Below are 53,714 nucleotides of genomic sequence, written 5' to 3'. Positions count from 1 at the left end.
TTGAAATAGTTATGTTTATACTCTCTAAATGGTTTAGTATAGACAACCCTTTCAGTGAAGGTAGGTCTTTCATGGTTTGGACCAGAGTGAGGATGCTTTTCAAAAGGATACGTTAACAAAAACAAGCCTTACCTCTTCTGAGCTTGTTCAGCCATTGATTAACTGTATCAGATGAAATCCAAGTCAAAGCAAAGGTGTCCTCCTGCAGGATAGTTTGAAACTATTACCATCTCTATTTAACCCTGGGTCTGGATTCAAACTAGTGAATGAGGGTGCAGCATTCCACATGCCCTGTCAGGTGAGAATTGCACTGAAACTGATCAAGCCAATGCCCCTGCCACGTGATAATGGCCCTAAAATCTGTTTTGAGTCAGTTATCAGAAAATTGTTTGTACAAGTTTTTATAAGTTTCTTTAAGTTTCTAATTAATTACATAAGTAAATGTGACCAAATATTTGTAAACTGAACATAATGAGCTTCATTTTGATAGGAAACATGAAAAAAGCTTGAGATTTTAAAAGAAACAAAGACTACATGCACTCCATCCTCAAATGATAAGGTGCAGAGAGGTGGCAGATAGGCATCCTATCAAACTGAAGATAATTATGTTCAGTTTACAAATATTTGGTCACATTTAGCTAAATGTAATTAATTTAAACCTTACACAACGCTAAACATCTTTTTCAGAGATAACTGACTCAGTTTTTCAGGGCCTAACATTCAAACCAGCAAAATAGATTCCCCAAGGTGTGAATGGCCTTCCCCTGGCATTGGCTAGGGCAATGCAAGTGGAAAAACCAGTTTGACTTAACTGGTTCAGAACATATGTTTTTATTAGTTTAACATTTTATTAGTTTCAAAAAGATCTGTGTAAGGTTTACATTAATCAAAAAGTGATGAAATCTTTGTAAATTGAACTAGGATGCCTATCTGCCACCTCTCTGCACCTTATCATCTGAGGATGGAGTGCATTTACTCTTTTTTCTTTTAAAATCTCAAGCCTTTTTCATGTGTTTCCTATCAAAATGAAGCTCATTATGTTCAGTTTACAAATATTTAGTCACATTTAGCTAAATGTAATGAATTTAAACCTTACACAACCCTAAACATCTTTTTCAGAGATAACTGACTCAGTTTTTCAGGGCCTAACTTTCAAACCAGCAAAATAGTGTGTCTGGATTCCCCTCACCCAGCTAAGGTGTGAATGGCCTTCCCCTGGCATTGGCTAGAACTTTGCAAGTGGAAAACCCAGTTTGAGTTAGCTGAAACTCTGATTTTAAGAACATGTTTTTATTAGTTTAACATTAGTTAAAAATTAGTAAATTTGATCGAATACAAATACACTGAACATAATAAGCTTCAGTTTGATAGGATCCCTATCTGCCACCTCTCTGCACCTTATCGTCTGAGGATGGAGTGCATTTACATTTTTCATGTGTTTCCTATCAAAATGAAGCTCATTTTGTTCAGTTTACAAATATTTGTTCATATTTACTTAAAGTTAATTAATTAGAAACGTATAGAAAATTATAAAAACTTGTACAAACAATTTTCTGATAACTGACTCAAACCAGATTTTAGGGCCATTATCACCTGCTTGAACCTCATTGGCTAGATCAGTTTCAGTGCAATTCTCACCTGGCAGGGGCATGTGGAATGCTGCAACCTCATTGGCTAGTTTGAATCCAGACCCAGGGTTAAATAGAGACACTAGGGTCAGTTCAGATCATCCTTGGAAACAGGTAACTGTTATCTTCTGGACAACCTGGTTTGTTTTAGACCAAATCACATATTTTTCTTCTAGAAAACGAATTTTTCATCTGAAAACTTGAAATGGATTCTGAAGGGTGAGTAATTTATAACATCAGTTGTGTTAAGCTGCCTTTTTTGTTTGTTAAAAGACTTAAAGAGGTAGTTCACATTTGAGAAATGTTTGTAACTGTTTGTGGACCCACATACTCTTTTTTTTCTTTTAAAATCTAAAGCTTTTTTATCTGTTTCCTATCAAAATGAAGCTCATTATGTTCAGTTTACAAAGATTTAATCACATTAACTTACTTTTAATTAATTTAAAACTATACAAACATATTTTTCTGAGATAAATCAGTTTTTCAGGGCCTAACATTCAAACTAGCAAAATAAGATGGCTGCATTCCCCTCACCCCAGCTAAGGTGTGGCCTTCCACTGGCATTGGCTAGAACTATCCAACTTATTTATATTAATTAAAAATAAGTAAATGTGATCAAATCTTTGTAAAATGAACATATTGAGCTTCAGTTTGAAACGGTTTCCATTCACCACATTCACTTCCATAGAAAGAATAAAGAATATTATGGAAGTAAATGGTTACAAACATTTCTTAAAACATCTTTCTTCATCAAAACAAACAAATAAATTTATAGAGGTTTGTAATGAGAGTGAGTAAATGATGATTCAAAATATCTAACTACATAATGGATCTTGTTTTTAGAAATTTAAATATTGGACTGGAAACAAGACAAAAATACTACTAGTGAAATAACCTTTATTTTTTTGTACATACAGAAAGTACCACAGCAGGATTTACTTCCTCTGCCCGATCTGCAGGAAGGCTCCGCGCACTCTTCCTGGGCATCTCAGGACGGTGTGCATGCAGGGAAGGACTGAGGAGGACATCCAAGCCACTGTACTGCAGGCTAAGAAGGAAATGGCAGAGTTCTCCCACAAAGGGCGCTTTTGGGACTACCATAGGATTCTGGAGATTTTTGGAGCGGCTAATCCTCTGGCCAGGTAGTTTATTGAATTAAGTTGAAACTGGAATTTGGTTTATTTTCAGATATTTATATAAGATAACAAGACAAAAATACTAAGTAAGACATTCATTTTTTGCAGTGTTCTTTCTACTGTTGCAGTACAATACCCAATATTCCATCAAATGTGTGTGTATTCACTGTTTTTCTTTTCTTAGCTTGTTAGAGGAAATGAAGAAGAAGGGCTTGGTGGTGAGGAACATACCTCCTATCCTTCATACGCCAGCTTCATTTACTCACAGCACCACGAGAGATGCTGAGAGAGAGCCACCAGCTGTTGAACCAGAAGAACCAGAGCCAGCGTCTGATGAGAACTCTGAGGAGTACTATCAGAGGTAAAGTTTCACTACATTTCAGTTTCACACAGAAATAGCAGATGTAGAGATTGGATATGATTACTCTTGAACATATACACAATCATTTGACCACCTGGTTTATTTGATTTTGCAGCAATGGGCCACGGTGGACCGATGATGTCCGGGTGGAGATGGTAAAAAAAGGCCTCTACAAAAAGCACTCCATCAAACACCACCTTCTTGATGGATTTTTCCACTATTTACGCGTGGACTTGGGCAACCGTAAATGCAAACAAGAGGTAATTTTAAAAGAAAAGATACATGTTAATGTCACACACACACACAGAGAAAAATAAATAAATACATTTGAAGAAAACATAGGTTAAACTTTATTTTAAGGTGTCATTGTTACTGTGTAATTATAAATTTAAGTTAGCCTGTCTTACATTGAGCTCTGCAGATTTTAATGTGTAATGTATAATTACAGGTGGAAAATGTATCTCGGTTCATGTACTTCATGAACTCAGAGGAGCCGAGCCTGTTGTTTGTTCAGGATGTGGAGAAGGTGCGAGAGTACTTTAACATACTCAGCCAGACCCAACTCTCCAAACAGACAGTGCTCAAAAATTATGTAGGCGATTAATTTAGATTAATTAATCACAGAGTATGTAATTAATTAGATTAAAAATTTTAATCGATTCACAGCCCTAATTTAAATATATTGTTTCCTCCCTATAAGTCAAGATAGCCCGACGGGCAGGGCGGGGATGCATTTTGATAGCTAATATGCAGCAGATAGCTGCACACCGCAAGTTACCTGCAGTACTAGCTAGAAACAAACCGTCTCTAGTGCGAGACTTGGAGCGTAGAGACGTTCTGTGGCTAGCTCACCTCATTCCCAGATTAGTTACTGGCAAACACATTATGTTGCATTATTATTTTGGTATGAAAATCACCCGCCAGTGTGGCGGGTAACGTTAGCCTTTTGAATTTAGTCGCCAAACTGAAAATCTACCCGCATTTGGCGCTTGGCGGGTGTTAATTTCGGACCCTGTATATATATATATATATATATATATATATATATATATATATATATATATATATATATATATATATATATATATATATATATATATATATGAACATACATGTATGACATACAGACATACATACATGACATACATACATACATATTATAATTTGTCATTTATTTATTGTAAATCTTATTCATTTTAGCATTTTAATTTAAATCAAATTTGAAACTGTTAGCATTAGTTAATGCAACATCAATTACTAATACCAATTACTGTAATGACATAAACAAAAATTAATAAATGCTTATATACAATATAATGTTCATTTTTCGTTCATAATGCATTTACTAATGTGAACAAATACAACCTTTTTGTAAAGTGTTACAGAAATGTGCGTTTTCATTATTATTTAGTAGTACACAAACAAATAATTGAGTGTTTTTTCTGTTCCACAGTCATAGCTCTAAGAATATGAACCCTGAACGAGCAACTTGAATCAAACTCGTGTACAATTCGACGTACAAATGTTATTAAAGGTAGAAAAGTTATTTAGTTAAGAGCAGTGAGAGATTTTCTCTCAATACTGTTTGATTAACACGAGTGACAGACAGAAGCAAAAATTGGTAACTTCCCCTTAAGACCGAATTCTGACTCCGGATCTAATATACTGTTACACATGTGTTTTCTCTTTTAGCTGTTTACTTTCTCTTAAGCCCTGAATTGTCGTGTTTATATGAGGACAGTTGCAAAAACCGGGACTTTTGACGCATTTTTGTATTAAAGGCTAATACAGCGGCAAAAATACTCACAAGCTTACTGAGAAGCGGATACGCGGCTTTCACGCTCCTCTCAAACAGAAACAGGTATATAGCGCATATAGCACTGTTGTTTGTGTTTCAACGTCTTAAAATCACTTAATTTAAAACTGTGGTGTACAAATGTTAAGCTTTTATGACCACGCGCACAGCAACGTGACGTGGGCGCGTAACCTCGAATGAGAAAATACTATGAGTTAAGTGTGTGCACTCAATCTGCAGACTGCTTAAACTTCGGCAGCAAATGAGGGAGCTATAAATTGTAAAACATAACCCGCCAAACTGGCTAGTAATTTGACATCGTTACCACAATAGCTGGACATGATTTTCATAATTTAATTTACTGCTACCCTGTCGCAGACCCCCCTAACCCCTCATTTTCAAAAACTCATCGGATCTAGACGAATCACAAAAATGACCTATTATGGATCAAAAACGGCGAATTTCGCCGAAAGGTGACAAGTTTGCACCCCTGCAGGTCTCTGCTGCAGCGTCGCTAACATGACGCACTAACATCACTAGCCCATTAAAGGGGTGGTGAACTGAATTTTCTGTCAGCATACTTTTAATCTTTAAACATTAAATTGCTGTTTTAACATTCTTAACATTTTTAATTCTCATGAATAAACTTCATTAAATGAATCACTTAACTTTTTTAACTTATTTATGCATCTTTTAACTATTTATTCTTATTTATGTCATTTTTAACAGGGTTACACACAGAACTTACCAGCATTGTCAGCTTCTTGGGTGTTGTGAAGGAGGAAAGTGGTTGATGGAGCTGCAATGAAATAAAGAAAATAATTATACATAAAGTTAGACTTAATTTTTAAAATGCAGAAGGTTATCATTTTACACCACTTTATACTCACCAACAGCTGGAGCTTTGCTTACTGGCAGCATATACTTTAATAGTGCCCCCAGAAAATGGGTCATAAGGAGTAAACAAATTTTAGCCCTTTAGAGTAGAAGCCAAACTGGGTTTATATTGTTCTGTTAAATGCTTAACATCACAGCAATTGGTATAATACTAAACCAACTTTATGCAGCATGTTATTAGGATTTATTACATGGCTTGGTTTAATTGGTTGTTATTCGCTATAACAACCGCATCGGCATCGCTATTTATTATCCCTTAGGGATAATATATAGCGATGCCGAGGCAGTTGTTATCGTACTTGTAAATAGCATAAAAGTTAATACAAGTAAGAATTAGGCTAATGTTAATATAATATAAGAGTTTTAGGCTGCAGATTATCCGATACAGGTAATGGAAAATTAAGCCAACAGGTTTACGTACCTTTATCTCCTTTCTTCTTTTCTTCCAGCCTCTTTTTTGTTGTTTTTTATGGCCAGAAAGATATTTTCGACTCTACGGGGCCCTCTGCTGGCCACGGGGCCCTTTGTAATTGCAAGGGTTGCTTAGTGGCTTGGCCGGCTCTGGACATGAAGATGAGTGGAAAACTGCCTTTGTTACCCATTCAGGCCACTATACCAGGTCATGCCCTTCAGACACTCCAACTCACTAGCCGTTTACCAAGGGTATATGAACAAGGTCTTCTGTGAGTACCTAAACCGATTTGTAGTAGTCTACATAGACGACAACCTCATCTACTCTTCCTCCCTGGCAGAACATCATTATCACATGAAACTAGTCTTGGAAAAACTTAGAGAACATGAACTATATCTAAAATTGGACAAATGTGAGTTCCACACCACCAGCGTCCACTTCCTGGGTTATATCGTCACTCAACAAGGAGTACAGATGGATCAACGTAAGGTAGGTGCGATCCAGGGCTGGCCCTTACCTTTTTCTGTGAAAGATCTACAACGTTTCCTGGGTTTTGCCAAATTCTACAGAAGATTCATTAATACCTATAGTCTAATCAGTGCTCCCCTTAACTCCCAGAAGCCATCTCAGCATTTAATCTCCTCAAGGAAGCTTTTCAATCTGCACCAGTCCTGATCCAGCCTAATCCAGATCCTCTGAATAAAACACAAATACATAAGCACATACAGTTAACCTCTCGCTGTGCACTATTTCCCCTTATGAAAACAAACCATGGTTTTACTACAGTTACAACCATAAAACCATGTTTACTAGTAAAACCGTGGTTTTGCTGATAGTAATACAATACAAAGGGTCGGCGGCAGGATGACGTCGATTTTTTAACGTTGCTAACAATATCTATATAAACTACTGTCTACATACATTAATAATATTAACATTACTATACATCTAGGGTGGCCATTCGTGCCAGTTCCACCGGACACGTCCCGAACATGTTTTCGGGTGCGTTCTCCGGAAGTCGCGTTGGTCGACCGCATACATCATCAAGGTTTAATATTTCGGGTTCAATTTCAGAAAAGCATCCGTTACGTTTCAAGGTAAGAATGAAACTCCAATGATTGTATGTCTTAAAAGAAACAAATCTTAATTTTCTAATGTATTCTAACTGAAATGTGAGAACCTCGATGACGTATGCGGTCGAGCAACGCGACTTCCGGAGAACGCACCCGAAAACATGTTTGGGACGTGTCCGGCGGAACTGGCACGGATGGCCACCCTATATACATCATATAAAAGGTCTACAGGTTTAGCATCAGTGTATGGTCTTCGTTTTGAGATACAGATACTCTGTCATCATAAATGTAGTATTTTGTAACAGAAGACCGGATGACAACATGCAAAATATAAACGGTGCTTCTTACCTTTTATGTTGATAAAATGATCGCAAATCGAATCCAGTCTGTTTTAGATGCGTGAATAACCAATAAAACCCATCTAATAGAATATACCCAATCACCATTTTTGTCCACAAAGGCATATAATCCATGAAATATAGATATATATAGTCTGTTGATCTGTTTACATCTGTTTACAGCAGAGTCTCTGACGTCATCATCTGCCGGGCATCTTACCTCGGACAGCTCGCTCACTCATAACATTGTGTTTTAATGGTACATGTACTTTTAACTTGCCGATTTTCAAATAGTTGTGTTTCTTACAAAGGTTATTAACGTGTCTATAATTCTGGATGCTTTAAATGTAAAAAATTGAACAGTTTACGGTTACAAGTGAGCGAGAGTTGCCCGAGGTAAAATGGGCGCCAGACATATAGCCTTTATTATGTATTTACTACAATGAAAACAAAAAACCATATTAACCACTAAATAACCATGGTTTTCATAAACTATAGTTAAACCATGGTTAGTGTGTTTGTTAATAGTAATCAATACACCAAAAGAAAAATGTGGTTACTACACTTTTACCACAATAAAACCATGGTTAATTTTCGTAAGGGTTGGGGCTGACTGACCCTTAAAATGCACTTTGAAATAGTTATGTTTATACTCTCTAAATGGTTTAGTATAGACAACCCTTTCAGTGAAGGTAGGTCTTTCATGGTTTGGACCAGAGTGAGGATGCTTTTCAAAAGGATACGTTAACAAAAACAAGCCTTACCTCTTCTGAGCTTGTTCAGCCATTGATTAACTGTATCAGATGAGGTCCAAGTCAAAGCAAAGGTGTCCTCCTGCAGGATAGTTTGAAACTATTACCATCTCTATTTAACCCTGGGTCTGGATTCAAACTAGTGAATGAGGGTGCAGCATTCCACATGCCCTGTCAGGTGAGAATTGCACTGAAACTGATCAAGCCAATGCCCCTGCCACGTGATAATGGCCCTAAAATCTGTTTTGAGTCAGTTATCAGAAAATTGTTTGTAGAAGTTTTTATAAGTTTCTTTAAGTTTCTAATTAATTACATAAGTAAATGTGACCAAATATTTGTAAACTGAACATAATGAGCTTCATTTTGATAGGAAACATGAAAAAAGCTTGAGATTTTAAAAGAAACAAAGACTACATGCACTCCATCCTCAAATGATAAGGTGCAGAGAGGTGGCAGATAGGCATCCTATCAAACTGAAGATAATTATGTTCAGTTTACAAATATTTGGTCACATTTAGCTAAATGTAATTAATTTAAACCTTACACAACGCTAAACATCTTTTTCAGAGATAACTGACTCAGTTTTTCAGGGCCTAACATTCAAACCAGCAATATAGATTCCCCAAGGTGTGAATGGCCTTCCCCTGGCATTGGCTAGGACAATGCAAGTGGAAAAAACAGTTTGACTTAACTGGTTCAGAACATATGTTTTTATTAGTTTCACATTTTATTAGTTTCAAAAAGATCTGTGTAAGGTTTACATTAATCAAAAAGTGATGAAATCTTTGTAAATTGAACTAGGATGCCTATCTGCCACCTCTCTGCACCTTATCATCAGAGGGTGGACTGCATTTACTCTTTTTTTCTTTTAAAATCTCAAGCCTTTTTCATGTGTTTCCTATCAAAATGAAGCTCATTATGTTCAGTTTACAAATATTTAGTCACGTTTAGCTAAATGTAATTAATTTAAACCTTACACAACCCTAAACATCTTTTTCAGAGATAACTAACTCAGTTTTCAGGGCCTTACATTCAAACCAGCAAAATAGTGTGTCTGGATTCCCCTCACCCAGCCAAGGTGTGAATGGCCTTCCCCTGGCATTGGCTAGAACTTTGCAAGTGGAAAAACCAGTTTGAGTTAGCTGAAACTCTGATTTTAAGAACATGTTTTTATTAGTTTAACATTAGTTAAAAATTAGTAAATTTGATCGAATACAAATACACTGAACATAATAAGCTTCAGTTTGATAGGATGCCTATCTGCCACCTCTCTGCACCTTATCGTCTGAGGATGGAGTGCATTTACATTTTTCATGTGTTTCCTATCAAAATGAAGCTCATTTTGTTCCGTTTACAAATATTTGTTCATATTTACTTAAAGTTAATTAATTAGAAACGTATAGAAAATTATAAAAACTTGTACAAACAATTTTCTGATAATTGACTCAAACCAGATTTTAGGGCCATTATCACCTGCTTGAACCTCATTGGCTAGATCAGTTTCAGTGCAATTCTCACCTGGCAGGGGCAAGTGGAATGCTGCAACCTCATTGGCTAGTTTGAATCCAGACCCAGGGTTAAATAGAGACACTAGGGTCAGTTCAGATCATCCTTGGAAACAGGTAACTGTTATCTTCAGGACAACCTGGTTTGTTTTAGACCAAATCACAGATTTTTCTTCTAGAAAACGAATTTTTCATCTGAAAACTTGAAATGGATTCTGAAGGGTGAGTAATTTATAACATTAGTTGTGTTAAGCTGCCTTCTTTGTTTGTTAAAGACTTAAAGAGGTAGTTCAAATTTGAGAAATGTTTGTAACCAAACAGTTTGTGAACCCACATACTCTTTTTTTCTTTTAAAATCTAAAGCTTTTTATGTGTTTCCTATCAAAATGAAGCTCATTATGTTCAGTTTACAAAGATTTAATCATATTAACTTACTTTTAATTAATTTAAAACTATACAAACATATTTTTCTGAGATAAATCAGTTTTTCAGGGCCTAACATTTAAACTAGCAAAATAAGATGGCTGCATTCCCCTCACCCCAGCTAAGGGGTGGCCTTCCACTGGCATTGGCTAGAACTATGCAACTTATTTATATTTATTAAAAATAAGTAAATGTGATCAAATCTTTGTAAAATGAACATATTGAGCTTCAGTTTCCATTCACCACATTCACTTCCATAGTAGGAATAAAGAATACTATGGAAGTAAATGGTTACAAACATTTCTTAAAATTGTTTGTTTTGATGAACACAAAATAAGCTAAGAAATTTATACAGGTTTGTAACAACATGAGATTGAGTAAATGATGATTCAAAATATCTAACTACATAATACATCTTGTTTTAAGAAATTATTAAATATTAGACTGGAAACAAGACAAAAATACTACTAGTGAAATAACCTTTTTTTTGTACATACAGAAAGTACCACAGCAGGATTTACTTCCTCTGCCCGATCTGCAGGAAAGCTCCGCGCACTCTTCCTGGGCATCTCAGGACGGTGTGCATGCAGGGAAGGACTGAGGAGGACATCCAAGCCACTGTACTCCAGGCTAAGAAGGAAATGGCAGAGTTCTCCCACAACGGGCGCTTTTGGGACTACCATAGGATTCTGGAGATTTTTGGAGCGGCTAATCCTCTGGCCAGGTAGTTTATTGAATTAAGTTGAAACTGGAATTTAGTTTATTTTCAGATATTTATATTAGATAACAAGAAAAAAATACTAAGTAAGACATTCATATTTTGCAGTGTTCTTTCTACTGTTGCAGTACAATACTCAATATTCCATCAAATGTGTGTGTATTCACTGTTTTTCTTTTCTTAGCTTGTTAGAGGAAATGGAGAAGAAGGGCTTGGTGGTGAGGAACATACCTCCTATCCTTCATACGCCAGCTTCATTTACTCACAGCTCCACGAGAGATGCTGAGAGAGAGCCGCCAACTGTTGAACCAGAAGAACCAGAGCCAGCGTCTGATGAGAACTCTGAGGAGTACTATCAGAGGTAAAGTTACACTACATTTCAGTTTCACACAGAAATAGCAGATGTAGAGAGTGGATATGATTACTCTTGAACATATACACAATCATTTGACCACCTGGTTTATTTGATTTTGCAGCAATGGGCCACGGTGGACCGATGATGTCCGGGTGGAGATGGTAAAAAAAGGCCTCTACAAAAAGCACTCCATCAAACACCACCTTCTTGATGGATTTTACCACTATTTATGCGTGGACTTGGGCAACCGTAAATGCAAACAAGAGGTAATTTTAAAAGAAAAGATACATGTTAATGTCACACACACACACACAGAGAAAAATAAATAAATACATTTGAAGAAAACATAGGTTAAACTTTATTTTAAGGTGTCATTGTTACTGTGTAATTATACATTTAAGTTAGCCTGTCTTACATTGAGCTCTGCAGATTTTAATGTGTAATGTATAATTACAGGTGGAAAATGTATCTCGGTTCATGTACTTCATGAACTCAGAGGAGCCGAGCCTGTTGTTTGTTCAGGATGTGGAGAAGGTGCGAGAGTACTTTAACATACTCAGCCAGACCCAACTCTCCAAACAGACAGTGCTCAAAAATTATGTAGGCGATTAATTTAGATTAATTAATCACAGAGTATGTAATTAATTAGATTAAAAATTTTAATCGATTCACAGCCCTAATTTAAATATATTGTTTCCTCCCTATAAGTCAAGATAGCCCGACGGGCAGGGCGGGGATGCATTTTGATAGCTAATATGCAGCAGATAGCTGCACACCGCAAGTTACCTGCAGTACTAGCTAGAAACAAACCGTCTCTAGTGCGAGACTTGGAGCGTAGAGACGTTCTGTGGCTAGCTCACCTCATTCCCAGATTAGTTACTGGCAAACACATTATGTTGCATTATTATTTTGGTATGAAAATCACCCGCCAGTGTGGCGGGTAACGTTAGCCTTTTGAATTTAGTCGCCAAACTGAAAATCTACCCGCATTTGGCGCTTGGCGGGTGTTAATTTCGGACCCTGTATATATATATATATATATATATATATATATATATATATATATATATATATATATATATATATATATATATATATATATATATATGAACATACATGTATGACATACAGACATACATACATGACATACATACATACATATTATAATTTGTCATTTATTTATTGTAAATCTTATTCATTTTAGCATTTTAATTTAAATCAAATTTGAAACTGTTAGCATTAGTTAATGCAACATCAATTACTAATACCAATTACTGTAATGACATAAACAAAAATTAATAAATGCTTATATACAATATAATGTTCATTTTTCGTTCATAATGCATTTACTAATGTGAACAAATACAACCTTTTTGTAAAGTGTTACAGAAATGTGCGTTTTCATTATTATTTAGTAGTACACAAACAAATAATTGAGTGTTTTTTCTGTTCCACAGTCATAGCTCTAAGAATATGAACCCTGAACGAGCAACTTGAATCAAACTCGTGTACAATTCGACGTACAAATGTTATTAAAGGTAGAAAAGTTATTTAGTTAAGAGCAGTGAGAGATTTTCTCTCAATACTGTTTGATTAACACGAGTGACAGACAGAAGCAAAAATTGGTAACTTCCCCTTAAGACCGAATTCTGACTCCGGATCTAATATACTGTTACACATGTGTTTTCTCTTTTAGCTGTTTACTTTCTCTTAAGCCCTGAATTGTCGTGTTTATATGAGGACAGTTGCAAAAACCGGGACTTTTGACGCATTTTTGTATTAAAGGCTAATACAGCGGCAAAAATACTCACAAGCTTACTGAGAAGCGGATACGCGGCTTTCACGCTCCTCTCAAACAGAAACAGGTATATAGCGCATATAGCACTGTTGTTTGTGTTTCAACGTCTTAAAATCACTTAATTTAAAACTGTGGTGTACAAATGTTAAGCTTTTATGACCACGCGCACAGCAACGTGACGTGGGCGCGTAACCTCGAATGAGAAAATACTATGAGTTAAGTGTGTGCACTCAATCTGCAGACTGCTTAAACTTCGGCAGCAAATGAGGGAGCTATAAATTGTAAAACATAACCCGCCAAACTGGCTAGTAATTTGACATCGTTACCACAATAGCTGGACATGATTTTCATAATTTAATTTACTGCTACCCTGTCGCAGACCCCCCTAACCCCTCATTTTCAAAAACTCATCGGATCTAGACGAATCACAAAAATGACCTATTATGGATCAAAAACGGCGAATTTCGCCGAAAGGTGACAAGTTTGCACCCCTGCAGGTCTCTGCTGCAGCGTCGCTAACATGACGCACTAACATCACTAGCCCATTAAAGGGGTGGTGAACTGAATTTTCTGTCAGCATACTTTTAATCTTTAAACATTAAATTGCTGTTTTAACATTCTTAACATTTTTAATTCTCATGAATAAACTTCATTAAATGAATCACTTAACTTTTTTAACTTATTTATGCATCTTTTAACTATTTATTCTTATTTATGTCATTTTTAACAGGGTTACACACAGAACTTACCAGCATTGTCAGCTTCTTGGGTGTTGTGAAGGAGGAAAGTGGTTGATGGAGCTGCAATGAAATAAAGAAAATAATTATACATAAAGTTAGACTTAATTTTTAAAATGCAGAAGGTTATCATTTTACACCACTTTATACTCACCAACAGCTGGAGCTTTGCTTACTGGCAGCATATACTTTAATAGTGCCCCCAGAAAATGGGTCATAAGGAGTAAACAAATTTTAGCCCTTTAGAGTAGAAGCCAAACTGGGTTTATATTGTTCTGTTAAATGCTTAACATCACAGCAATTGGTATAATACTAAACCAACTTTATGCAGCATGTTATTAGGATTTATTACATGGCTTGGTTTAATTGGTTGTTATTCGCTATAACAACCGCATCGGCATCGCTATTTATTATCCCTTAGGGATAATATATAGCGATGCCGAGGCAGTTGTTATCGTACTTGTAAATAGCATAAAAGTTAATACAAGTAAGAATTAGGCTAATGTTAATATAATATAAGAGTTTTAGGCTGCAGATTATCCGATACAGGTAATGGAAAATTAAGCCAACAGGTTTACGTACCTTTATCTCCTTTCTTCTTTTCTTCCAGCCTCTTTTTTGTTGTTTTTTATGGCCAGAAAGATATTTTCGACTCTACGGGGCCCTCTGCTGGCCACGGGGCCCTTTGTAATTGCAAGGGTTGCTTAGTGGCTTGGCCGGCTCTGGACATGAAGATGAGTGGAAAACTGCCTTTGTTACCCATTCAGGCCACTATACCAGGTCATGCCCTTCAGACACTCCAACTCACTAGCCGTTTACCAAGGGTATATGAACAAGGTCTTCTGTGAGTACCTAAACCGATTTGTAGTAGTCTACATAGACGACAACCTCATCTACTCTTCCTCCCTGGCAGAACATCATTATCACATGAAACTAGTCTTGGAAAAACTTAGAGAACATGAACTATATCTAAAATTGGACAAATGTGAGTTCCACACCACCAGCGTCCACTTCCTGGGTTATATCGTCACTCAACAAGGAGTACAGATGGATCAACGTAAGGTAGGTGCGATCCAGGGCTGGCCCTTACCTTTTTCTGTGAAAGATCTACAACGTTTCCTGGGTTTTGCCAAATTCTACAGAAGATTCATTAATACCTATAGTCTAATCAGTGCTCCCCTTAACTCCCAGAAGCCATCTCAGCATTTAATCTCCTCAAGGAAGCTTTTCAATCTGCACCAGTCCTGATCCAGCCTAATCCAGATCCTCTGAATAAAACACAAATACATAAGCACATACAGTTAACCTCTCGCTGTGCACTATTTCCCCTTATGAAAACAAACCATGGTTTTACTACAGTTACAACCATAAAACCATGTTTACTAGTAAAACCGTGGTTTTGCTGATAGTAATACAATACAAAGGGTCGGCGGCAGGATGACGTTGATTTTTTAACGTTGCTAACAATATCTATATAAACTACTGTCTACATACATTAATAATATTAACATTACTATACATCTAGGGTGGCCATTCGTGCCAGTTCCACCGGACACGTCCCGAACATGTTTTCGGGTGCGTTCTCCGGAAGTCGCGTTGGTCGACCGCATACATCATCAAGGTTTAATATTTCGGGTTCAATTTCAGAAAAGCATCCGTTACGTTTCAAGGTAAGAATGAAACTCCAATGATTGTATGTCTTAAAAGAAACAAATCTTAATTTTCTAATGTATTCTAACTGAAATGTGAGAACCTCGATGACGTATGCGGTCGAGCAACGCGACTTCCGGAGAACGCACCCGAAAACATGTTTGGGACGTGTCCGGCGGAACTGGCACGGATGGCCACCCTATATACATCATATAAAAGGTCTACAGGTTTAGCATCAGTGTATGGTCTTCGTTTTGAGATACAGATACTCTGTCATCATAAATGTAGTATTTTGTAACAGAAGACCGGATGACAACATGCAAAATATAAACGGTGCTTCTTACCTTTTATGTTGATAAAATGATCGCAAATCGAATCCAGTCTGTTTTAGATGCGTGAATAACCAATAAAACCCATCTAATAGAATATACCCAATCACCATTTTTGTCCACAAAGGCATATAATCCATGAAATATAGATATATATAGTCTGTTGATCTGTTTACATCTGTTTACAGCAGAGTCTCTGACGTCATCATCTGCCGGGCATCTTACCTCGGACAGCTCGCTCACTCATAACATTGTGTTTTAATGGTACATGTACTTTTAACTTGCCGATTTTCAAATAGTTGTGTTTCTTACAAAGGTTATTAACGTGTCTATAATTCTGGATGCTTTAAATGTAAAAAATTGAACAGTTTACGGTTACAAGTGAGCGAGAGTTGCCCGAGGTAAAATGGGCGCCAGACATATAGCCTTTATTATGTATTTACTACAATGAAAACAAAAAACCATATTAACCACTAAATAACCATGGTTTTCATAAACTATAGTTAAACCATGGTTAGTGTGTTTGTTAATAGTAATCAATACACCAAAAGAAAAATGTGGTTACTACACTTTTACCACAATAAAACCATGGTTAATTTTCGTAAGGGTTGGGGCTGACTGACCCTTAAAATGCACTTTGAAATAGTTATGTTTATACTCTCTAAATGGTTTAGTATAGACAACCCTTTCAGTGAAGGTAGGTCTTTCATGGTTTGGACCAGAGTGAGGATGCTTTTCAAAAGGATACGTTAACAAAAACAAGCCTTACCTCTTCTGAGCTTGTTCAGCCATTGATTAACTGTATCAGATGAGGTCCAAGTCAAAGCAAAGGTGTCCTCCTGCAGGATAGTTTGAAACTATTACCATCTCTATTTAACCCTGGGTCTGGATTCAAACTAGTGAATGAGGGTGCAGCATTCCACATGCCCTGTCAGGTGAGAATTGCACTGAAACTGATCAAGCCAATGCCCCTGCCACGTGATAATGGCCCTAAAATCTGTTTTGAGTCAGTTATCAGAAAATTGTTTGTAGAAGTTTTTATAAGTTTCTTTAAGTTTCTAATTAATTACATAAGTAAATGTGACCAAATATTTGTAAACTGAACATAATGAGCTTCATTTTGATAGGAAACATGAAAAAAGCTTGAGATTTTAAAAGAAACAAAGACTACATGCACTCCATCCTCAAATGATAAGGTGCAGAGAGGTGGCAGATAGGCATCCTATCAAACTGAAGATAATTATGTTCAGTTTACAAATATTTGGTCACATTTAGCTAAATGTAATTAATTTAAACCTTACACAACGCTAAACATCTTTTTCAGAGATAACTGACTCAGTTTTTCAGGGCCTAACATTCAAACCAGCAATATAGATTCCCCAAGGTGTGAATGGCCTTCCCCTGGCATTGGCTAGGACAATGCAAGTGGAAAAAACAGTTTGACTTAACTGGTTCAGAACATATGTTTTTATTAGTTTCACATTTTATTAGTTTCAAAAAGATCTGTGTAAGGTTTACATTAATCAAAAAGTGATGAAATCTTTGTAAATTGAACTAGGATGCCTATCTGCCACCTCTCTGCACCTTATCATCAGAGGGTGGACTGCATTTACTCTTTTTTTCTTTTAAAATCTCAAGCCTTTTTCATGTGTTTCCTATCAAAATGAAGCTCATTATGTTCAGTTTACAAATATTTAGTCACGTTTAGCTAAATGTAATTAATTTAAACCTTACACAACCCTAAACATCTTTTTCAGAGATAACTAACTCAGTTTTCAGGGCCTAACATTCAAACCAGCAAAATAGTGTGTCTGGATTCCCCTCACCCAGCCAAGGTGTGAATGGCCTTCCCCTGGCATTGGCTAGAACTTTGCAAGTGGAAAAACCAGTTTGAGTTAGCTGAAACTCTGATTTTAAGAACATGTTTTTATTAGTTTAACATTAGTTAAAAATTAGTAAATTTGATCGAATACAAATACACTGAACATAATAAGCTTCAGTTTGATAGGATGCCTATCTGCCACCTCTCTGCACCTTATCGTCTGAGGATGGAGTGCATTTACATTTTTCATGTGTTTCCTATCAAAATGAAGCTCATTTTGTTCCGTTTACAAATATTTGTTCATATTTACTTAAAGTTAATTAATTAGAAACGTATAGAAAATTATAAAAACTTGTACAAACAATTTTCTGATAATTGACTCAAACCAGATTTTAGGGCCATTATCACCTGCTTGAACCTCATTGGCTAGATCAGTTTCAGTGCAATTCTCACCTGGCAGGGGCAAGTGGAATGCTGCAACCTCATTGGCTAGTTTGAATCCAGACCCAGGGTTAAATAGAGACACTAGGGTCAGTTCAGATCATCCTTGGAAACAGGTAACTGTTATCTTCAGGACAACCTGGTTTGTTTTAGACCAAATCACAGATTTTTCTTCTAGAAAACGAATTTTTCATCTGAAAACTTGAAATGGATTCTGAAGGGTGAGTAATTTATAACATTAGTTGTGTTAAGCTGCCTTCTTTGTTTGTTAAAGACTTAAAGAGGTAGTTCAAATTTGAGAAATGTTTGTAACCAAACAGTTTGTGAACCCACATACTCTTTTTTTCTTTTAAAATCTAAAGCTTTTTATGTGTTTCCTATCAAAATGAAGCTCATTATGTTCAGTTTACAAAGATTTAATCATATTAACTTACTTTTAATTAATTTAAAACTATACAAACATATTTTTCTGAGATAAATCAGTTTTTCAGGGCCTAACATTTAAACTAGCAAAATAAGATGGCTGCATTCCCCTCACCCCAGCTAAGGGGTGGCCTTCCACTGGCATTGGCTAGAACTATGCAACTTATTTATATTTATTAAAAATAAGTAAATGTGATCAAATCTTTGTAAAATGAACATATTGAGCTTCAGTTTCCATTCACCACATTCACTTCCATAGTAGGAATAAAGAATACTATGGAAGTAAATGGTTACAAACATTTCTTAAAATTGTTTGTTTTGATGAACACAAAATAAGCTAAGAAATTTATACAGGTTTGTAACAACATGAGATTGAGTAAATGATGATTCAAAATATCTAACTACATAATACATCTTGTTTTAAGAAATTATTAAATATTAGACTGGAAACAAGACAAAAATACTACTAGTGAAATAACCTTTTTTTTGTACATACAGAAAGTACCACAGCAGGATTTACTTCCTCTGCCCGATCTGCAGGAAAGCTCCGCGCACTCTTCCTGGGCATCTCAGGACGGTGTGCATGCAGGGAAGGACTGAGGAGGACATCCAAGCCACTGTACTCCAGGCTAAGAAGGAAATGGCAGAGTTCTCCCACAACGGGCGCTTTTGGGACTACCATAGGATTCTGGAGATTTTTGGAGCGGCTAATCCTCTGGCCAGGTAGTTTATTGAATTAAGTTGAAACTGGAATTTAGTTTATTTTCAGATATTTATATTAGATAACAAGAAAAAAATACTAAGTAAGACATTCATATTTTGCAGTGTTCTTTCTACTGTTGCAGTACAATACTCAATATTCCATCAAATGTGTGTGTATTCACTGTTTTTCTTTTCTTAGCTTGTTAGAGGAAATGGAGAAGAAGGGCTTGGTGGTGAGGAACATACCTCCTATCCTTCATACGCCAGCTTCATTTACTCACAGCTCCACGAGAGATGCTGAGAGAGAGCCGCCAACTGTTGAACCAGAAGAACCAGAGCCAGCGTCTGATGAGAACTCTGAGGAGTACTATCAGAGGTAAAGTTACACTACATTTCAGTTTCACACAGAAATAGCAGATGTAGAGAGTGGATATGATTACTCTTGAACATATACACAATCATTTGACCACCTGGTTTATTTGATTTTGCAGCAATGGGCCACGGTGGACCGATGATGTCCGGGTGGAGATGGTAAAAAAAGGCCTCTACAAAAAGCACTCCATCAAACACCACCTTCTTGATGGATTTTACCACTATTTATGCGTGGACTTGGGCAACCGTAAATGCAAACAAGAGGTAATTTTAAAAGAAAAGATACATGTTAATGTCACACACACACACACAGAGAAAAATAAATAAATACATTTGAAGAAAACATAGGTTAAACTTTATTTTAAGGTGTCATTGTTACTGTGTAATTATACATTTAAGTTAGCCTGTCTTACATTGAGCTCTGCAGATTTTAATGTGTAATGTATAATTACAGGTGGAAAATGTATCTCGGTTCATGTACTTCATGAACTCAGAGGAGCCGAGCCTGTTGTTTGTTCAGGATGTGGAGAAGGTGCGAGAGTACTTTAACATACTCAGCCAGACCCAACTCTCCAAACAGACAGTGCTCAATTATTGGAAAAGTCTCAAGAGGTCAGTACTGTGTAAATGTAACAAACACATAATGTAACTGTGAACTGATAATTATCAGATATGCTGTCTTCTGGCTATAACAATCATTTCTTTCTCTCTTTAAGGTTCATGAAGTACATACTAACTTCAACTAGCCTTCGCAGCAAGGACAAAAGTCTCTACACTGATTGTAGAGACTTTATCGATCGTCTGGATGGCATACGCGCTCGTATGTCTAAGAAGTTGAATGCGGTGGCTCGGTTGATGGGACACACCCCAGAGACAGCCAAGAAGCAGTACAACCTGAGAACTCCGGCAGACCCATTCCTGGCGCTACGTGTCATTGAGGACATTGTTGGAAAAGCACGGTAAGCCATATAAAATCTATATATACTATATAATTTGTAATGTTGCTACTCAAAGCAGTCATTCATTGGCTTAATTGTTTATTCATTGATCTTGCAGACCTGGATCCAGTGCAGAGGGTGGGTGCAGAGAGCAGAGGATGGATGAAACGACAGCATTCGACATGCTTGTCCAGTCTTGCCCTGTGACTCTGGACGGGTCACCTCCTAAAAAGGCAAAACGACATCAGCTGTGTGGCGAGCACGAGCGGCACTGCTATGACCGCTGGCGTAGTGAGCAGCTCAAGCTACGTGAATCTAGTGCTCTTGGTAAGCATCAATATACACGTTTTGTATCAAAAATTGTGTCACCACAATAGCTAATGCTCCTCGTGATTTGTCTTTATAGAACACTTTGGTCGGCATCAGCCGTCTGAGACTGGAATAGAGGCCTGGATCCGGAAGCAGGGGTGGACTTCCAACCTTCCAAAGGCTACCTTAATACTGAGGCAGTGGGAGGCACGACCGAAATGAAGAATTTCCCCAGACATTTAATTATTTTCATTTTCAATAAAACACAACTGCTCTTAACCTGTTGTTTAATTACATTTTTTTCTTGTTTTGGTAGTCTACCATTACAAATGCAGCATTATGTAATAAAAAGGGTGATTTTTAGAGTATATTTTTTATTTTATTTTTCTATTTTTAAAGTATATTTGGATAGCCAAATCTATGTTATATTAATGCAAAACAAAACTCAAGTGAAAGGCCTTTGCAACATAACAAAAAAACGAGCATTACTTTGATACACACATTTAAAGCTTAGCTTTAAATAAACAATTAAATTATTAAACAAGCTTGTATGATCTTCAATTGTACAATCACACACCCATTACATGCCGAAAAAACATTGACTTTGACAAAATCATTGACTTCTGTTTTTTTATATATATTTGCAACACAACCAGTATACAGTTCAAGTCTTAGGCCCCAAACCAGCTTCATTGTTTTAGCAGTGTTTTAATTTAAGAAAATGTATTAGGCAGAAAATAGGAGGGTCAAAGTTTAAATCAGGAAAAGTGATCCCACACGGTCAACACACCACAACCCGTCCATGCCCGGGGATGAAGCACCTCGACTATGTATTTCAACTCTCTTTTCTCTTTTGTGTTGTAATGTAACCTTTGATTAAACTTGTTAATAAAAGGCAATTGCCCTTAACCGATTGTTTATTTTATTTCTGTTCATTTATTCGTAGTCTACCATTACAAATACAGCATTCTGCGATAAAAAGGGTAATTTGTAGGCAAACAGATATTTCTAAAGTATATTTGGATAGAAAAATCATTGTTATATGAATGCAGAACAAAACTCCCCGTGAAAGGCCTTTGCAACTCCTTTAAAATAAAACAACCTCCACCAACTTAATATCTCACTTACTCACTTAAACACACACACAATGGAAATGCTAATTACAAACATCTCCCCACTCCCTCCATGTTCTTTTTGGATTCTAGATCCACATTGCATTTCTGGACATGTATAGGTTTGCTGGCCCTGTTTGTTTATCCACACACAAATGCTAACCTGAATACATATAAACAAACCAAATAACTTTAAAGGGGAGGTTTAATGCTATTTCATGCATTCTGACTTATTAACACAGTTTAAGAGTTGTATTTATTAACTGTATCAGATGAAGTCCAAGTCAAAGCAAAGTTGTCCTCCTGCAGGATAGTTTGAAACTATTACCATCTCTATTTAACCCTGGGTCTGGATTCAAACTAGTGAATGAGGTTGCAGCATTCCACATGCCCTGTCAGGTGAGAATTGCACTGAAACTGATCAAGCCAATGCCCCTGCCACGTGATAATGGCCCTAAAATCTGTTTTGAGTCAGTTATCAGAAAATTGTTTGTAGAAGTTTTTATAAGTTTCTTTAAGTTTCTAATTAATTACATAAGTAAATGTGACCAAATATTTGTAAACTGAACATAATGAGCTTCATTTTGATAGGAAACATGAAAAAAGCTTGAGATTTTAAAAGAAACAAAGAGTACATGCACTCCATCCTCAGATGATAAGGTGCAGAGAGGTGGCAGATAGGCATCCTATCAAACTGAAGATAATTATGTTCAGTTTACAAATATTTGGTCACATTTAGCTAAATGTAATTAATTTAAACCTTACACAACGCTAAACATCTTTTTCAGAGATAACTGACTCAGTTTTTCAGGGCCTAACATTCAAACCAGCAATATAGATTCCCCAAGGTGTGAATGGCCTTCCCCTGGCATTGGCTAGGACAATGCAAGTGGAAAAACCAGTTTGACTCAACTGGTTCAGAACATATGTTTTTATTAGTTTCACATTTTATTAGTTTCAAAAAGATCTGTGTAAGGTTTACATTAATCAAAAAGTGATGAAATCTTTGTAAATTGAACTAGGATGCCTATCTGCCAGCTCTCTGCACCTTATCATCTGAGGATGGAGTGCATTTACTCTTTTTTCTTTTAAAATCTCAAGCCTTTTTCATGTGTTTCCTATCAAAATGAAGCTCATTATGTTCAGTTTACAAATATTTAGTCACATTTAGCTAAACATAATTTATTTAAACCTTACACAACCCTAAACATCTTTTTCAGAGATAACTGACTCAGTTTTTCAGGGCCTAACATTCAAACCAGCAAAATAGTGTGTTTGGATTCCCCTCACCCAGCCAAGGTGTGAATGGCCTTCCCCTGGCATTGGCTAGAATTGCAAAGGGGAAACCCAGTTTGAGTTAGCTGAAACTCTGATTTTAAGAACATGTTTTTATTAGTTTAACATTAGTTAAAAATAAGTAAATTTGATCAAATACAAATACACTGAACATAATAAGCTTCAGTTTGATAGGATGCCTATCTGCCACCTCTCTGCACCTTATCATCTGAGGATGGAGTGCATTTACATTTTTCATGTGTTTCCTATCAAAATGAAGCTCATTTTGTTCCGTTTACAAATATTTGGTCATATTTACTTAAAGTTAATTAATTAGAAACGTATAGAAAATTATAAAAACTTGTACAAACAATTTTCTGATAACTGACTCAAACCAGATTTTAGGGCCATTATCACCTGCTTGAACCTCATTGGCTAGATCAGTTTCAGTGCAATTCTCACCTGGCAGGGGCATGTGGAATGCTGCAATCTCATTGGCAAGTTTGAATCCAGACCCAGGGTTAAATAGAGACACTAGGGTCAGTTCAGATCATCCTTGGAAACAGGTAACTGTTATCTTCTGGACAACCTGGTTTGTTTTAGACCAAATCACAGATTTTTCTTCTAGAAAACGAATTTTTCATCTGAAAAATTGAAATGGATTCTGAAGGGTGAGTAATTTATAACATTAGTTGTGTTAAGCTGCCTTTTTTGTTTGTTAAAAGACTTAAAGAGGTAGTTCACATTTGAGAAATGTTTGTAACTGTTTGTGGACCCACATACTCTTTTTTTCTTTTAAAATCTAAAGCTTTTTTATCTGTTTCCTATCAAAATGAAGCTCATTATGTTCAGTTTACAAAGATTTAATCACATTAACTTACTTTTAATTAATTTAAAACTATTCAAACATATTTTTCTGAGATAAATCAGTTTTTCAGGGCCTAACATTCAAACTAGCAAAATAAGATGGCTGCATTCCCCTCACCCCAGCTAAGGTGTGGCCTTCCACTGGCATTGGCTAGAACTATGCAACTTATTTATATTAATTAAAAATAAGTAAATGTGATCAAATCTTTGTAAAATGAACATAATGAGCTTCAGTTTGAAACGGTTTCCATTCACCACATTCACTTCCATAGAAAGAATAAAGAATATTATGGAAGTAAATGATTACAAACATTTCTTAAAACATCTTTCTTCATCAAAACAAACAAATAAATTTATAGAGGTTTGTAATGAGAGTGAGTAAATGATGATTCAAAATATCTAACTACATAATGGATCTTGTTTTTAGAAATTTAAATATTGGACTAGAAACAAGACAAAAATACTACTAGTGAAATAACCTTTATTTTTTTGTACATACAGAAAGTACCACAGCAGGATTTACTTCCTCTGCCCGATCTGCAGGAAGGCTCCGCGCACTCTTCCTGGGCATCTCAGGACGGTGTGCATGCAGGGAAGGACTGAGGAGGACATCCAAGCCACTGTACTCCAGGCTAAGAAGGAAATGGCAGAGTTCTCCCACAACGGGCGCTTGTGGGACTACCATAGGATTCTGGAGATTTTTGGAGCGGCTAATCCTCTGGCCAGGTAGTTTATTGAATTAAGTTGAAACTGGAATTTGGTTTATTTTCAGATATTTATATAAGATAACAAGACAAAAATACTAAGTAAGACATTCATTTTTTGCAGTGTTCTTTCTACTGTTGCAGTACAATACCCAATATTCCATCAAATGTGTGTGTATTCACTGTTTTTCTTTTCTTAGCTTGTTAGAGGAAATGAAGAAGAAGGGCTTGGTGGTGAGGAACATACCTCCTATCCTTCATACCCCAGCTTCATTTACTCACAGCACCACGAGAGATGCTGAGAGAGAGCCACCAGCTATTGAACCAGAAGAACCAGAGCCAGCGTCTGATGAGAACTCTGAGGAGTACTATCAGAGGTAAAGTTTCACTACATTTCAGTTTCAAACAGAAACAGGTATATAGCGCATATAGCACTGTTGTTTGTGTTTCAACGTCTTAAAATCACTTAATTTAAAACTGTGGTGTACAAATGTTAAGCTTTTATGACCACGCGCACAGCAACGTGACGTGGGCGCGTAACCTCGAATGAGAAAATACTATGAGTTAAGTGTGTGCACTCAATCTGCAGACTGCTTAAACTTCGGCAGCGAATGAGGGAGCTATAAATTGTAAAACATAACCCGCCAAACTGGCTAGTAATTTGACATCGTTACCACAATAGCTGGACATGATTTTCATAATTTAATTTACTGCTACCCTGTCGCAGACCCCCCTCACCCCTCATTTTCAAAAACTCATCGGATCTAGACGAATCACAAAAATGACCTATTATGGATCAAAAACGGCGAATTTCGCCGAAAGGTGACAAGTTTGCACCCCTGCAGGTCTCTGCTGCAGCGTCGCTAACATGACGCACTAACATCACTAGCCCATTAAAGGGGTGGTGAACTGAATTTTCTGTCAGCATACTTTTAATCTTTAAACATTAAATTGCTGTTTTAACATTCTTAACATTTTTAATTCTCATGAATAAACTTCATTAAATGAATCACTTAACTTTTTTAACTTATTTATGCATCTTTTAACTATTTATTCTTATTTATGTCATTTTTAACAGGGTTACACACAGAACTTACCAGCATTGTCAGCTTCTTGGGTGTTGTGAAGGAGGAAAGTGGTTGATGGAGCTGCAATGAAATAAAGAAAATAATTATACATAAAGTTAGACTTAATTTTTAAAATGCAGAAGGTTATCATTTTACACCACTTTATACTCACCAACAGCTGGAGCTTTGCTTACTGGCAGCATATACTTTAATAGTGCCCCCAGAAAATGGGTCATAAGGAGTAAACAAATTTTAGCCCTTTAGAGTAGAAGCCAAACTGGGTTTATATTGTTCTGTTAAATGCTTAACATCACAGCAATTGGTATAATACTAAACCAACTTTATGCAGCATGTTATTAGGATTTATTACATGGCTTGGTTTAATTGGTTGTTATTCGCTATAACAACCGCATCGGCATCGCTATTTATTATCCCTTAGGGATAATATATAGCGATGCCGAGGCAGTTGTTATCGTACTTGTAAATAGCATAAAAGTTAATACAAGTAAGAATTAGGCTAATGTTAATATAATATAAGAGTTTTAGGCTGCAGATTATCCGATACAGGTAATGGAAAATTAAGCCAACAGGTTTACGTACCTTTATCTCCTTTCTTCTTTTCTTCCAGCCTCTTTTTTGTTGTTTTTTATGGCCAGAAAGATATTTTCGACTCTACGGGGCCCTCTGCTGGCCACGGGGCCCTTTGTAATTGCAAGGGTTGCTTAGTGGCTTGGCCGGCTCTGGACATGAAGATGAGTGGAAAACTGCCTTTGTTACCCATTCAGGCCACTATACCAGGTCATGCCCTTCAGACACTCCAACTCACTAGCCGTTTACCAAGGGTATATGAACAAGGTCTTCTGTGAGTACCTAAACCGATTTGTAGTAGTCTACATAGACGACAACCTCATCTACTCTTCCTCCCTGGCAGAACATCATTGTCACATGAAACTAGTCTTGGAAAAACTTAGAGAACATGAACTATATCTAAAATTGGACAAATGTGAGTTCCACACCACCAGCGTCCACTTCCTGGGTTATATCCTCACTCAACAAGGAGTACAGATGGATCAACGTAAGGTAGGTGCGATCCAGGGCTGGCCCTTACCTTTTTCTGTGAAAGATCTACAACATTTCCTGGGTTTTGCCAAATTCTACAGAAGATTCATTAATATCTATAGTCTAATCAGTGCTCCCCTTAACTCCCAGAAGCCATCTCAGCATTTAATCTCCTCAAGGAAGCTTTTCAATCTGCACCAGTCCTGATCCAGCCTAATCCAGATCCTCTGAATAAAACACAAATACATAAGCACATACAGTTAACCTCTCGCTGTGCACTATTTCCCCTTATGAAAACAAACCATGGTTTTACTACAGTTACAACCATAAAACCATGTTTACTAGTAAAACCGTGGTTTTGCTGATAGTAATACAATACAAAGGGTCGGCGGCAGGATGACGTTGATTTTTTAACGTTGCTAACAATATCTATATAAACTACTGTCTACATACATTAATAATATTAACATTACTATACATCTAGGGTGGCCATTCGTGCCAGTTCCACCGGACACGTCCCGAACATGTTTTCGGGTGCGTTCTCCGGAAGTCGCGTTGGTCGACCGCATACATCATCAAGGTTTAATATTTCGGGTTCAATTTCAGAAAAGCATCCGTTACGTGTCAAGGTAAGAATGAAACTCCAATGATTGTATGTCTTAAAAGAAACAAATCTTAATTTTCTAATGTATTCTAACTGAAATGTGAGAACCTCGATGACGTATGCGGTCGAGCAACGCAACTTCCGGAGAACGCACCCGAAAACATGTTTGGGACGTGTCCGGCGGAACTGGCACGGATGGCCACCCTATATACATCATATAAAAGGTCTACAGGTTTAGCATCAGTGTATGGTCTTCGTTTTGAGATACAGATACTCTGTCATCATAAATGTAGTATTTTGTAACAGAAGACCGGATGACAACATGCAAAATATAAACGGTGCTTCTTACCTTTTATGTTGATAAAATGATCGCAAATCGAATCCAGTCTGTTTTAGATGCGTGAATAACCAATAAAACCCATCTAATAGAATATACCCAATCACCATTTTTGTCCACAAAGGCATATAATCCATGAAATATAGATATATATAGTCTGTTGATCTGTTTACATCTGTTTACAGCAGAGTCTCTGACGTCATCATCTGCCGGGCATCTTACCTCGGACAGCTCGCTCACTCATAACATTGTGTTTTAATGGTACATGTACTTTTAACTTGCCGATTTTCAAATAGTTGTGTTTCTTACAAAGGTTATTAACGTGTCTATAATTCTGGATGCTTTAAATGTAAAAAATTTAACAGTTTACGGTTACAAGTGAGCGAGAGTTGCCCGAGGTAAAATGGGCGCCAGACATATAGCCTTTATTATGTATTTACTACAATGAAAACAAAAAACCATATTAACCACTAAATAACCATGGTTTTCATAAACTATAGTTAAACCATGGTTAGTGTGTTTGTTAATAGTAATCAATACACCAAAAGAAAAATGTGGTTACTACACTTTTACCACAATAAAACCATGGTTAATTTTCGTAAGGGTTGGAGCTGACTGACCCTTAAAATGCACTTTGAAATAGTTATGTTTATACTCTCTAAATGGTTTAGTATAGACAACCCTTTCAGTGAAGGTAGGTCTTTCATGGTTTGGACCAGAGTGAGGATGCTTTTCAAAAGGATACGTTAACAAAAACAAGCCTTACCTCTTCTGAGCTTGTTCAGCCATTGATTAACTGTATCAGATGAAGTCCAAGTCAAAGCAAAGGTGTCCTCCTGCAGGATAGTTTGAAACTATTACCATCTCTATTTAACCCTGGGTCTGGATTCAAACTAGTGAATGAGGGTGCAGCATTCCACATGCCCTGCCAGGTGAGAATTGCACTGAAACTGATCAAGCCAATGCCCCTGCCACGTGATAATGGCCCTAAAATCTGTTTTGAGTCAGTTATCAGAAAATTGTTTGTAGAAGTTTTTATAAGTTTCTTTAAGTTTCTAATTAATTACATAAGTAAATGTGACCAAATATTTGTAAACTGAACATAATGAGCTTCATTTTGATAGGAAACATGAAAAAAGCTTGAGATTTTAAAAGAAACAAAGACTACATGCACTCCATCCTCAAATGATAAGGTGCAGAGAGGTGGCAGATAGGCATCCTATCAAACTGAAGATAATTATGTTCAGTTTACAAATATTTGGTCACATTTAGCTAAATGTAATTAATTTAAACCTTACACAACGCTAAACATCTTTTTCAGAGATAACTGACTCAGTTTTTCAGGGCCTAACATTCAAACCAGCAATATAGATTCCCCAAGGTGTGAATGGCCTTCCCCTGGCATTGGCTAGGACAATGCAAGTGGAAAAAACAGTTTGACTTAACTGGTTCAGAACATATGTTTTTATTAGTTTCACATTTTATTAGTTTCAAAAAGATCTGTGTAAGGTTTACATTAATCAAAAAGTGATGAAATCTTTGTAAATTGAACTAGGATGCCTATCTGCCAGCTCTCTGCACCTTATCATCTGAGGATGGAGTGCATTTACTCTTTTTTCTTTTAAAATCTCAAGCCTTTTTCATGTGTTGCCTATCAAAATGAAGCTCATTGTTTTCAGTTTACAAATATTTAGTCACATTTAGCTAAATGTAATTAATTTAAACCTTACACAACCCTAAACATCTTTTTCAGAGATAACTGACTCAGTTTTCAGGGCCTAACATTCAAACCAGCAAAATAGTGTGTCTGGATTCCCCTCACCCAGCCAAGGTGTGAATGGCCTTCCCCTGGCATTGGCTAGAACTTTGCAAGTGGAAAAACCAGTTTGAGTTAGCTGAAACTCTGATTTTAAGAACATGTTTTTATTAGTTTAACATTAGTTAAAAATTAGTAAATTTTTACAAATACAAATACACTGAACATAATAAGCTTCAGTTTGATAGGATGCCTATCTGCCACCTCTCTGCACCTTATCGTCTGAGGATGGAGTGCATTTACATTTTTCATGTGTTTCCTATCAAAATGAAGCTCATTTTGTTCCGTTTACAAATATTTGTTCATATTTACTTAAAGTTAATTAATTAGAAACGTATAGAAAATTATAAAAACTTGTACAAACAATTTTCTGATAATTGACTCAAACCAGATTTTAGGGCCATTATCACCTGCTTGAACCTCATTGGCTAGATCAGTTTCAGTGCAATTCTCACCTGGCAGGGGCAAGTGGAATGCTGCAACCTCATTGGCTAGTTTGAATCCAGACCCAGGGTTAAATAGAGACACTAGGGTCAGTTCAGATCATCCTTGGAAACAGGTAACTGTTATCTTCAGGACAACCTGGTTTGTTTTAGACCAAATCACAGATTTTTCTTCTAGAAAACGAATTTTTCATCTGAAAACTTGAAATGGATTCTGAAGGGTGAGTAATTTATAACATTAGTTGTGTTAAGCTGCCTTCTTTGTTTGTTAAAGACTTAAAGAAGTAGTTCAAATTTGAGAAATGTTTGTAACCAAACGGTTTGTGAACCCACATACTCTTTTTTTTTTTTAAATCTAAAGCTTTTTATGTGTTTCCTATCAAAATGAAGCTCATTATGTTCAGTTTACAAAGATTTAATCATATTAACTTACTTTTAATTAATTTAAAACTATACAAACATATTTTTCTGAGATAAATCAGTTTTTCAGGGCCTAACATTTAAACTAGCAAAATAAGATGGCTGCATTCCCCTCACCCCAGCTAAGGGGTGGCCTTCCACTGGCATTGGCTAGAACTATGCAACTTATTTATATTTATTAAAAATAAGTAAATGTGATCAAAGCTTTGTAAAATGAACATATTGAGCTTCAGTTTCCATTCACCACATTCACTTCCATAGTAGGAATAAAGAATACTATGGAAGTAAATGGTTACAAACATTTCTTAAAATTGTTTGTTTTGATGAACACAAAATAAGCTAAGAAATTTATACAGGTTTGTAACAACATGAGATTGAGTAAATGATGATTCAAAATATCTAACTACATAATACATCTTGTTTTAAGAAATTATTAAATATTAGACTGGAAACAAGACAAAAATACTACTAGTGAAATAACCTTTTTTTTTGTACATACAGAAAGTACCACAGCAGGATTTACTTCCTCTGCCCGATCTGCAGGAAAGCTCCGCGCACTCTTCCTGGGCATCTCAGGACGGTGTGCATGCAGGGAAGGACTGAGGAGGACATCCAAGCCACTGTGCTCCAGGCTAAGAAGGAAATGGCAGAGTTCTCCCACAACGGGCGCTTTTGGGACTACCATAGGATTCTGGAGATTTTTGGAGCGGCTAATCCTCTGGCCAGGTAGTTTATTGAATTAAGTTGAAACTGGAATTTAGTTTATTTTCAGATATTTATATTAGATAACAAGAAAAAAATACTAAGTAAGACATTCATATTTTGCAGTGTGCTTTCTACTGTTACAGTACAATACTCAATATTCCATCAAATGTGTGTGTATTCACTGTTTTTCTTTTCTTAGCTTGTTAGAGGAAATGGAGAAGAAGGGCTTGGTGGTGAGGAACATACCTCCTATCCTTCATACGCCAGCTTCATTTACTCACAGCTCCACGAGAGATGCTGAGAGAGAGCCGCCAACTGTTGAACCAGAAGAACCAGAGCCAGCGTCTGATGAGAACTCTGAGGAGTACTATCAGAGGTAAAGTTACACTACATTTCAGTTTCACACAGAAATAGCAGATGTAGAGAGTGGATATGATTACTCTTGAACATATACACAATCATTTGACCACCTGGTTTATTTGATTTTGCAGCAATGGGCCACGGTGGACCGATGATGTCCGGGTGGAGATGGTAAAAAAAGGCCTCTACAAAAAGCACTCCATCAAACACCACCTTCTTGATGGATTTTACCACTATTTATGCGTGGACTTGGGCAACCGTAAATGCAAACAAGAGGTAATTTTAAAAGAAAAGATACATGTTAATGTCACACACACACACACAGAGAAAAATAAATAAATACATTTGAAGAAAACATAGGTTAAACTTTATTTTAAGGTGTCATTGTTACTGTGTAATTATACATTTAAGTTAGCCTGTCTTACATTGAGCTCTGCAGATTTTAATGTGTAATGTATAATTACAGGTGGAAAATGTATCTCGGTTCATGTACTTCATGAACTCAGAGGAGCCGAGCCTGTTGTTTGTTCAGGATGTGGAGAAGGTGCGAGAGTACTTTAACATACTCAGCCAGACCCAACTCTCCAAACAGACAGTGCTCAATTATTGGAAAAGTCTCAAGAGGTCAGTACTGTGTAAATGTAACAAACACATAATGTAACTGTGAACTGATAATTATCAGATATGCTGTCTTCTGGCTATAACAATCATTTCTTTCTCTCTTTAAGGTTCATGAAGTACATACTAACTTCAACTAGCCTTCGCAGCAAGGACAAAAGTCTCTACACTGATTGTAGAGACTTTATCGATCGTCTGGATGGCATACGCGCTCGTATGTCTAAGAAGTTGAATGCGGTGGCTCGGTTGATGGGACACACCCCAGAGACAGCCAAGAAGCAGTACAACCTGAGAACTCCGGCAGACCCATTCCTGGCGCTACGTGTCATTGAGGACATTGTTGGAAAAGCACGGTAAGCCATATAAAATCTATATATACTATATAATTTGTAATGTTGCTACTCAAAGCAGTCATTCATTGGCTTAATTGTTTATTCATTGATCTTGCAGACCTGGATCCAGTGCAGAGGGTGGGTGCAGAGAGCAGAGGATGGATGAAACGACAGCATTCGACATGCTTGTCCAGTCTTGCCCTGTGACTCTGGACGGGTCACCTCCTAAAAAGGCAAAACGACATCAGCTGTGTGGCGAGCACGAGCGGCACTGCTATGACCGCTGGCGTAGTGAGCAGCTCAAGCTACGTGAATCTAGTGCTCTTGGTAAGCATCAATATACACGTTTTGTATCAAAAATTGTGTCACCACAATAGCTAATGCTCCTCGTGATTTGTCTTTATAGAACACTTTGGTCGGCATCAGCCGTCTGAGACTGGAATAGAGGCCTGGATCCGGAAGCAGGGGTGGACTTCCAACCTTCCAAAGGCTACCTTAATACTGAGGCAGTGGGAGGCACGACCGAAATGAAGAATTTCCCCTGACATTTAATTATTTTCATTTTTAATAAAACACAATTGCTCTTAACCTGTTGTTTAATTTCATTTTTTTTTCTTGTCTTGGTAGTCTACCATTACAAATGCAGCATTATGTAATAAAAAGGGTGATTTTTAGAGTATATTTTTTATTTTATTTTATTTTTCTATTTTTAAAGTATATTTGGATAGCCAAATCTATGTTATATTAATGCAAAACAAAACTCAAATGAAAGGCCTTTGCAACATAACAAAAAAACGAGCATTACTTTGATACACACATTTAAAGCTTAGCTTTAAATAAACAATTAAATTATTAAACAAGCTTGTATGATCTTCAGTTGTACAATCACACACCCATTACATGCCGAAAAAACATTGACTTTGACAAAATCATTGACTTCTGTTTTTTTATATATATTTGCAACACAACCAGTATACAGTTCAAGTCTTAGGCCCCAAACCAGCTTCATTGTTTTAGCAGTGTTTTAATTTAAGAAAATGTATTAGGCAGAAAATAGGAGGGTCAAAGTTTAAATCAGGAAAAGTGATCCCACACGGTCAACACACCACAACCCGTCCATGCCCGGGGATGAAGCACCTCGACTATGTATTTCAACTCTCTTTTCTCTTTTGTGTTGTAATGTAACCTTTGATTAAACTTGTTAATAAAAGGCAATTGCCCTTAACCGATTGTTTATTTTATTTCTGTTCATTTATTCGTAGTCTACCATTACAAATACAGCATTCTGCGATAAAAAGGGTAATTTGTAGGCAAACAGATATTTCTAAAGTATATTTGGATAGAAAAATCATTGTTATATGAATGCAGAACAAAACTCCCCGTGAAAGGCCTTTGCAACTCCTTTAAAATAAAACAACCTCCACCAACTTAATATCTCACTTACTCACTTAAACACACACACAATGGAAATGCTAATTACAAACATCTCCCCACTCCCTCCATGTTCTTTTTGGATTCTAGATCCACATTGCATTTCTGGACATGTATAGGTTTGCTGGCCCTGTTTGTTTATCCACACACAAATGCTAACCTGAATACATATAAACAAACCAAATAACTTTAAAGGGGAGGTTTAATGCTATTTCATGCATTCTGACTTATTAACACAGTTTAAGAGTTGTATTTATTAACTGTATCAGATGAAGTCCAAGTCAAAGCAAAGTTGTCCTCCTGCAGGATAGTTTGAAACTATTACCATCTCTATTTAACCCTGGGTCTGGATTCAAACTAGTGAATGAGGTTGCAGCATTCCACATGCCCTGTCAGGTGAGAATTGCACTGAAACTGATCAAGCCAATGCCCCTGCCACGTGATAATGGCCCTAAAATCTGTTTTGAGTCAGTTATCAGAAAATTGTTTGTAGAAGTTTTTATAAGTTTCTTTAAGTTTCTAATTAATTACATAAGTAAATGTGACCAAATATTTGTAAACTGAACATAATGAGCTTCATTTTGATAGGAAACATGAAAAAAGCTTGAGATTTTAAAAGAAACAAAGAGTACATGCACTCCATCCTCAGATGATAAGGTGCAGAGAGGTGGCAGATAGGTATCCTATCAAACTGAAGATAATTATGTTCAGTTTACAAATATTTGGTCACATTTAGCTAAATGTAATTAATTTAAACCTTACACAACGCTAAACATCTTTTTCAGAGATAACTGACTCAGTTTTTCAGGGCCTAACATTCAAACCAGCAATATAGATTCCCCAAGGTGTGAATGGCCTTCCCCTGGCATTGGCTAGGACAATGCAAGTGGAAAAACCAGTTTGACTCAACTGGTTCAGAACATATGTTTTTATTAGTTTCACATTTTATTAGTTTCAAAAAGATCTGTGTAAGGTTTACATTAATCAAAAAGTGATCAAATCTTTGTAAATTGAACTAGGATGCCTATCTGCCAGCTCTCTGCACCTTATCATCTGAGGATGGAGTGCATTTACTCTTTTTTCTTTTAAAATCTCAAGCCTTTTTCATGTGTTTCCTATCAAAATGAAGCTCATTATGTTCAGTTTACAAATATTTAGTCACATTTAGCTAAACATAATTTATTTAAACCTTACACAACCCTAAACATCTTTTTCAGAGATAACTGACTCAGTTTTTCAGGGCCTAACATTCAAACCAGCAAAATAGTGTGTTTGGATTCCCCTCACCCAGCCAAGGTGTGAATGGCCTTCCCCTGGCATTGGCTAGAATTGCAAAGGGGAAACCCAGTTTGAGTTAGCTGAAACTCTGATTTTAAGAACATGTTTTTATTAGTTTAACATTAGTTAAAAATAAGTAAATTTGATCAAATACAAATACACTGAACATAATAAGTAGGGCTGCACGATTAATCGTTTTTGAACCGAAATCGCGATGTGAATGGATGCGATTTTCGAATCGCAAGAAATGCGATTATTTCGATTCAAAACTATTAAATATAACAATCATCTAGTACGCAGTTTTTGACAGTTCGCTTCATGCGCATTTTACGTTTGATGCAGTTTAGACCAATAGAGTGCATGAACACTGAGGCGCTGACTACACGTCATCACGCCATTTGGAAAACATGAGCGCGAGCAGCAGTTCAACTCCTCAACAAAGTGTACGGCCATATGATTTGCGCGATGCGGAAAACACGGACAGAATCGCGAAATGCATACAAATGGAATTAACTGCACAACGCGGAATGTCATGAAGTTGGCAGATTTTGGATTCAGTCATTTTAAAAACGCATTATAACTCATTAGCCGGCAAATGAAAGGACAGAAATGCGCGAAAACATTTCCCTTTTGTGTAATGTTGGACTTAAAGAAAGGTGTATATACGTCCGTTTCTCGTCATGCATCGCAAACAATGACAAGCGCCTCATCAGACTATAAGCAGGTTTCATTAAAGCCCGGAACACAGCAGACGAAACAGGTACATTATACTTTCTTGCACGCGCACATCTGCACCGCTTTGAATATTTACAGGCATGAGGGTTCATAAAGCGCGCACACAGAGAGCAGTCAGCACACGCGTGATCACTAAACTTAAGTTTTCTTTCTTGTCTAAGTGAATATAAACAGCTGGATGTTTATCAGTATTAAAGCAGAGCAGTTTAGCTGTCTTGTGTCTTAAAGTGACAGTAACCTGGTGCTTTCTGTGTCAGAAATGTTTATTACACACCAAAAATTAAAATCACTCCTTACTCTTAACTGAACAAGCTTCTGCAGCTCCACATTTAAAATCCTACAGTGAGGACTGTGCAGTGTTTTATTTGTATTTTTTGCTTATGTTAAATCATAGATTCTAATAACTAACATATTTACATTTATTACAGATGCCTGAAAAGTAAAACAAGATATATAGTCTTATGATTAAAAGAAAAAACTAAACATTTGCTTGTCAGAAGCATTGTTGTAGTGACAGCCAAAATACTTTGGCCTATATGTTATTTTAAATAAAACTTTTAATACATTTTTGTTAAATGGTATTTTTTTTAATGTTCTTAGATTTAAAAAAAAGTTTGTCTGCAGAATAGCAAAGTCCTGCAAACAACTTGGTACAATGTTTAAGAGGTTTTAAATAAACAGTAGCACAGCATCTTTCTTTGGTGCTATTAAAACCACCACAACAAACCTGGATGTACCTCTTTTATTATGTACTAATGAATCGCACTTTAAATCGCGAATCGCAATTTTGATCAGAAAAATCGCAATTAGATTTTTTCTCCGAATCGTGCAGCCCTAATAATAAGCTTCAGTTTGATAGGATGCCTATCTGCCACCTCTCTGCACCTTATCGTCTGAGGATGGAGTGCATTTACATTTTTCATGTGTTTCCTTTCAAAATGAAGCTCATTTTGTTCAGTTTACAAATATTTGGTCATATTTACTTAAAGTTAATTAATTAGAAACGTATAGAAAATTATAAAAACTTGTACAAACAATTTTCTGATAACTGACTCAAACCAGATTTTAGGGCCATTATCACCTGCTTGAACCTCATTGGCTAGATCAGTTTCAGTGCAATTCTCACCTGGCAGGGGCATGTGGAATGCTGCAATCTCATTGGCTAGTTTGAATCCAGACCCAGGGTTAAATAGAGACACTAGGGTCAGTTCAGATCATCCTTGGAAACAGGTAACTGTTATCTTCTGGACAACCTGGTTTGTTTTAGACCAAATCACAGATTTTTCTTCTAGAAAACGAATTTTTCATCTGAAAAATTGAAATGGATTCTGAAGGGTGAGTAATTTATAACATTAGTTGTGTTAAGCTGCCTTTTTTGTTTGTTAAAAGACTTAAAGAGGTAGTTCACATTTGAGAAATGTTTGTAACTGTTTGTGGACCCACATACTCTTTTTTTCTTTTAAAATCTAAAGCTTTTTTATCTGTTTCCTATCAAAATGAAGCTCATTATGTTCAGTTTACAAAGATTTAATCACATTAACTTACTTTTAATTAATTTAAAACTATTCAAACATATTTTTCTGAGATAAATCAGTTTTTCAGGGCCTAACATTTAAACTAGCAAAATAAGATGGCTGCATTCCCCTCACCCCAGCTAAGGTGTGGCCTTCCACTGGCATTGGCTAGAACTATGCAACTTATTTATATTAATTAAAAATAAGTAAATGTGATCAAATCTTTGTAAAATGAACATAATGAGCTTCAGTTTGAAACGGTTTCCATTCACCACATTCACTTCCATAGAAAGAATAAAGAATATTATGGAAGTAAATGATTACAAACATTTCTTAAAACATCTTTCTTCATCAAAACAAACAAATAAATTTATAGAGGTTTGTAATGAGAGTGAGTAAATGATGATTCAAAATATCTAACTACATAATGGATCTTGTTTTTAGAAATTTAAATATTGGACTAGAAACAAGACAAAAATACTACTAGTGAAATAACCTTTATTTTTTTGTACATACAGAAAGTACCACAGCAGGATTTACTTCCTCTGCCCGATCTGCAGGAAGGCTCCGCGCACTCTTCCTGGGCATCTCAGGACGGTGTGCATGCAGGGAAGGACTGAGGAGGACATCCAAGCCACTGTACTCCAGGCTAAGAAGGAAATGGCAGAGTTCTCCCACAACGGGCGCTTTTGGGACTACCATAGGATTCTGGAGATTTTTGGAGCGGCTAATCCTCTGGCCAGGTAGTTTATTGAATTAAGTTGAAACTGGAATTTGGTTTATTTTCAGATATTTATATAAGATAACAAGACAAAAATACTAAGTAAGACATTCATTTTTTGCAGTGTTCTTTCTACTGTTGCAGTACAATACCCAATATTCCATCAAATGTGTGTGTATTCACTGTTTTTCTTTTCTTAGCTTGTTAGAGGAAATGAAGAAGAAGGGCTTGGTGGTGAGGAACATACCTCCTATCCTTCATACCCCAGCTTCATTTACTCACAGCACCACGAGAGATGCTGAGAGAGAGCCACCAGCTATTGAACCAGAAGAACCAGAGCCAGCGTCTGATGAGAACTCTGAGGAGTACTATCAGAGGTAAAGTTTCACTACATTTCAGTTTCACACAGAAATAGCAGATGTAGAGGTTGGATATGATTACTCTTGAAGCTATACACAATCATTTGACCACCTGGTTTATTTGATTTTGCAGCAATGGGCCACGGTGGACCAATGATGTCCGGGTGGAGATGGTAAAAAAAGGCCTCTTCAAAAAGCACTCCATCAAACACCACCTTCTTGATGGATTTTACCACTATTTACGCGTGGACTTGGGCAACCGTAAATGCAAACAAGAGGTAATTTTAAAAGAAAAGATACATGTTAATGTCATACACACACACAGAGAAAAATAAATAAATACATTTGAAGAAAACATAGGTTAAACTTTATTTTAAGGTGTCATTGTTACTGTGTAATTATAAATTTAAGTTAGCCTGTCTTACATTGAGCTCTGCGGATTTTAATGTGTAATGTATAATTACAGGTGGAAAATGTATCTCGGTTCATGTACTTCATGAACTCAGAGGAGCCGAGCCTGTTGTTTGTTCAGGATGTGGAGAAGGTGCGAGAGTACTTTAACATACTCAGCCAGACCCAACTCTCCAAACAGACAGTGCTCAATTATTGGAAAAGTCTCAAGAGGTCAGTACTGTGTAAATGTAACAAACACATAATGTAACTGTGAACTGATAATTATCAGATATGCTGTCTTCTGGCTATAACAATCATTTCTTTCTCTCTTTAAGGTTCATGAAGTACATACTAACTTCAACTAGCCTTCGCAGCAAGGACAAAAGTCTCTACACTGATTGTAGAGACTTTATCGATCGTCTGGATGGCATACGCGCTCGTATGTCTAAGAAGTTGAATGCGGTGGCTCGGTTGATGGGACACACCCCAGAGACAGCCAAGAAGCAGTACAACCTGAGAACTCCGGCAGACCCATTCCTGGCGCTACGTGTCATTGAGGACATTGTTGGAAAAGCACGGTAAGCCATATAAAATCTATATATACTATATAATTTGTAATGTTGCTACTCAAAGCAGTCATTCATTGGCTTAATTGTTTATTCATTGATCTTGCAGACCTGGATCCAGTGCAGAGGGTGGGTGCAGAGAGCAGAGGATGGATGAAACGACAGCATTCGACATGCTTGTCCAGTCTTGCCCTGTGACTCTGGACGGGTCACCTCCTAAAAAGGCAAAACGACATCAGCTGTGTGGCGAGCACGAGCGGCACTGCTATGACCGCTGGCGTAGTGAGCAGCTCAAGCTACGTGAATCTAGTGCTCTTGGTAAGCATCAATATACACGTTTTGTATCAAAAATTGTGTCACCACAATAGCTAATGCTCCTCGTGATTTGTCTTTATAGAACACTTTGGTCGGCATCAGCCGTCTGAGACTGGAATAGAGGCCTGGATCCGGAAGCAGGGGTGGACTTCCAACCTTCCAAAGGCTACCTTAATACTGAGGCAGTGGGAGGCACGACCGAAATGAAGAATTTCCCCAGACATTTAATTATTTTCATTTTCAATAAAACACAACTGCTCTTAACCTGTTGTTTAATTACATTTTTTTCTTGTTTTGGTAGTCTACCATTACAAATGCAGCATTATGTAATAAAAAGGGTGATTTTTAGAGTATATTTTTTATTTTATTTTTCTATTTTTAAAGTATATTTGGATAGCCAAATCTATGTTATATTAATGCAAAACAAAACTCAAGTGAAAGGCCTTTGCAACATAACAAAAAAACGAGCATTACTTTGATACACACATTTAAAGCTTAGCTTTAAATAAACAATTAAATTATTAAACAAGCTTGTATGATCTTCAATTGTACAATCACACACCCATTACATGCCGAAAAAACATTGACTTTGACAAAATCATTGACTTCTGTTTTTTTTTTATATATTTGCAACACAACCAGTATACAGTTCAAGTCTTAGGCCCCAAACCAGCTTCATTGTTTTAGCAGTGTTTTAATTTAAGAAAATTTATTAGGCAGAAAATAGGAGGGTCAAAGTTGATATCAGGAAAAGTGATCCCACACGGTCAACACACCACAACCCGTCCATGCCCGGGGATGAAGCACCTCGACTATGTATTTCAACTCTCTTTTCTCTTTTGTGTTGTAATGTAACCTTTGATTAAACTTGTTAATAAAAGGCAATTGCCCTTAACCGATTGTTTATTTTATTTCTGTTCATTTATTCGTAGTCTACCATTACAAATACAGCATTCTGCGATAAAAAGGGTAATTTGTAGGCAAACAGATATTTCTAAAGTATATTTGGATAGAAAAATCATTGTTATATGAATGCAGAACAAAACTCCCCGTGAAAGGCCTTTGCAACTCCTTTAAAATAAAACAACCTCCACCAACTTAATATCTCACTTACTCACTTAAACACACACACAATGGAAATGCTAATTACAAACATCTCCCCACTCCCTTCATGGTCTTTTTGGATTCTAGATCCACATTGCATTTCTGGACATGCATAGGTTTGCTGGCCCTGTTTGTTTATCCACACACAAATGCTAACCTGAATACATATAAACAAACCAAATAACTTTAAAGGGGAGATTTAATGCTATTTCATGCATTCTGACTTATTTACACAGTTTAAGAGTTGTAGTCCTCATGCTAAACATAAGCAAAGTGTCAAAAAAGCAGTTGAGCTTGTAACAGAGTATTTCTGAGCCAAACTCACGCCTCCTTTTTCCTACAAGTTTCGGAAAGTTTTTTTCAAATGGGAATATCCGTTACGACTGATTGACCCCATATTCCTTTTATGGGCCTTTACCCCCAGAAAAGCACGCCTGCCCTGCACGATCCCATTTAGAGAGATCCCATTTAGGAGTCACAACCACAGGCGTAAGTAATTCAAAATCTCACGTGTTTTGTTTGCAATCACGCATACGTGCATGTAATGTAAACAACACCGACAACAGCACTTTGTACTGCATTTACACCTTTTAAAATGGGCAAATGCAGTTAAAAACTGGATTATGTTGCTTTTTTATTAAAATAGCGGATAAACAAGCAAGGATTAATTACCTGATAGAGACGTCCTGGTGTAATCGTTGCTGCTATTGTTCCTGTTCGTCCATTACTGACTAAGTATCCGATTCTGGATCATATTTAATATAAGGCTGGTTATTTAAAAAAAAACAATTTTTAAAGTTTGATTTCTATCTATGTCGGCTGTAAATCCAAAAGCAGACATCCTGCAAGAGTAAATTCAATTGTCACACACATTGATACTTGAGCAAGTGTCACGGAGTGACAAATACAGGCGAAACAAAAGTTGGCGGAAATAGTTCCGCCCGGACCGATTTTCACAAACACCATGCCGGTTCCAGCTGACTCCGGGCAAACAAATCAAGGTTAATACCTAACAGTTGAGCGAAATGAATGGAGCGATTGGTGATTGGCTATCACAAGAAGAGGAGGCCCATAAATATTGCAATGATATGTTCAGAAGTATAAAGTTTATTCCGCTTGGAAGTTTGTCTGGGTGAAGCTGTTTGGTGTGTGCTGGGAGTTTGGTGGCAGCGCTGGTGTGAAGAAGGGGGCGATTTGATGTGGATTACAGGCTGGGTGAAGAACTGTGGATATTGTGCTGGACTCAACTTGGAGATAAGTGAGAAACTATATATGCTGCAGTGTCATGTGTATTTTAAAATAGGGTCTGAGGCACTCAGGAGAATAAAGATTAAAAAGCCTTTATTAATACATGGCTAAGTAGAATAAAAACATGCCTACGCGTTTCAGCCAACAAGGCATTCGTCAGGGCTTGAAGTGTTTGACAAACAGCTCACTTCCTAGTTAAGACCAGTAATCAATAACAGCTGTTAAAGGGAAATTCCGCCTTGAAATGATCCTAGGGTTAATAACAAACGTGTACCGAGTTCGACCGTTCACTGGAGTTTGTTTTCATGCTAGTCTAACGTGACCAGTGTTATTGCTAAACGCAAATTAGCATGTTATGGTAGCCTTCGGGGCATCAGTGCATTAAAAACGAAATCGCTATGTCTATACTACTAATAATGCTCAAAATAACCCCACACTTACACTGTAGCACAATGAGGGTCTCTATATGTAAACCGAAGCATCGAGAACCCCGCAAGTGCACAGGCAGTTCACCAAAAAGAAACATTCACCGCTCACGCCCGGACCACACATCCACGCGGGCGCCATCCCGGGAAAACCGAACTCTCGCGTGAAAGCACAACACCTGTTCAGGGCAACAACGTTTCGCGCGAGAGTTTGGTTTTCCCGGGGTGGCGCCCGCGTGGGTGTGTGGTCCGGACGTGAGCGGTGGATGTTTCTTTTTGGTAAACTGCCTGTACACTTGCAAAGTTCTCAATGCTTCGGTTTACATATAGAGACCCTCATTGTGCTACAGTGTAAGTGTGGGGTTATTTTGAGCATTATTAGTAGTATAGACATAGCGATTTCGTTTTTAATGCACTGATGCCCCGAAGGCTACCATAACATGCTAATTTGCGTTTAGCAATAACACTGGTCACGTTAGACTAGCATGAAAACAAACTCCAGTGAACGGTCGAACTCGGTACACGTTTGTTATTAACCCTAGGATCATTTCAAGGCGGAATTTCCCTTTAAGGTAACAGATAGGAAGTCACATGATTCAACGAGTGTCATGTGTATTGAAGGAATGGGAGATGTCGAACGGATGTGACGAGTAAATCTAAAGAGAGGAAGTGGAGTTTGAGGATCAAAACGTCTGTTGTGAGGTACTGTGTAAAGGGAGACACCGTGTGTTCTATCAGAACCCCTTCGGTGATGTACTGCTTTCCTTATCTCTGTCCAACCACTGTCTGAGTTCTTTGTAGCATTAAATGATATTTATCACCCAGTCTCTTTCAGTCACTGTAAGCGTGGGAGTAGTGGAAGAGAAGGAGGAGTTTTCAGATTGCGACACCTACGCCTTTACGTGCTGTTCTTCTGCCCCCCGTCGCCTACTCGTCCAGGTCTCCGAACCCAGGTTGAAGCTGTGATACTGACCTTAGTCACTGTGAGTGTGAAGAATGCGGTGGGTGCTTTTTATTGAAGTGAGTATACGTGGAGAATTGCTGTGCTGTCCTCAATGTTGTCAGTATCCATAGTCTAGGTTGAGGAAAGAGCCCTGTGTATGAGGAGTCGAGTGGTGGCATCGGACGGCCATTTCTTACCTGTGTACGATCAAAGGACTGGTTTCATCCTCCTACGCCTGTGTAAAGAGGTGTCGTATGTTCTGCTACATAAATAGTGGAGTTGATAAACGTGAGTGAAGTGTGTGTTCTTTGCTACCAGCCATAGGTCCCGAGCCAAGGGCTTGTATCGATGTGGGACTGCCTTCACTGACTGTTGGAAAGTGTCTGGGAGCCCTCCATAAGTCTGATTGTAAGCGAAACGTTATGATTGGATGATATCCACCCTCGTCTCCTTCACCTATTTGTGCTTTGAACAGCCAAAGTCCAGTGTGCCACCAGCCTGTCGTAAGTAAAGCTTACCTGAATACTCACCTGTAGGTAAGTTCATCCACAGAAAACACACTCACTGAAGTTTTACCCAAGGCTTATGGTTCATCCACTGATCCTTCTGCATACAAAGTCATAGACAAAGTACAATCTATGACTGAATCAGCAAGTTAAACAGCAAATTAAATTTATTTCTATAAAAGCTCAACATTTTACAATTTTATACTAAAAAGCATATTTTGGAATGTTTCTTACCTTCTGTATGCTCCATGGCCAACAAAGCCTCCACATTTTCGGGTTGCTGGGATATCTGATGCCAGACACAGCAGGGCTGCTCTGTAAACCTGATATCCTATAAAAGAGCTGTTTTCCAAAATTATGCCACTCCAGAGTTCTTCGAGCTCATCAACAAGTGGGTCTAAGAATGCATTTATGTTTAGTGATGTCTTTTAACAAGATCTTCCAAAGACTGCCCAACACTGTTGTAACAGTAAGGTTGTATCGGATAGACAAACTCCTTTCCACTGGAAGTTTTTTTACCTTTCTTAGCAATGCAGAACCACACTTCCTCCTTTGTTCAGAGTTTTTCTGTGGGTGTTTGGAGAATGGGATATAAATACAAGATTTACACACATCCGTACCATCCTTTTTCACTTCATAGGTTTCAGATTGCATGTATATTACCATAATTTTGTACAATATGTGGTTTGTCCAAAATGTATCATGGACAATACCTGCCCATTTCCTTAATGAGAATAAAGTCTTTGGAACATTACTTGCTCCTTATTAGGTGTAGTTTAGACACTTCTGGGTGTTTACAAATTATTTTACTTGTCAGCTAAGTCTAAGAAGGTAGAACAGAAATTAGCTGAGCATATTCACACCTATATTAAAAACAGATCTAGCTGGCTTCACCACAAGGACCCTGTTTTAGACTTCCTCTTACAAGTTACAGCTTGTGCAAACAGAAAATGTCATGTAAGACACACACATTAGAATAGAGAAGAAGCAATCCATAACATATATTTCATTGAAGATGTAAAGATATAAATTTCCATTACACTTGTTTGTCATGACAAGATTACCATAAATTTCATCAGCAAGTCTTCTTGTTTATCAAAAGACTGGTCACTTCCATACCTGTTGGAAAAAAACAATAAAACAATTACAGGAAATTCTTGTGGTTTCAATTAAAATACCAACAGGAACAATTAGCTTTTACCATTAAAACCACTACACTGTAGTGTGTTTTTGGCCATATTCCATTAGAACCAATAAAACTAATAAAACCATTACAATTTTCTTTAATGGTTTTATTGTTTTTTCAGCAAGGATGTTCCACATCATCTTGCGTGATCAGATTTGCAAGATCCTCTGCAAGAAGTTCAACTTCATCCTCTTCAGCCACATACTCATCCTATGCAAATATAAATTGCACATTAACAACTCATACTGGAACAACCACATTTACATTAAATCTACATTAACTCCTCTTAGCACTTTAAATGACAGCTCATGCTCAGCATATGAATGTGCATAGTTAAGAGCTATTAGCTATATGTGCTAATATGTGCTAATCTGTAGTATGTTTTAATGTGTGACAGGTCCACACACACACTGTTTGCAGCTACTTAACTAGTTGACATATATAGAAATTTGTTGCAAAGAAAAAGAGTTGTACATGATTGCTCAAGTATAGTGAAACTGAAATGTTATGCACAAAATACATGTAGGCCTATATTTCATAAAATATGTTGTAAATGTTCGTTAGGAAAAAATAAATCAATGGTCTCAAAACCACAGATCTAACAAAGCTACTTTTTTAATTTTAGCTTGATTTCGCTAAAAGTTAGGTTTCTGTAAGCTTCTATTTTTATCGTGACACATGATATGGCCACTCATGTTCGGCCCATGCAATCCTAATGAAGTGGAGTAGAAATAGCTACATAAATTATTTATTCATATGTGGCTATTACCTAGTGTATGCATCTACAAAACTGTTGACACAAAATACAAATGTAAACCTTAATCATGGATAAAATTCCAAAAACCTATTCACATAGTGCAGGGGTGGGGAACCCTGGTCCTGGACCCATACGGCAAAAAAATATATATTTTTTGGCCAAAATATATTTTAAATATATTGTAAATATATTTTAGAAACGGTGAAGCTTTTTATAAATATATTTTTGAACTTGAAAATATATTTATATTCAACTTTTATATCTCAAAATATATTTTAAAATGTATTTCAGGGGTACGAAAATATATTTATATTCAACTTTAATATCTCAAAACATATTTTAAAATGCATTTCAGTGGTAAGAAAATATATTTCTAACCTTACAAAAGCCATACAATTAGGTAAATGCAAATTTAGATGTAAGAGCCTACTAAATTTGTACTAACCACTTAAAATATGTTAGAATTACATTGATAAATAAAAAAATAAAAAAAATGTGACAACAGCAAAGGTTTAGTAAGAATTAGGAAAAATTGCAGCTTTATTAATCCCTCAATACCTATGCAGTGTACATCTGATTTTGACATTAATAACAACAATACACTATATTTAAGGTTGGTAATTTAGTGGACATGCTCTGTACATTACTTTTTGCTATTAAATATTCAATAAAGTATGTCATCCTAAAATTATGAAGACACCAAGTAAAGGAAATAAATAAGCATAACAAAGTACAATTACAAAGTTCAAAATCTTTAATGTAAATTGCTTTACAATCCCACTGGAAATATATATTACATTGTACAAAATAACAAACTACTGCTGTACTGGATACATAGCTTTTTCATATGAATTCATCATCACAGTTAAAAAAGATATACAAATTACAGAAAACACAAACTGACACAAATTTCTCTTGGCTTCATCCGACACCTCATTTAAGGAATTCACAGTGGTTAATATTTATACAAATGTAATCCACTTGTAGTTTCTCAGTGTGAATGATCATGCATTTGCATTTGATATCAGAAGCAGGAATGGCTGTAAGATGGCCGAGATGTTTTGAGACTGGTTCAAAGTACCTTGGATTTGAGGCACAGAGACTGTGCTTTGCTCGTTCATAAAACCTTCCAATGGCATAACACATCTCCTCATTTTCATTTTGGCAAATCACAAAACTTTTAATACTGAAAAAGTTTTGATCGTCATCATTCAACATAACAGTGAAGGAGTTGCGTTTAAACACACAACTGTAATCTTCTGAGTGAATCACTTCACCATTTGCAACAATCCTTTGAAAGTACTTGACCCTGGCTCTTTGAACCCCATAACGACTCAATGCTATATAGTCATCTCTGCCAAGTATTCGTACTTTAGGGCGATCAAGTGCAGTTATATCACATGTGCGAGTCACATGTTTTAACTGTTTTGGTCTTGTCAGAATTTCAAAGATATCTTTGCATTCATTGGAGGCATCTTGCATAGTAGTCTGACCATAAAATGGTAAAGCCTTTTGTAACCAAAAGGTTTTGACAATTTGTAGTGCAACCCCTTGAGTGCTTTTGATCATGTCCAGAAGTTTTGCATTATAGGACTCAAATACAAAGGCAGAATGAGCCCACAAAGGCCCCCAATTAACTACACTTCTTGGTAAATGGAGGCAAAGATGGACATTATAAGACATATTGGTTTCTCCATAGTAAACCTCCATGTCTTTCACAAAATCTGTTAGAAGTGATTCAGATTCAGTAATCTGCTCTCTGGTTATATTTTCACCTAACAGAAGTGATACACCCTTAACTAATTTGGACCAGTGATTTAGCAATGGTTCTGGCAAGATACCTTTTAGAACAGGTAAGCTGTAATAAAAGAGCCACATGTACCACTCATGGGCTTTCCAGAATTTCCTCAATGTGACTGACCTTGGGACACGAGGTACATTGCATGGTGGTTTGATCTTTAAGAGCAACTCATCAATCAAGTGTCGAGACCTACCTATATACCAGTGCTTTTCATGGTTTTCACTGTTTAACCACAGCCCTGTTACGGTTCTTGCAACACCCAAAAGTACTGAATGCATGTAGTCTGGGACACACCCTTCAATGACATCAAAACTGGGAAGTCGACACAAAACACTAGGTCCTTTAACACCAAAAGCAGGCTGACCTGACTCTAGTGCATTTTCTACAAATTCATTGGTTTGTTCCTGATTGCGGAGGTCAAGGTTTTGATGAAAAGGATATACACGAGTGGATCCTCTACCCTTTTCAACCAATTTACCTTTGTGAAGGCAATATGAGCAGCCATATTCACCATTAAACTGTTTGATGTTTTGTAATAAAGGTCTGGCAACAGAATCACTGACCAGAACTAGGGGGATGACTTTTGTATTGATAAAAACTCCTTTTTCTTTTTCCCAGTTGAAGCCACTGTCCTCTAGCTTAACACATTCATCTACAAAAGGTTTTAAGAATGTTGTCATATGAGGCTTCTCATCCCCAAACCACAGTCCACAAAGGAGTACATTATCCTGTCTCATTTTCACGGGCAACTCATTAATTGTGCATAAAAGGGGCCAAATACTACAGGGGGACTTTTTAAAAACAGGCACACCATCACAGCTAAATGTCAAGGTAAGTGTTTGAAGGGGCTTGTCTGAAGCACTTATAGCATTCTGATACAAAAGTCCATCAGTAATATCACTGAAAGATGTTGACGATTCTGTTTGCTTTTGTACTATGCTGTCTATAATTCCTGGCATTTCTAAAAGTTTTTTTATTTGATCTTCCAGTGAGAGGTATATAAAAAAATTGGTTAACCTATTGGCTTTATCATGGGTAATGTTGCATTGAACACAATGAACATGGTCCAATTCAGCTGACATTATATTAGTGCATCCCGGTGCCACCAATTGCTATTGCCCGGTGCTAGCGATTGGCATGAGTACCCAAGTCCTCAAATGTTACATCAACAATCAATCACGAAAACAATGTTTGTCTGGGTTTAAATTTTTGGTATGACTGGTTAGGGTTACAGGCACGTAAAGACAGGGGTTGTGTTTGACTTCATGCTGCGCAGACCTGTGCAGTTCTGCGAGAGTAAAAGCACACAGATAAGTATGCTATCAAAGTGCTGGAGAGAGTGAGCGAGTGGAGTCCGGTTCTTCAAAGCAACTGTAAACTTCCCTCACCACAACGTAAGGCCCGCCTCTCCCCTTAATCTATTGGACAATGGAAAGACTCGAATGACGTCGGGCGCTTCTCCGCTCTCAGCGCTACCTCAAAAGCGCGTGCTGCGACTGGCGGCAAAAACCGCAAGGCGCTCTGCACGCATAAACAGCGCGCAAACGCTCCCTGCCCATAGAATATCATTCAAAAAAGGCGCCTGCAACTGCCATAAATGCTTTTGGTGTGATTGGCCCCCTAGAGTGCGTTGACACTAACCTTGATATTTAAAACAGATCAATAAGGTGGTTATTTGTATTAATTGTAGCACACAATAGTAACCTTTTTATTTACTGTACTATTTACCTAATTATTCACCAATGAATCATCTATTAAACTTTAAAAAGCATACCTTTTGACCTTCCTCGAGAACATCCTCAAGCTCTTCAGCTGCCTTAATTCTGGAAAAAATTTATAAAATAAACAATTATGTGACATCACATTAAGGAAAATTAACCACAAAACAACTAGCCTAGTTAGGTTGTAATTGTTTGTTTGCAGGTTACACACATTACGTTATTAAACAACATACACCATTCGTTGTATACTATGTAGTCATAAAAAATAAGTATTAATGTAACTATGAATGTTATAACGACTTGTAAAACAGCACACTGCAATTTAAAATATAGCTGCACCAATGTCATTTGGTTATATGTATATATTCTTGAAAGAACAAAAACATAACAAAAACATAAGTCAACCAACAGCTTTTTAACTGCTAATATTATAGACATGCAATCAATCAAATAATTTAACCTATTGCCATCAGTACTAGTTGAGTGTAACTTACTGTTATAAATCTATTTTTTATTATACGTTATTTGCTATACATGCCCACATGAAAATATACTGTAGTATGATTTAGTATAGTAAACGGTGGTAAAACGTGTATCAACTAATATTCAAAATTAATAATACTAGACTACTCCTGGGGACTATCCTTTTAAATCGCACTGAGAGAACACGTAACTTACATTTTCCTCACATGTACTGACAGACAGAGCGAACTAAAGCGCTTGTTGAGTCATAAACATTAGGCCAGTAATGTAGCTAGCTAACGACGGAGCATACCATAAATACATACATACACATATCCTTGAAACTCACCTCGATATGTTTATTCAAATGTAATGTTAAATTAACGCTGATATTTAGAATGGTTTAGCTGACACCTTCCTCCTTGACTAAAAACTGAGGTCGCAAGTTTGGCCGTGTATGACTTCATACTGCACTGCATAGACTGATCACGGTATGACATCAAAGTACCACGAGAGCGAAAACTAGCATACGCAGCAGGTTGCTCTCGCGAGATCTTAATGTCATGCGCTGCTCGGTATGCGCAGCGGGTAGTCGCACACACCCAGTTTCCCTTGCATGATTTGAAGTGACTAAATAGTATTGTCCATTAAGCGATTGCGATAACAGAAAGAAATGTAACGTCTTTAGAAATTAAAGTCGATGAAAACGTGCTTAATAAAGTATAATTATTGGGAAAAATACTCTCGTTACACCTATGAATGAAGCTGTTAAAGATAACACTAATGTTATCCACTCACCTTTTTTTCTGTGCCCATCTTCTTTGGGTTCTTGCAGGAATTGTTTCTTCAGGATGAGTTAGATAACGTTTATACGAAATCCTATGTGGAGGCTCGCTCATTTTGGTCGTGAATCTCGCGTGTTCACGTCAAAATGAATCATATCTTATCTGTGGAATGAAGGTAAAACGGAGGATTAATTGTGAAACACAAATGGTAAACATTGAAAATAAAAAAATATTGTTACTTTTAGAAAAAAAACTATGCTTACCAAGCAATTTTTGAGGGAAGTCAAAAAGTGCGTCGTCTCCTTACTAGATTCGCGGGCAACAATGTATGCGCATGCGCATTGTGCAACGCCTTAGGGATTTTAAAAAATGTAATTACATTTTAAAAATATAAATTATGTGCCTAGTATTATCAAGAATCATACAAATGTAAGGTTGTGTAGTTACCGTTAAAAAAAATTTTAATTTAAGAACGCATTTCATGACGTCATAACTTTTTTTAAACAACCGTTGTTTGAAGCGCGAATTCTGACTGAACCGAAGATTAAATGGGTGGAAGATGGGAAATTCTCAATTCTGCCCACAGAACATATCAGAGAATTTGATGAAGCTAAGTATGCCATGCATTTGGAGGAAAAGGACGTATATTTGGTGGAATGGCGCCAAGGCAAGGAGCCTAAAGGCGGGTGGCCGGTCTATGAGGCTTCCATTATTAAGATAGCAGGTGTGTGTTTTCATTATTCTGTTAACCCTCTGGGGTCTAAGGGGTTTTTAGGGCCCTGGGGAAGTTTTGACATGCACTGACATTTGTGCTTTTTTCAGTTGCTTAAACACATATTAATGGCAAAAGTCTCATAACACTGCGTTCAGCACAAACTGGGCTACAATATCATATAATCAACATGTATGTACATGTTTGTATTTTTGAGAGAAAAATGTTTATGCGTGGTTTTTGAAAAAGCTAAAATTTTAAGTCACTGATATAAGTCCACAAAACTAATTCTAAACATGTTTCCCCAAGACTTTTCAAAACAGGATCTAGTAGTCTAGAGTTTTTTCTTCAAAATGATGTGAAAATCATTCGGCCTACTCGTTCACATAAAGCAAGATATTGATTTACAATTTCTAAGACACTTTTGCTTGGGAAAGGCTGTATGCGGGGAGGCGGGAAAGCTCCTGAATAATCAGTGATTGACAGCTGAGAGACAAAAGGGTTGCATAATGAGCCACATGAGCCTTGTGGGGATGTTCAACAGGAATGTAACTTTCTCTGTAGTAAAACCATGATGGTTTACTTTTTAATTTAAATGTAAATACACACACAATATATATATATATATATATATATATATATATATATATATATATATATATATATATATATATATATATATATATATATTAGGGCTGTCAATAGATTAAAAAAATTAATCTAGATTAATCGCATGATTTCATGAGTTAACTGCGATTAATCGCAAATTAATCGCACATTTTTATCCATTCTAAATTTACCCTAATTTAACACTTTTCAGGTTTTTAATATTCTAATCATATATACATATATAGATGCTTTATGCAAATGTATGTTAACAACAGCCTGTTTACATTTTAACAAAATCACCAGCCATTGTTTTGTATATGAATTTTCCTTTCAGAAGATTTTTCTTTCTCCATTTTTGTTTGCTGCTGCATCATTTGTGACCTGTGCTGGCAAGTTGAGTCGGAATTAGCAAATTAAAAAAAAAAATAGTTGTTCATATTTTGACATTCTCTATTAAAACATAGAACAATGCATGATTTGTTGAAATATAACAAAATATGACAGAACCACACGTGCTTGAAGCCGAAAGAGTCAAACCACCACAAAAACTTTCACATCCATACACCACATCACCACATCAACACCTCAAAATCACCGGCAAAACCAACAGATTTAGCACACACAAAGCAAAAACATCATCAATGCATGCTCAACTTTTTTTCCTTTTGTTTGATTGACATTGAGACAGACTGCTTAAAATCTAAGTGATCTAATATAATGTTACACATCAGATAGTTTTACCCAACAGTTAACCAAACATTTACTTAAAACATAACAGATTATAGAGCCTACCTGCGTGAATTCTTATCAAAACAGATATTTGTAAAACTGTAATTTTGTGAAGATGTCTATATATCCGGGTCGCGCACTCGCGCGTCTGTGTGCACGCGCTTCAGATATCAGTCAGTCAGCGTGAGGGGATCGCTTTTGAGTCTTGTCGCTCTTAATAACTCTTTAACATTAATCAGGTACCGAACTTTATCTCTCTTAATGACTATTTTAACATCAAGCAAGTCCTGCAGTCTATTTTCTAAGTCATGCACAAAAGCGAAACCAAAATGAATTGAGACGCATTTTGTATTAGATTAAGCATTAGGAGGACGGTAACGTTACACCTCTCAAACGTATAAATAAAGATCATATCAGATGTCCAACGAGCATTTAGAGCATTGGATTTGGTAGACGATTTGCTTAATGTTCTTATTTCTATGAAAACCTTTTACTCATTTAGAGAGAGTCACGTCTGCGTCTCTGTTCATTCAACTATGGGCTGGACCAAGGGTCAAACAGAAATTGCGCTTTGCGTTAATCTCCGTTAATAAAATTAGTGGCGTTAAAATGAATTTGCGTTAACGCGTTATTAACGCGTTAATTTTGACAGCCCTAATATATATATATATATATTACATTAATTTCACATGTAGGCTATAAGTTACCTTTTAAAAGCCATATAGCCTAATCAAAGTGAACACGGGGTTTGTGTGCAGCAAAAAGCTCAAAAGAACAACTG

At 36.8% G+C, this 53,714-nt stretch overlaps 4 protein-coding genes and 1 long non-coding RNA gene across 5 annotated transcripts; 4 read left to right on the top strand and 1 right to left on the bottom strand.

Moving 5' to 3' along the window:
- Positions 1–2,338: 2,338 nt before the first annotated feature.
- On the top strand, positions 2,339–12,005 carry LOC141368891 (uncharacterized). The gene is made up of 9 exons (XM_073873680.1): positions 2,339–2,770; positions 2,949–3,125; positions 3,241–3,385; positions 3,574–3,717; positions 6,295–6,500; positions 10,820–11,044; positions 11,223–11,399; positions 11,515–11,659; positions 11,850–12,005. The coding sequence occupies exons 1-9, from the start codon at positions 2,631–2,633 to the stop codon at positions 12,003–12,005; spliced, it is 1,515 nt and encodes a 504-aa protein (XP_073729781.1). The 5' UTR covers positions 2,339–2,630.
- A 7,089-nt stretch (positions 12,006–19,094) lies between these two features.
- Positions 19,095–21,510, top strand: LOC141369167 (uncharacterized). Its single transcript, XM_073874722.1, has 7 exons — positions 19,095–19,316; positions 19,495–19,671; positions 19,787–19,931; positions 20,122–20,279; positions 20,384–20,626; positions 20,724–20,932; positions 21,012–21,510. Exons 1-7 carry the CDS (start codon positions 19,177–19,179, stop codon positions 21,134–21,136), a joined length of 1,197 nt encoding a protein of 398 aa, XP_073730823.1. The 5' UTR covers positions 19,095–19,176; the 3' UTR covers positions 21,137–21,510.
- Positions 21,511–30,996: 9,486 nt separating this feature from the next.
- On the top strand, positions 30,997–33,372 carry LOC141369166 (uncharacterized). The gene is made up of 7 exons (XM_073874721.1): positions 30,997–31,344; positions 31,523–31,699; positions 31,815–31,959; positions 32,150–32,307; positions 32,412–32,654; positions 32,752–32,960; positions 33,040–33,372. Exons 1-7 carry the CDS (start codon positions 31,205–31,207, stop codon positions 33,162–33,164), a joined length of 1,197 nt encoding a protein of 398 aa, XP_073730822.1. The 5' UTR covers positions 30,997–31,204; the 3' UTR covers positions 33,165–33,372.
- Positions 33,373–36,959: 3,587 nt separating this feature from the next.
- Positions 36,960–40,563, top strand: LOC129445853 (uncharacterized). The gene is made up of 7 exons (XM_073873879.1): positions 36,960–38,334; positions 38,513–38,689; positions 38,805–38,949; positions 39,138–39,295; positions 39,400–39,642; positions 39,740–39,948; positions 40,028–40,563. The coding sequence occupies exons 1-7, from the start codon at positions 38,195–38,197 to the stop codon at positions 40,150–40,152; spliced, it is 1,197 nt and encodes a 398-aa protein (XP_073729980.1). The 5' UTR covers positions 36,960–38,194; the 3' UTR covers positions 40,153–40,563.
- An 8,929-nt stretch (positions 40,564–49,492) lies between these two features.
- LOC141369001 (uncharacterized) lies at positions 49,493–51,236 on the bottom strand. Its single transcript, XR_012372450.1, has 3 exons — positions 51,147–51,236; positions 50,897–51,045; positions 49,493–49,738 (listed from the first exon to the last, which is right to left on the bottom strand). It is a non-coding gene; the product is annotated as an uncharacterized lncRNA (long non-coding RNA).
- Positions 51,237–53,714: the final 2,478 nt, after the last annotated feature.

Source organism: Misgurnus anguillicaudatus, chromosome 12 (genome assembly GCF_027580225.2).
Source record: "Misgurnus anguillicaudatus chromosome 12, ASM2758022v2, whole genome shotgun sequence".
NCBI lineage: Eukaryota > Metazoa > Chordata > Actinopteri > Cypriniformes > Cobitidae > Misgurnus > Misgurnus anguillicaudatus.
This window is presented reverse-complemented; position numbering and strand designations above follow the sequence as displayed.

What these genes read in the sequence shown, in the direction of transcription:
- LOC141369166 (XM_073874721.1), top strand. Translation starts at nt 31,205, where the DNA reads ATGCAGGGAAGGACTGAGGAGGACATCCAAGCCACTGTGCTCCAGGCT. An exon ending in TCTGAGGAGTACTATCAGAG is followed by an intron (nt 31,700 to 31,814) that starts GTAAAGTTACAC and finishes TTGATTTTGCAG; the next exon opens with CAATGGGCCACGGTGGACCG. An exon ending in ACCGTAAATGCAAACAAGAG is followed by an intron (nt 31,960 to 32,149) that starts GTAATTTTAAAA and finishes GTATAATTACAG; the next exon opens with GTGGAAAATGTATCTCGGTT.
- LOC141369167 (XM_073874722.1), top strand. Translation starts at nt 19,177, where the DNA reads ATGCAGGGAAGGACTGAGGAGGACATCCAAGCCACTGTACTCCAGGCT. An exon ending in ACCGTAAATGCAAACAAGAG is followed by an intron (nt 19,932 to 20,121) that starts GTAATTTTAAAA and finishes GTATAATTACAG; the next exon opens with GTGGAAAATGTATCTCGGTT. An exon ending in TATTGGAAAAGTCTCAAGAG is followed by an intron (nt 20,280 to 20,383) that starts GTCAGTACTGTG and finishes TCTCTCTTTAAG; the next exon opens with GTTCATGAAGTACATACTAA.
- LOC129445853 (XM_073873879.1), top strand. Translation starts at nt 38,195, where the DNA reads ATGCAGGGAAGGACTGAGGAGGACATCCAAGCCACTGTACTCCAGGCT. An exon ending in ACCGTAAATGCAAACAAGAG is followed by an intron (nt 38,950 to 39,137) that starts GTAATTTTAAAA and finishes GTATAATTACAG; the next exon opens with GTGGAAAATGTATCTCGGTT. An exon ending in GACATTGTTGGAAAAGCACG is followed by an intron (nt 39,643 to 39,739) that starts GTAAGCCATATA and finishes TTGATCTTGCAG; the next exon opens with ACCTGGATCCAGTGCAGAGG.
- LOC141368891 (XM_073873680.1), top strand. Translation starts at nt 2,631, where the DNA reads ATGCAGGGAAGGACTGAGGAGGACATCCAAGCCACTGTACTGCAGGCT. An exon ending in AGACAGTGCTCAAAAATTAT is followed by an intron (nt 3,718 to 6,294) that starts GTAGGCGATTAA and finishes TTTTATGGCCAG; the next exon opens with AAAGATATTTTCGACTCTAC. An exon ending in GTATATGAACAAGGTCTTCT is followed by an intron (nt 6,501 to 10,819) that starts GTGAGTACCTAA and finishes TTGTACATACAG; the next exon opens with AAAGTACCACAGCAGGATTT.